At 44.8% G+C, this 72,089-nt stretch overlaps 1 protein-coding gene across 1 annotated transcript; it reads right to left on the bottom strand.

Moving 5' to 3' along the window:
- Positions 1–25,339: 25,339 nt before the first annotated feature.
- On the bottom strand, positions 25,340–51,995 carry LOC137362342 (probable G-protein coupled receptor 139). The gene is made up of 3 exons (XM_068026753.1): positions 51,871–51,995; positions 46,386–46,483; positions 25,340–26,235 (listed from the first exon to the last, which is right to left on the bottom strand). The coding sequence occupies exons 1-3, from the start codon at positions 51,993–51,995 to the stop codon at positions 25,340–25,342; spliced, it is 1,119 nt and encodes a 372-aa protein (XP_067882854.1).
- Between the last annotated feature and the right edge of the window lie 20,094 nt (positions 51,996–72,089).

The raw sequence follows: 72,089 nt of genomic DNA, 5'->3' as shown, positions 1-72,089 counted from the left end.
CTGAATGGGATAGATTTAAAACAGATCTAGCAAAGCAAAATTGGGCATCCATGAGGCGCTGTGGGCCATCAGCAGCAGAACAATTGCACTCAACCACAATCTGTTACCTCATGGCCCGGCATATCCCCCACTCTACAATTGCCATCAAGCCAGGAGACCAACTCTGGTTCAATGAAGAGTGCAGGAAGGCATGCCAGGAGCAGCACTAGGCATACCTCAAAATGAGGTGTCTACTTGGTGAAGCTGCAACCCAGGACTACTTGTATGCCAAACTGCGTAGGCAGCATGCAGTAGACAGAGCTCAGCGATCCCATAACCAACAGATCAGATCTAAGCTCTGCAGTCCTGCCACATTCAGCCGAGAATGGTGGTGAACAATTAAATAAATAACTGGAGGAGGTGGCTGCACAAATATCCCCATCCTCAATGATGGGGGAGCCCAGCATATCAGTGCGAAAGATAAGGCTGAAGCATTTGCAACAATCTTCAGCCAGAAGTGCCGAGTTGATGTTCCATCTCGGCCTCCTCCTGAAGTCCCCCAGCATCACAGATGCCAGACTTCAGCCAATTCGATTCACTCCACGTGATATCAAGAAAGGTCTGAAGGCACTGGATACTGCAAAAGCTATGGACCCTGACAATATTCCGGCAATAGTCCTGAAGACCTGTGCTCCAGAACTTGGCGCAACCCTAGCCAAGCTGTTCCAGTACACCTACAACACTGGCATCTACTCTGCAATGTGGAAAATTGCCCAGGTATGTCCTGTACACAAAAAGCAGGACAAATCCAACGCAACCAACTAGCGCCCCATTAACCTACTCTCAGTTATCAGTCAAGTGATGGAAGGTGTCATCAACAGTGCCATCAAGCGGCACTTGCTTAGCAACAACCTGTCAGTGACGCTCAGTTTGGATTCCGCCAGGGCCACTCAGCTCCTGACCTCATTACAGCCTTGGTTCAAACATGGACATAAAAGCTGAACTCAAGAGGCGAGGTGAGCGTGACAGCCCTTGACATCAAGGCAGCATTTGACCCAGTATGGCGTCAAGGAGCCCAAGCGAAATTGAGGTCAATGGGAATCAGGGGGGAAACCCTCCGCTGGCTGGAGTCAGACCTAACACAAAGGAAGATGGTTGTGGTTGTTGGAGGTCAATCATCTGAGCTCCAGGACATCACTGCAGGTGTTCCTCAGTGTAGCGTCCGAGGCAGAACCATCTTCAGCTGCTTCATAAATGAACTTCCTTCAATCATAAGGTCAGAAGTGGGGATGTTCGCTGATGATTGCATGATGTTCAGCACCATTCGCGACTCCTCAGATACTGAAGCAGTCCGTGTAGAAATGCAGCAAGAACTGGACAATATCCAGGCTTGGGCTGATAAGTGGTAGGTAACATTCGCGCCACACAAGTGCCAGGCAATGACCATCTGCAACAAGAGAGAATTTAACCATCTCCCTTTGACATTCAACCGCATTACCATCGCTGAATCCCCCACTATCAACATCCTAGGGGCTACCATTGACCAGAAGCTGAACTGGAGTAGCCATATAAATACGGTGGCTCCAAGAGCAGGTCAGAGGCTTGGAATCCTGTGGCTGGTAACTCTCCTCAAATCCTGTCCACCATCTACAAGGCACAAGTCAGGAGAGTGATGGAATACTCTTCACTTGCCTGGATGGGTGCAGCTCCAACAACACTCAAGAATGTCGACACCATCCAGGACAAAGCAGCCCGCTTGATTGGCACCACGTCTACAAACATTAACTCCCTCCATCACCCACGCACAGTGGCAGCAGTGTGTACCATCTACAAGATGCACTGCAACAATGCACCAAGGCTCCTTAGACAGCACCTTCAAAACACGCGACCTCTACCAACTAGAAGGACAAGGGCAGCACATACATGTGAACACCACCACCTGCAAGTTCCTCTTCAAGTCACACACCATCCTAACTTGGAACTATATCGCCGTTCCTTCACTGTCGCTGGGTCAAAATCCTAGAACTCCCTTCCTAACAGCACTGTGGGTGTACCTACCCCACATGGAAAGCAGAGGTTTAAGAAGGTAGCTCACCAACACCTTCTCAAGGGCAATTAGAGATGGGCAATAAATGCCGACCTGGCCAGCGACGCCCACATCCCATGAATGAATAATAAAAAAAGCAAGGCATAGTAAATGATAAGGACAGTAATGCTGTTAAACGTGGTTTATAAAATTAATAGCTATATAGAGAGACTTACCAGTGACACCAATCATCGCCAGCATAGGATAGTAAATGAATTGAATCAACATAAGTGTGAGATTGGTCCGGGTGTCTAATGATAGCACATCATAAAATGTAGAAAGAATGTACTGATTCCAGGAGAAACTCCTGCCCATTGTTGCAACATTCCAGTCTATTGTTCGCAGATTCTGATCCAATGCTGTAACATTCCAATCTAATGTTCCCAGATTTCGACCCATTGTTGTAACGTTACAATCTATGGTTCTCAGATTCTGACCCATTGCTGTAACAGTACAACTAATGTTTTCAGATTCTGATCTATCCTTTCCCTCTCTCTGGAACTGCTGATCCCTGTTCGTGCTGGGGTGATATTCTTGCTGACACTATGGGACAGCACACTGAACGGAGGTCCTTATTAACAGAAGAGGGAAATCCTCCAGTGATCCAATTAGGGTCCATGGAGACTGGCATTAATTTGAGTCACTGAACAAACAAGTTCAATTCACCCTCTTCTATCCGTAATAAAGTCGAATATTTTGTGCCATAATCCAAGTCCGGATGCGATGTAGGAGAGAAAAATATGGTGGAAATAGTTGAGGCACTGGGCAGAATCTTTCAATCCTTCTAGAATATGAGATGGCACCAGAGGACTGGAGGGTTACAAATGTTATAAGCTGTTTAAAAAAACAGAAATGCGGTAAACCCTGCAACTCCTAACCAATCAGTCCAATGTCACTACAGGACAAATTTCCAGAGATCACAACCCAGGAGAAAATAATTCGTTGTTTGGATAAACATGGGATAATTACTGGCAAGAAGCAAAGATATTTTCATATCAGATCATGTCTGCAAACTTTAACAAGCCCAACTGATATGTATGCAGTGCCTTTAACATAATAAAACATCACAAGGGTTTTTCACAGGAGCATTTTAAAACAGAATATGACACTGGGACACAACAGGATATATTAGGTTAGGTGACAAAAAGCTTGATCAAAGAGGTAGGGTTTAAGGAGTGTCAGAAAGGAGGAAAGCGAGGTGGAGAGGCGGAGAAGTGCAGAGAGGATATTACAGAGCTTGGGGCCGAGGCAGCTGAAGACAAAGCTGCCAATGATGCAGCATTAAAATCACGGATGCACAAGAGGTCAGAATTAGAGGAGCGCAGGTATTTCGGGGGGTTGTTGGGCTGGAGGAGATTACAGAGATAGGGAGGGGCGAAATCATGGAGGGAGTTGCAAACAAGGATGGAAATTTTCAAAATCAAGACATTGCCTGGCTGGGAGCCAATCTAGGTCAATGACCGTGTGAAGAGATTTGGTGTGAGTTAATACAAGAGCAACACAGATTGTATGACCTCAAGTATGCAAAGAGCAGCATGTGTGAGACAAGCCAGGAGTGTGTTAAATCTTGAATTGAAAGCTACTCTTAGTAATGGTGCCATGAAACTATCATTGATTGTTGTAAAACACTATCTTGTTCACTAACGTTCTTTAGGGAAGGAAATCCTTACCTGGTCTTGCCTACATGTGACTCCAGACCCACAGCGATGTGATTCACCCTTAACTGCCCTCTGAAATGGCCTAACAAGTCATTCAGTTCTCAAGGGGTAGTAGGGATGGGCAACAAATGCTGGCTTTCCCAGCGGCGCCCATATCCCATGAGAGAATAAAAATGAAGGAAATGAGTCAAGTCTAAAGGAAAGAAAAACATAAATGAGGGTTTCACTAGCAGATTAGCTGAAACAGGCGCTAGGTCGAGCTCTATTACTGAGGTGAAATAGGCAGTTTTAGTGATGGCACGAATATGTAGTTGGAAGCTCATTACTTGGTCAGATATTACACTGAAGTTGCAAACAGACTAGTTTAATCTCAGACTATTGCAAGGGACAGGGATGGAATCGGAAACAAGGGAATGGGTTTGGAGTGGGAAGTGAAAATAATGGCTTCAGTATTCCCAATCATTAATTGGAGGAAATTTCTGCTCACCCAGTACTGGATGTCGGATAAGCAGTCCGATAGAAGCATAGAAATATAGAAAATAGGAGCAGGGGTCGGCCAATCGGCCCTTCGAACCTGCTTCGCCATTCATTATGATGATGCCCCCAGCATTCACATCCAAGTCATTAACATATATGATAAACAACAGAGGGCCCAGCACCAATCCCTGCGGCACGCCCTGTCACCAGCCTCCAATTTGAAAAACAACCCTTCACTACCACCCTCTGCCTCCTATCACGAAGCCAATTTTGTATCCAATTGTCTACCTCACGCTGGATCCCATGTGTTTAAAACCTGCGTACCAACCTACCATGCGGGACCTTGTCAAAGGCCTTGCTAAAGTCCATGTAGACAACGTCGACCGCACTGCCCTCGTCAATCCTCTTCGGCACCTCCTCAAAACACTCTATCAATTTCGTAAGACATGATTCCCCACGGACAAATCCATGCTGACTATCCCTAATCAGACCTTGCCTTTCCAAATGCATATAAATCCTGTCTCTCAGAATCCCTTCCAATAACTTTCCCACAACTGATGTGAGGCTCACCGGTCTGTAGTTCCCTGGCATATCCCTCCTGCCCTTCTTCAATAAAGGCACACATTAGCTATCCTCCAGTCTTCTGGTACCTCACCCGTGGCTAACGATGATACAGAAATCTCTGCCATGGCGCCAGTAATCTCCTCCCTTGCTTTCTATAGCATTCTAGGATACACCTGGTCAGGCCCTAGGGATTTATCCACCTTAATGCGCTTTAGTACCTCCAACAGCTCCTCCTTTGTAATGTTGATACGCTCCAGTATACCGCTGGTCCGTCCCTTGAACTCACTAGCTTCCATGACCTTCTCCATGGTGCATACAGACGAGAAGTAGGCATTTAAGACCTCGCCCATTTGCCGAGGCTCCACACATTGATTACCACTTACTCTCTCCCTAGCTACCCTTTTACTCTTCAGATACTTATAGAATCTTTTTGGATTCTTCTTTATCTTATCGCTAGGGAAATCTCATGGCCTCTTTTCGTCCTCCTAATTGCCTTGTTAAGTGTACTCCTACATCCCCTATACTACTCGAAGGACTCGCTTGATACCAGCTGCCTATATCCGACATATGTCTCCTTCTTTGTCCTGACCAGACCCTCGATAACCCTCGTCAACCAATGTTCCATAAACTTGCCAGCATTGCCCTTCCATCTAACAGGAACATGCCGGCCCTGAACTCTTCCTATCTCACTTTTAAAAGCCTCCCACTTGCCAGACGTCCCTTTACCTGTAAACAGCCTCTCACATTCAACTTTTGAGAGTTCCTTTCTGATGCCATCGAAATTATCCTTCCTCGAATTTAGGACTTCAACTTGAGGACCAGTCCTATCCTTTTCCATAACGATCCTGAAACTAATAGATTTATAGCCACTGGTCCCAAAGTGCTTCCCCACTGACACATCAACCACCTGCCCAGCCTCATTTCCTCAGAGGAGGTCGAGTGTAGCCCACTCTCCAGTAGGACCATCCACATATTGCTTCAGAAAACTATCCTGGATACACTAATCAGACTCTACCCCTTCTGATCCCTTAGCACTAAGGCAGTCTCAGTCAATATTAGGGACGTTAAAAATCACCTACTCTTACAACCCTATAATTCCGACAACTATCTGTGATTTCCCTACATATATGATCCTCCACTACCCTCTGACTATTGGGAGGGCCAGGTTTCTTTAAGCAACAACATTAACTGTTCATCAGAAAAAAAATAATGGAACTTAACTTCTCACGAGATAAATCCATGCACAATGCCCCTAATTTTCTTAACACCCATGCACACCCACATTAAATAATAATGGATAACCGGGAAACATATTTTTTGGTTTGCAGCTGTTTCCAAGGAATAGAAGGAACAGTAAAAGTAATTGCTTTTATTACGTGCTGGTCGGATGTTTGTGTTATGGCGAAGTGTCCCACAGTCGAATAGACAGATACCAATCTCGCCAGCCGAGATTGAAGAACAGTCTGTGATGGGTAGATGTTCATGGTAATTGAACTGGAGCAGGTGACACATAGGTCATGCATCAGGGGTGAAACAACAGGTTTGTTTGGGTTTTGAAGCAGCAGTCTAGCAGTCAAAGAATTCTTCAGATTTCAGTATTTCAGAGATACAGGAGGCAGCAGGGATCTCACTGGAGGCAGGAATTATTCATAGACTGGAGGCAACAGGAATCTGCCACCTTTCAAATGCAGGATTCCTTTACAAAAGATGCAAGTCTGCTATACAGAGAGAGGCCACACTTTTCTGGGCGTTTTCTCTCTTGTTCCAGGCAGGTCAAAGCAAAGATTTCAAAAGGCTGCCTTTGTACAATTCACAGGCTTTTTAATGGGTCCAAGGTGAAAAAGAACCTTCTTGAGCACGGTCACATGCCCAGACACAGTGGGCTGAAATTCGCTTTTAAATTTGCATTGAGCGGTCGCCACTGATCTCCCGCGAAATTATGTGCGGGTGCTATTTGCATCATTGCACGGAGCACGGCCCCCGTATTTCGTGTTGAGAAGTATCTTTTTGACAGCTGTGCAGCGGGTTCTGTTGTCCTATTTAAAGCGACCCAACACCTGCTTCCTGACAATTGTAACATAAATACTTACCTCTCTATTGAAGTGTGGGGCTGCTGTCAATCGGGCAGCAAACCAGAAAGTGCTGGAGAAGCACAGCAGGTCAGGCAGCATTGGTGCAGGGAAAAACAGAATTAATCTGACCAAGTTCACAGACCAGAAAGTTAACTCTGCTTCTCTCTCCACAGATGCTGCCTAACCTGTTGAATTTCCCCAGCACTTTCTGATTAGTTGCCACATATTTACCCAGCTGTCTCCCAGTGTCCTGTGAATTTTCAATCCTCTTCTTCCACTTAAGTGTTATATTGCTTCTTGTTGGCCTGCTGCACCTGGGTGAACAATCTTAATTTTGCACATTCCAGGACGTGAGACTTAAATGTACCATAAAAGGAGTTTACACAACAGAAAGAAAACTGTAATTGAAGAATATGTACATACAATGGGCTTCTAATCATCTCACTGTATAGAAAACAGAAGACGATTATGCATTTGGAATCAGTTTTCATTTCTATGGTAACCGTGATGTGAAAATGCATGTAACTGCAATTAAATATCATTTGTAAAATAGGGAAATATGTTCATATTCTAGCGGCATTCAGAACTAGAAATGTTACACTAATAACTATGATCAGCTGCTGCAGAAGCAAAGTGTTCATGAATATGTGTCGATGTACAATCGTTGAAAAACTATAACAGCACAGATTTCCACACTGGGCCTGCATTGGTTTACAAAAATGTGCGAAATGAGCCTTGCAGCCAGACGTTATAGCAGTTACACTGTGGAGCCACCTTTGCATTTAGAGGACCATGCCAAAATCCTAAGATGGCAGAGGGCTGCTCTGGGATGGCCCTCCAGTGCAGCGAAGGCTCCCTGCACACTCTTCTCCAGCCCGTGTGGGCAAGGCGGAAGTTCATTTACACCAGAAATGTTAAGAGTAGGACCTCCCTCCTGAGCAAGGCGATCTGGCTGGAGATGGCAGAGGAGGTGAATAACCATGGGGCAAGCCACCGTCAAAGGGTCCACTAATGGAAAGGTATGAACAAGCACTCCTCCAGCCAGCCCCAGCCCGCTAGGCTTCGTGTTCAGTGGGTATGGGTGCAAAGCCATCCAAATACAAAGGGAAATCAGAACAATAACCTAAATCCTGTCAGGCTGCGAGTGCAGAGGTTGCACCAAGAAGTGGCTCCCTCTCCCTCTCTTCTCTTACAGAGAACACGCTGACACAAATGGGAATACACGGGTGTCACAGCAATATAAATATGCCTTACACTAAATGTTCCTCACCAACATGTGTGTCCCTTTCTCTGAACGAATGATATACGCCAGCAGGTAGCGCCAGTGTCACATGTCTCGACACCATTTGCCATCGGGGAGCCAACGTATGCAATAACATCATTGCCATGTCGCCATTACTCATGAGCATCCCTACGGATGCAGTGACATGGACTTTGGCTCAGTCAGCTGATGCCTCTAAACGTTTACACTGGGATGCTGCAGATGTGTACTGGTGCGCCGCATGTGAGCGAGGGGGATGTGCAGCTTGCAGAACTCATGTCGGACCCTAGGGAGTAGACAGCCTTTGCCTGGTAAGCCACTGCCGTACATCCCTAGCTCTCTTTTAGCCTTGCACGTAGAGCCTATGCACCATCTGCCCTCCCATGCTTCATTCGTGTTGTAAGTCCTCAGAATCCTCATAGTCTGAGCAGGTATCCTGTTGACCTCTCTCCTCACCATACCAGGCCTGGCCGATATTGGATGTGTAGTTGCACAGAGCAGCAAAGAAAGGAGCTGACCTTTTCGGCCTGTAGTACCCTATCCATACAGGTATTGAAAGCACTCTTTCAGCATGCCGATTTCCTTCTCAATCAACTCAATGGGCGGCACAGTGGCGCAGTGGTTAGCACTGCAGCCTCACAGCTCCAGGGACCCGGGTTCGATTCTGGGCACTGCCTGTGTGGAGTTTGCAAGTTCTCCCTGTGTCTGCGTGGGTTTTCTCCGGGTGCTCCGGTTTCCTCCCACAAGCCAAAAGACTTGCAGGTTGGTAGGTAAATTGGCCATTATAAATTGTCACTAGTGTAGGTAGGTGGTAGGGAAATATAGGGACAGATGGGGATGTTTGGTAGGAATGTAGGATTAGTATAAATGGGTGGTTGATGGTCGGCACAGACTCGGTGGGCCGAAGGGCCTGTTTCAGTGCTGTATCTCTAATCTAAAAAAAAATCTAATCTAATGTGCTCTTGTAGCTCAGTGGCTGGCGATGTAGCTCTCCTCTGCAGCGGTGGTGAGGTCGCTCACTGGTGACCAGAGCCATATTTGCAAAGAATAGCGCTTATCACCAACAGGCCACACTTCATTTTTGGCCAGTTCAGTGTACAGCAGTGGCAGCTGGGACTGGCGGAGACCCCAAGTGTCATGCCAGCTGCCTGACAGGCGGTCGCAAATTAGCATGACACATATGTAGTGATCACATACCAACTTCACCTGGATTGAGAGGATTTCTTTCATGGTGACGTTTGCAGGTGGTAGCCTGGTGGAAGGCCTGATGGCTACATGAGTGCAGTCAATGAACATGAAAACCTATGGATCTCTGGCAATGGTGCAAGGAACTGATGGCCTTCTTGGCATGGCTGTGAGAGTTCATCCTGAAGCGAACATATTCAATGGCCCTCTGATGCAGGGAATTGGTGACCTCCCGAATGCAGCCCTTCGTTGCTTGCAATGTGACTTCACAACTGTCTCTGGTGGGCCCCTGAAAAGCTGCATAGGCGTCAAGTTGAGAATCGCTGCCACTGTGAGGAACAAAGGCATAGGATGTCCATCGAAGCCCAGGTCATCTTTGAGCAGGGCACAGAGATGTGTCACCACCCGCTCTACATGCACAGTTACCTCTGACCCTGGTGCTCTGAGATCCGATGGCATGTCAGTTGGGTCCTGTAGGATGCATTCCAATCGTAACGGGATGCTCTCCTTGGCCAATGTTGCTCACGATCGGGGCCCTCGACATGGATCACACCTGCCTGTTGATATTGCCTCTGGCACATACAGATCCTCAGGAGCAGAGAATCACACAATGTCGGATGAGCCATAACTATTTCCATGTGATAAATACGTTTGAACCCTTCATGCATTTGAAGGGTCTTAACAGGGCAGGGATTTGAGGTGACTGGTACATCAGTTGCTTTTATAGATTAACTATGTGACGTGCCACGGCATTGCCCATCTTGGCCAATACTCAGAGTGGCGCAGCAAGACCACAACAATATCCGACGAGCTGAATCGATTTCCTCCACGGTCCAAATCACCTTAATAAAATCAAAATACTGCAGATGCTGGAAATCCAAAATAAAAATAAGAACCAGTTCTGATGAAAGGTCACTAACCTGAAAGGTTAACTCTGCTTCTTTTACCACAGTTGCTGTCAGATCTGCTGAGTATTTCCAGCATTTCTTGTATTTAATCCATATAACCTTAATTTTCCGACCCATTCTGGTTCTCCCCCCACACACAGGGTGACTCGAGTACCATTGCTCTGTCACAAAAACAAACAAACACAAAGTGTACAGTTTAGTACCGTTTACAGTATGTTAATTGGGGTGCCACCGCCCAGCGAGCGAGGGCCGCACTGAGATCCCCTTGCCACCGATAATATGCGGCTGCCCCTTCCTGAAGTCGCACGTCGAAGCGGGCCTCTCCTCCCGAATTTTACCGGCACCCGCGCTGTGACCCAGGCCGTCAAGAGGTTGGTGCAATTCAGCCCAGAGAGCTGGAAACAATGAGACCAGAGTGGAGAGAAGTCCAGGCATACTGGAGCTTGGTACAAAGTTAACAGTGACATCACAGGAAAGCTGCAAGTTGATTGGTTGGTGAGAAAGTACTGTCAGAGAGTATCAGTTGACACCTGGGTTCGTGCACGACACTTAGGGTGCGTGTGCAAAGCTGCATTGTCGCGTCACAATAACTGGCAGACTGAAAAAAAGAGTACAAATTAAATATTAACAATAAGGGACAAATAACGAGCTGGTGAGCATTTCAGAGTAAGGTTTATTTTAAATGGTGAACCGTGCTGATTTTTAACAGCATTCATTGGAACTAGTAAGTTTGTATTAATAAATCTATGGTTTGTGTTGGTTAGTTTTTATCAACCAACTAATAAATAAAGAATGGATGTGATGCTTCAACCTCAAGAGTTCACCTCTTGTGCTATATGGCAACTCCAGGATGCTTCCCGTATCCTGGTGAACCATATGTGCTGGAAGTGTTGTCAATTGTGGCAGCTTGAGCTCCGGGTTTTTGAACTTGAGCGGCAGCTGGCGACGCTGTGGTGCATTGGTGGGATGAGAGATACGTGAAAAGCACGTTTATAGATGTGGTCACTCACAACCTAAGAGTATGCAGGGAAAGAGGGAATGGATGAGCACCAGGCAATCAAAAAGAATCTGTCAGGCATTGCAGTAAACCCCTGAGTGAATACACTCTTTAACAGGTATGTTGTTCTGAATACTGAGGACAGTGATGCTTCATCTGGGGCGTGTATCCAAGTCAATGGCACCACCGGTGGCTCAGCTGCACAGGCTGTTACAGGAAAGACTGCAAGAGCCATAATGATATGTGATCCAATCGTCAGCGGTGCATATGGTCGTTTCTGTGGCTGCAGGCATGAATCCAGGATGGTGTGTTGCCTCCATGGTGCCAGGGTCAAGGGTGTCATTGAGCGGCTGCAGAACATTCTGAAGGGGGAGGGCGAACAGGCAGCAGTCGTGGTCCACATCTGAACCAACGACCTTGGTAGAAAAAGGGATGTGGTCTTGCAGTCAAAATGTAGGGAGTGAGGTAATAAATTAGCAAGCAGGACCTCGGAAGTATTCATCCCCTGATTATTCCAAGTGCTACGTGCAAGTGAGAATATCCTCTTTCCCTTAACATGCTTATAAAACGCCTTGGAATTTTCCTTTATCTTGTTTGCCAGTGATTTTTCATACACCCGCTTCGCTCTCCTAATGACTTTTTTATGTACTCCCCCACCCTTTCTCTGCTCCTCCAAGGGATCTGCTGCCTTCAGCACTCAGAATCTGCCATAAGCCTCTTTTTTATCCAATCGTTTACATCCCTGGAAATCCAGGGTTCCCTGGATATGTTCGTCCTACCCTTCACCTTAACGGGAACATGTTGGACCTGAAGCCTCAATATTTCCTTTCTGAATGACTCCCACTGGACCGATGTACACTTTCATATAACAACCTGCTCCCAGTCCACTTTGGCCAGATCCTGCTTCATCATATTGAAATCTACATTCCCCAATTCTGTACTTTTGTTTCCGGTCGCTCTATGTCCTTTTCTAAAAATACCTTAAATCGTCCGGAGTTGGGGTCACTATCACCGGAATGCTCTCCCACTGCCACTTCTACCACTTTTCGAGCTGCATCCTCCAGGATTAAGTCCAGTACCGCTCCTCCTCTTGCAGGACACTCCATGTGCAGTCTCAAAAAGCTCTACTGAATGAACATGAATAATTCATCCCCCTTTAAGTTTTTTTGCATGAATACTACCCCTTCTAATATAGGGGAAGTTGAAATCCCCTACTATTATTACCCTATTAATTTTAAAGCTCTCTGAGATTTGCATACATATCTGTTCCTCTATCTCTCCCTGTCTGTTTGGAGGCCAGTGTACACGCCCAGCCAAGTGATTGCCCCCCACTTTTTAAGTTCTACCCATATGGCCTCATTGGAGGAACCTTCTAAAATATCATCCCTCCTTACTGCAGTAATTGACTCATTAATCAACAGTGCAATGTCACATCCTTTTTTTACGCTCTCCCCGATCACGTCTGAAGATTCTATACCCTGGGATATTAAGCTGCCGTTCTCTCAACTATGTCTCAGTGATAGCAATAATATCATAATCCCATGTGTTAATCAGCGCCCTCAATTCATCTGCCTTACTAGTAAGACTCCCTGCATTAAAATAGATGCAATAGGGCCTTGCATTATTTGCTTGAGCCGTAACAGGTCGACATTCACTCTGCCCTCCATATTGACTTCGTATCTCTTCGATATCTGAATGTACATCAGCCCTTACTGTTCTTCCACTTGGTATCCCATCCCCCTGCCAAATTAGTTTAACCCCCAACCCAACAGCACCAGCAAACCTCTCAGCAAGGATGTTGGTACCGTTCTGGTTCAGGTGAAATCCGTCCATCTTACAGAGATCTAGCTTCTCCAGAAATAGGTTGATCATTTTTGGCCGACACAGACATGATGAGACAAGTGGCCTCTTTCTGTGCCTTAAGATTTCTATAATTCTATGATGTCTATGACTACAGGAGAACATGTTCCAGTCTCTGAATAGATCCCAATAAAAGACAGGAAATTCCCTCAGATAGGCGTGACTAACATTCTTCGCCACGAGCTGAGTATCATCTTGAAGGTCGTCTCCCTGTCGCAAAAAAACACATCGCCAGCACACACAATCTGAGAGGACGCTCGACCTATGACCCAGGTTTCTCTGCAGGGTCCGAAGGCAGAGAGTTGCAGCCTGGGTGCAGATGCACACTAGCCATTGACCGCCCTCCTCAATTGAGAGACTCAGAACCATGGCAGAGACCCAGGGTTTCCTCTTGCCCAGAAGAAATCGACGAGCTTCTTCCGGGTTTTAGTGGCATATGCAGGGAGCAGGGTCAAAGTGACCATCCGGTGCCAGAGCATCAAGGCCACCGGTTGGGTTTATGACCAGCGCTCGCCCTGCAGGAAAGCACTTGAAGCAGTCCTGTCCAACGCCCTAGCGGGGTGGTGACTTTCTCCTCCACTCCTGCCATTTTGCCGGTCAGGCTTCCTCAGCGGGGTGAAGATGGACTCCCAGATAGAGGAGGTGCGTGGTGCTCCACGCAAAAGGTGGTAACTCCTCCAGCAGGGAGTGCACTTGCCACTTACCCACCAGGAGGCTGGGAGATTGTTCCCAATTGATCCTGGTGGAGGACGCAGCAGAAAAGGTCTGCTGGCACTCACGCATTTTCCACAAGTCAATGGGATCGTTGACCATGAGAAGCACATCAGCGGCGTAAGCTGAGAGGATGGCCCACATGCACGGCCCACGCAGAGCCAAACCCGCTAACTTCCTGCAAAGCAGGCACAGGAATAGCTCCACGCAGATGATCTATAATTGGACATACATGGGGCTTCCCTGCCCTACTCCTCTCCCAAAGAGAAGTGGGGCTTCAAGGTCCCATTACATTCAAAGAGACATGCTGTGGACCTGGGCCACAAAATGAGGACCGAGTCTGAATGCTGGAAGTGTCCCAAAAAGATATTTGTGATCCACCCTGTCGAAAGCGTTTTCCTGATCGAGGGAAGGAAAGGTGACCGACAAAACCGTCATCTGGGAAAGATAGATCAGTTCCAGGACCAGGTGAATGTTGTACTGGATGGACTGACCCAGGACCATGAAGGACTGGTCGGGATGGATCATGTGGGCCTGCATGGAGGCCAGGCGAGTAGACAAAGGCCGGGCAAAGATCTTATAATCCGTGCTGAGGAGGAAGACGGGACGCAGTATTTAAGCAGGCAAAGTTAGCCCCTCTTCAGCAGCAGGACGATGTCCACCCTACGGCAGGAGAGGGGCATCTCCTCGGTTTCCAGGCTCTCCCCCAGGACCCGCGTGTTATTATCCTGCAGGATGTCCCAGAACGCTCTGAGGAACTCCATGTTCAGCCCGTCCAGCACCGGGAATTTTCCCCTTGGCATATGATAAAGGCTGCTGGTTATCTCTGCCAAGGAGAGTGAGCCGCCAATCCTCTGGGCTGACCTTCGATATGTCCTCCACAAAACTTTACATAGATCCAGAGAGAACATGCACTGTAATAGGTATGGACCAGAAGACCCATTCCCTCTGGCGCTGTGATAGAGGATCCGTTGTCGGCCGGCATCCGCCATTTGGACCGGGAGCAGAAGAAGGGTGAGGCGCGTTCCAAATCTTCCAGCATCTGGATCTGCGACCTGATATACGGGCCTCTGGGCTATGAGCCACAGGTCCCACAGCGCGCTCTTCTCTTTTTCTGCCTGCCACAGGGCTGGATCTGCGTCGACCTGACTGAGATGGGACACCACGTCAACCACCTCCCTCTCTAGGCACCCGAATGCTGCTTCCCACCTCTCGATCGACCCCTTTGCGTACTCTTGACAGGAGACACGGATGTGGGTATTGCTCACATCCCACCATATCTTCAAGGAGGGGTAACCATCCCTGCTTCCTACTCCAGTCGGTCTAGCATCGACGGAACAAGTAGCAGAATCGTTCGTACTCCAGCATCCAGTTGTTAAAGTGCCAGCAAGCAGACCCAGCCGCGTGCAAAGCGGAGTGAACTGTGCCCACACCAGGTGGTGGTCCAAGCATGGCACCAGCCACACGGAGGCCACCGAGACACAGGTGATGTATGCCTGTGAAGTGTGGAGGCTGCTGATTACGGCCCTACTCCTCCAGAGCTCCATATGAAGGCGCTGGAGTCGGGATGAAGATTCCACCAGACGTCCACCAAGTTGAGGGAGCTGATCAGTTCCCTCAACTTCGCCACTGGTGCTTGGCTGCGCTGGGGACTGGAGCGATCTCGCACCTCGAGGGTGCAGACAGCATAGCCCCTGAGGATGATGCACTTGCTGATATTGACAGAGTTCAAGAAAATGGAAACGTCTTCAAAAAAGCGAGCTTGCAACACGCTGGGCCTGGGTGCGTACTCGTTGGCAAAGTGGAGCAGCACACTACCCAGGCGACGCTGAGGTGGGGGAAGTGGTCTGGCACAAGCTCCTTGATCCCCAAGATATTCAGCTGAAAAGTCGGGGCCAACAAGACAGCCTCCCACTAGAAATAGGGGTGAGATTACTCATGTAGGCCCCAACCGACCACTCTAGGGGACAGATGGCTTACTCTCCCAGAACGGTCTGGGTTTCTGCAGAAAGCTCATCGCATATCTGCCTTCCCTGAGGACTAAGAGATTGTTAAGCCTGTGGTGAGGCACCCTGCTGCCGTTGCTCTTGAAGATTGCTATGGCTACCTTCATGTCAAAAGTACTTTGATCCCATCACTGACACCTTCCGGTGAGGAGGGCCCAGAAGCACACCTCACCTTCCACTCCACCAGATGAACATTAAAGTTCCATATCCAGAGAATATTCTGCACCCTTGCCACGCTCAGTGCTTCCTCCAAGTGGTTCTCAACATGGAGGAGTACTGATTAATCAGCTGAGGAGGGCGGCAGTATGTAGTAATTTGCGGGATGTTTCATCGACCATGGTTGCCCTGATGCCATGAGACTTCATGGGGTCCGGAATATAAGCTGCGTACTCGCAGGGCAATTTCCTCCCGAATATATCCCACTGTGCCGCCACCTCTGGTGAGTCTGTCCTGCTGGTGTTTGGGACATTGTCTGTAAGGTATGATTTGGTGAGTATGACTATGTCAGTCGGCTGCTTCACTTGTCTGTGGGATAACTGGCCCAACTTTGGCACAAGCCCCCCAATGTTATAAAGGATGATCTTGCAGGTTCGATAGGGCGGTGTGTGCCGATGCCGAGTTGTCTGTCTAGTTTCATTCCTTATTGACATTGTAGCGGTTAGATACATCTAAGTGGCTTGCAAGGCCATTTCAGAGATCATTTTGGAATCAACCACATTGCTGTGTGCCTGAAGTCATATGTAGGCCAGACCAAGGAAGGACAGTAGATTTCCTTCCCTGAAGGGCATGAATGAAGAAAATGTGCTTTTACAACGATCGACAATATTTTTATGGCCATCATTCGACCAGTTTTTTTACAATTCCAGATTGTGAAAGTTGAATTTAAATTCCACCTTCTGCCGTGATGGGATTCGAAACTACGTCACCAGAGCAATCGGCATCTGGGTAACTCGTCCAGTGACAGTACCACTACACCACTGCCTCCACTTCATTGGTAAATCCCAGGTAAACTGGATAAACAATTTAAATTCACATTCACGTATGAGGACCTGAGTTACTCCTGGACATATCTGCCACTAGGATTCCACAATGACCCCACAATTATCTACCAACGTAATGCCGGGCCGTTATGAGCTTTTTACAGCCTTCTTGCTTGCAGGAATATGTCAATGATCTCCTCCTCATCACCACATACCGTGTCCACACAGTTAACCCTTTTACAGGAACTACTGCAGCTACTTTGGGAGCTGGACTAAAAGACCATCCACCTAAGGCCCAGCTGGTGCAAGATCGTATCACCTTTCTAGGTGCCCAGATTGGTTCACGCAGCATCAGCCCACAGCAACATCATGTCGAGACAATCCAGTGTCTACCCCTGTCAATCTCAAAGACTGCCCTGTGTCCTATCCTCAGGCTGGTGGGTTATCAATGGACCCCCATCCAGTGTCTACCCCTGTCCATCTCAAAGACTGCCCTGTGAGCTATCCTCAGGCTGGTGGGGTATCAGCGGAACCTCACCTCTCGACTTGCAGAGGCTGCGGCTCCTCTTTATGAACTACCTAATGGTGATGATAACCAGGTTTAACCAGATTCAACTGAAGACGGCACGGAATCAATAACACAACTGAAGAACGCTGTCGCCCGGGCAACGTGTCTTCTCTCACCTAACTATGACAAGACTTTCCACATGTAGGTGGGGGACACAGAGACAAGCTTGGTTGCTGTCCTATGGAGAGAAAACCAGGAGAAATACTCCCCGTTGTGAATGACTCCCGAATTGGGTGTGGGGCTGAACTGATTTACTCTGTTTGTGAAGGAAATTTGTTAACCACGTTCTAGGGCACCAACATTTCACTTACATGACGAAGTTCAACAGGGTGATCCTGTCCAGACCATTATGAACTTTCTCAGTATAGGAAAGCAATGTTAATAATATTGCCCTGCCAGAGAGTCATAGAGTGAGAGTCATTTCGGCACAGAATGAGATCATTCGGCCCATCGAGTCCATCCTAGCTCTTTGCAGATAAATCCAGTCAGTCACATTCTCCAGCTCTGTTTTGTATTCCTGCAAGTATATTTCCCTCTAGTGTTCATCCAATATCCTTTTGAAATCATTCACCATCTTTGCTTCCACCACCCTTGTCGGCAGTGATTTCAGGCCATTAGCTCTTGCTGTTTAAAAAAAGAGTTGTTCCTCACATCCCCCTGTATCTCTTGCCCAATATCTTACCTCTAGTCCTGTGCCATTAGCTTATGGGCCATCTTTTCCAGCCTACCTTATCCAAACATGTCATCATCTTGTATACCTCAATCAAATCTCCCCTCAATCTCCTTTGCTCCAAGGAAAACAATCCAGGTTTTTCCAGACTAACCTTGCAGTTAATATCTTCCAACCCGAGAGCAATTCTTGTAAATCTCCTCTCCACCCTGTGACTGATCGTCACATACTTTCTAAAGTGTGTTGAACACAACTGGACACAATGTTCCAATCGAGGCCTAGCTGGAGATTTATAAAAGTTCAGCATAACTTAAACTTCTTCTGTGCTCACTACACCTACTTGTGAAGTTCAAGATCCCTTATGATTTACTACCGACTCTCTCAATATATCCTGCAACCTTCAAGGATCTATGCACATGTACCCCATGTCTCTCTGTCCCTGCACACACTTTCTAACTGTGCTATTAAGTACATACTACCTCTCCCTATCACTTCTGACAAAATGCATCTCCTCGTACTTGTTTGCATTGAATTCTATCTGTTTCTTGTCTGCCTATTCCGCTGGTCCATCTATTTCCTGTGGCATCGATTGGTATCCTCTTCACTGTCTGGTCCGCCTCTAAGTTCGGAAATATTTTGAAATTTTACTTTGTTTTATAATTTCCAAACCATTTATACATATCAGAAAAAAATGGTCCCAAGCACTGAGACTTGTGGAATACCTTCCTCCAGTCTGATAAACAACTATTTACCACAACTTACTGTTTTCTGTCATTCTGCCATTATTTTAAATCCAAGCTGACACTGACCCTCCTATGCCATCAGCATCAATTAATTATTCCGCTGTCACAAGCAGCTGCACAGCGGCGAGTACCGCAGCCTCACAGCTCCAGGGACACGGGTTCAATTCTGGGTACTGCCTATGCAGAGTTTGCAAGTTTTCCCTGTGACCACGTGGGTTTTACATGGGTGCTCCAGTTTCCTCCCACAGCCAAAGACTTGCAGGTGATAGCTAAATTGACCATTGTAAATTGCTCCGAGTGTAAGTAGGGAGTATGGGATTACAGTAGGGTCAGTATAAAAGGATGGTTGTTGGTCGGCACAGACATGGTGGGATGAAGGGCCTGTTTCAGTGCTGTATCTTGAAATAAATAAACTATGGAAGGAATTACACGTTTATATTAAAATCATGTGAAGTGTTAAATGCAAAAAATAACTACATTTTTGAAAGCCATCAACTCTTGGATCTCTTTCAATCCAGGCACTCATTAACTTAACTCTATTTGGTACTTTGTATAAGCAGCACTCCCTAAAACTGGACTCTGTGCAACTTACTCTATTTAGTGTTTAGGGAGGGAATTCCATAACTTAGGGATGAGAACAGAAAATGCCAAAATTATTCAGCAGTTCCGGCAGCATCTGTGTCAGGAGAAACACAGTTACGTTTCAGGTCTGTGAATCTTCATCTGAACTGGCAAAAGTTAAAAATGTAACTGCCTTTGAGCAACTGAAAGAGGAGAAGGGGGACGAAGAACAAGAAGAAAGGACTGAGATGGAACAGAGAGGGGCGGGATTAAATAACAGACAGTTACAATTCTAACATTTACAGTTTTACTAGAATTTGACCAGGAATGAGGGATTCCAAACAGAATGATATGGAGGAGCAAACGTTGCAAAGACTTATTTCTATCCCCAGTGTCACACCCACCTTCAATATTGTATGATATTCTTTGCATTCAGCGGTTAGAGAACTGAATTTATATGTTTTATTCAAGAAATCAAAAGAAAGAACAGATAAGATAACGTTGCTGGCAGCTTAAGATCGCAACCTACATTGTAACACGGTATCCAACATTCAAAGGCCTGTGATTTGGAGACATAATGCCTGCCTGTCCAGCAAAACCCGGGAGATTTAAAAGAACTGCCAGACAAAATGCCTGCCTGTCCAGCAAAACCCAGGAGGTTTAAAAGAACAGCCTATTCTCGTTGAGAAGAAAATATACATTGCTGGCCAAATGTCATGTTACAAGTACACACTCTCCTCCCATCCAAATGTTCTAAACCTTCTCTCACTCTCTCTCTGTCTCCAAACTCCAAAGACTGTGTACCACATTTTTTACATGGACTCTAAATCGACCAATCGTCCATTCTCCACTCTGCAACCTATTTGTGTGTGCGAACTTCGGATGTTTGCGTGGTTGTGAAAGATAGAGTATAGTTTACTTTTTTTTCCTTAGATCGGTTTAAATGCAATAAAGCTAACCACTTGTTTTGTTAACTCAAGGAACCTGTCCGATTGGTTCCCTTTGTGATCACAGCACACAGATAATTCAGTACCCACCAAATTGGCAAATACATCCACTTTAAAAATTAAATAAACCAAGCTGTGCTCCAACAAGGAGAGGGTTAAGAGGGGAGACCTTCGACATCTTCCCACCTGACAGCAGCAGAAATTTAAAGGCTTACATCTGGGATCAATTCCAAAGGCAGACGAGACATTGGAAGCAGGAAATCAGCTTGATCTCGAGCAATAATTTAAAATTTCAATATTGTTTTTCTTGTGGTTTTCAGTGCTAGAGTACTAAAATTTTCACATTCGAGGCCAGTAACTTCCTTGAAGAGAGTGAAGTAATTTGGGAAAGTTTAAAATCCCTATCAATTGAACAGCTAAGGAATCTTGCTGGACACGTGGAGATAAACTAGGAAACCCGAAATCCTAAAATTTGTGACCAACCTTAAAATTGACACTGAATAACCTTAGACAGGCAGAGAATCTGAAACTGACAGCATAACATTAGCTAAGATACAGCTGGAACAGCGGAGATAAGAACTGGAATTCAAAAAATAAAAGCTAAGTAATGAGAGAAAGAATTCCAGAAGGACAATGAGGAGAGGGAGGTAGTTCCAGAAAGAACAGGAGGGAAGAGATTTTCAGCAAAGGCAAAAATGAAGAGCTTTCCAAAGGGAGCTAATTCAGCTCGAACTAACTAGGGGAAAACCCAGTTTACCCAGTCAAGCCAACATTAGCGACGGGCCGGGTGCTGAGCCCTTAAAGTTCTCCCAAGTCATACCGACATACAATGGGGATGAGGAAGCATTTTTCTTCTCTTCTGAAAAGTTTGCAGAACAGTTGAACTGTCCAACACAGGGATGGACTCTGCTACTGCAAAGCAAATAGACAGGAGAAGCCCATGATATTTATTCCTTATTGTGTGACGAGACTATGAGATGACCAAAAATGTTATCCTGAGTACATCAGGCGCACCACCAACAATTCTGAACTCCGTTAAAGCTAACAGAACAAACTTACATTGGATTTGAAAGGACGAAACAACTCGCATTTTGCTGATGGATGCAGGAGATTAAAATAGGTTCCACCGATGAAATCTCAGAGAAACTCTCTTCTGCTTTCCATAAAAAGCCACGTGGGGGAACTAAAGGTTACAAGACCCAGGCAAGCAGCACTCCTGACTGATGATTATCATCTTATTCACAAGCCCTTGTCCCAAGGGAAATCCTGCCCTAATCACCTCCACATGACAGAAAAAGATAAAATGTGGGAGGTTGATACGAGGATCCATGGGCCAGATGGGAAAGTTGGAAAACCACGGGGCCCTCCGCAGGCCAAAAAGGAAGGTGCTGAGAAGAGGAGTGACTACCGAAAACCTGCGTTTTTCCATTGCAACAAGGCATGCCAACTTCGAGCTTACTGTTGGAAGTTGCAGGGAAAACTCTTGGATTAGTCAGGGTCCACCAGACCAGTGCAGGAAAAGGGGCCCTGATAGCAAGCACAGCAGACCAAGCTGTGGGTTTAACTGCTGCAGTAAGGACCAGTAAACATAACGTTGAGAATGTGGGAAAATTTAGCAAAATCCCTGAGAGTTACCAGGATTTTGTGTCCAAACAAAAAGTGACCCTATACCCTTGAGTGAGGCAATTAAGTCCGTACTTAGGGATACAGGGGCTACCGGATCCTTCTTTAAATGGCATGCAATGTGGCCATTTTAAGTGATATTCAGCGAAGCCATCTCATGCGTTATGCAATACGTACATTCTAAGTGCCATGCACTGCAGCCACTTAAAGTGCTGTACACTACGACCATTTTAAGGGAAATGCAACTGCAGCCATGTTACCGGATATGCAATGCGACCATTTGAAGTGATATGCAGCGTGATCAATTTAGCAGACATGTAGTTCGGCCATATTAAGTGAAACGTTGTGTGGCCATTTAGGTGATATGCAGCGTGAACATTAAGTGACATGCAATATAGCCACTTTAAGTGACATGCAGTGCAACCATTGTAAGTGATATGTACTGCAGCCATTTTATCTGACATGTAGTGTGACGATTTTAATTGGCAAGTATTCTGGCCATTTTAAAAGATATGCTGTGAGGCCATTTTATTTGGATGCAGCGTTACCATTTTAAGTGAAACGTACTGAAGAAATTTTAAGTAACATGCACATTGTCTGTTTTACGTGATATGCAGGGCGAACATTTTAAGTGACAGGTATTGTGGAAATTTCAGGTGACATGCACTGTGGCCATATTAAGTGATGAGCAGTGCAACCCTTTGAGGTGACATTCAGTGCAAGAATTTTAAAAGATGTGCAACGCGATTATTTTCAGTGACATGCACTGCAAAAGATATAATTAATATGCAATGCGACAATTTTCAGTGATATGTATGGTGGTCATTTTTAGGGATGTGGAGTGTGAACATCTTAAGTGACATGCCCTGCAGTTACTTTAAGTGCCATGTATTGCGACCATTTTAACTGATATACAGTGTGACAATGTTAAATGGTGTGCAATGCAACCACTTTAAGTGATATACAGTGTAGCGTTTAAGTGATATGCTATGCAGCCATTTGATGTTATTTGTACTGCAGTCATTTTAAATGACATGCAGTGCGACCATTGTAAATGATGTGCAGAGGGGCCATGTTATCTGCTATGCTTTGTCGCCACTTAAATAAACATGCACTGTGGCCACTTTAAGCGATATGCAATGCGACCATTTTAATTGATATGCAGTGCGATCACTTTAGGTGACATGCAGTGTGACAATTTTAGATGATGTGCTAGGCTATTATTTGAAGTGTGGCCATTCTATGTGATCTGTTGGGCGGCCAGTTTACATGATGTGCAGGGAGAGAATTTCAAATGACAGGCACCAGGGCCATTTGACGTGACATGCTCTGTGGTCATTTTAACTGTCATGCAGTGCGACAATTTTAAGTGACATGCACTGTGGCCATTTTAAGTGGCATGCACAGTGGCCCTTTTAAGCGACATGCATTGCCATAATTTTATGTGAAATGTGCAGAAGAAATTTTAATAGACAAGCACTTTGCCCGTTTAATGTGATATGCTGTGTGTCCATTTTAAGTGAGATGCATTGCAGAAATTTTAGCTGACATGCACTGTCGCCATATTAATTGATATACAGTGTGACCATTTTAAGTAATATGTCATGCAACCGTTTTGAGTGGCACACAGTGTAGCCATACTAGGTGATATGCAATGTGGCCAGTTTAGGTTATTTGCAGTGTGAACATTTTAAGAGACATGCACTGTCGACATATTACTGATATGCAGTGGGGTAATTTCAAGTGACATGCAGTATAACCATTGTGTGTGATATGCAGTCGTACCATTTGAAGTGATATTCAGTGCGGCCATTTTAGTCACATGCATCACGGCCATTCCAACTGACACGCAGGACAACCATTTTAAGTGAAATGAACTTTGTCTGTTTTATGTGATATGTTGGATATGTTGTGTGACCATTTGAAATGACATGCACTGCAGAAATTTTAACTGACATGCACTGAGGCCATATTAAGTAATATGAAGTGCGACGATATTAAGTGACATGCAGTGCAAACTTTTTCAGTGATATGCAATGTATCCATTTCATGTGCTATGCTCTGCACATATTTTATTTTATATGCACTGCGGCCATTTAAAGTTACATGCAGTGCGACTATTTTAAGTGATATACTCTGAGGCCATTTTAAATAAAATATGCAGTGCAGCCACGTTAGGTGATATGCAGTGCGATCTTTATAGATGATATGAAATGTGACCATTTTAAGTGACATGCAGTTCTGTCATTTATCTGATAGTTTTATGAAGCATTATAAAGTGTTATAAAGAAGCAAAGTGTTTTGTAAAGAGTGATGAAACATGATAATGTTTGGTAAAGCATGATTATGAAGGGCAATAAGCACAGTAAAGTATTTGTGTCAAAGAATTACAAAGGGTCAAAATAATTATAAGACATGATAAGACCTGGTATGGAGGGAAGGTCTTACGAGGAAAGGCTGAGGGACTTGAGATTGTTTTCGTTGGAGAGAAGGAGGAGGAGAGGTGACTTAATAGAGACATATAAGATAATCAGAGGGTTAGATAGGGTGGATAGCGAGCGTCTTTTTCCTCGGATGGTGATGGCAAACACGAGGGGACATAGCTTCAAGTTGAGGGGTGATAGAGATAGGACAGATGTGAGAGGTAGTTTCTTTACTCAGAGAGTAGTAAGGGCGTGGAACGCACTGCCTGCAGCAGTAGTAGATTCGCCAACTTTAAGGGCATTTAAGTGGTCATTGGATAGACATATGGATGAAAATGGAATAGGGTAGGTCAGATGGTTTCACAGGTCGGCGCAACATCGAGGGCCGAAAGGCCTGTACTGCGCTGTAATGTTCTAAATCTAAAAAATAAAGAAGTATAAATGTTATACAGGGTCATAATAGATGAGAAAGAATTATGAAGCATTATAAAAGATTGTAAACGTTCTTAACTGGTTATAATGGTTATAAAGAATGATCAATGGATTATAAAGATTGTAAATGTTTATGGAGAATTCTGTCTCAGCCTTACACTCCCATCACCATGGAGAACAGGCTGCACACACACTCCCAGTCAGCAAAGGGAACAGGCCCCGATACAGTCCCTGTCTACATTGGAACAGGCCCCGCCCCCACCCTAGCTCGGTACCATGGGAGCAGGTCCCGCGCCCCACACCCGCGTCACCACGGGAGAAGGCCACACCACTACGCCTCGCACCACGGGCATCAGGCCCCGCTTCCACTCCTCGCATCCTGGGGAACAGGCCCAGCAACCACACTGCTGTCACCATGGAGAACAGGTGCCGTACCCTTGTCCCCACCACACGCCCCCCCCCACCCCGCCAGCATTGGGAACAAATCTCTCCCCCAGCATTCCTTCACCATCGGAAACAGGCCTCGCCACATTCTGTCACCATAAAGGCCCCGCCCCACTCGGTCCCCAAAGCGGGAAGCCCGCCCCCAAACTACTGGAAATAGTCAGTTGTTCAGTTGCTGCCATCATTAAGTGAATTTAACAACTGGAGTAAAGAGATATTTCAGGACAGTCTTCAACTGCTCTCTAAACTGAGTCTGGGTAATGGCGCAAATTGCAGTATTTGTGCAGCAACTCAGGAGCTGCAGCATGAAGCCCACTTCCTTCAGATAAGCATGCAAATAAACAGATCGATCGCCTAAGTCATAGAATCGGCCCCAAATCGAATATACCATTAACACTGCCCATAGCAGGATGAAATTGGCCGAGATCACTAACAGTAAAATGATGGACTTTCTTCGGCTCTCCATTTCTGGGTCTCTGCGACTATCCCCATTGCTGTGAGCCCGAAATCTCTTGCGTCCTCTGCTGCTCAGTAAAATGTATCTGACTGTGAGAGCATTGAGAAGCAGAATCACCACAAAGGGAAGAATCGGAGTTAGAATTTGATGGAGAAACTCGACTGTTGCCCAGACCACAGAATACCGAACATTGGCTGTTGCAGAACAAAACCAGGGCTCGTTCCACAGCCAATACTGACCAGTTAACATAAAATACCAGGTGATGTTCTTTAAACAGCTCAGCATCGTCACTGTTACCAGAACCACAGCCGCCGTTTTCTCGCTGCAGTATTTACTTTTCAGCTTCTGGTAACAAATGGCCACAAATCGATCAAAGGTGAAAGTGACGGTGAACCAGACAGAACAGTCTGTGGCTGCGTAAAGCAGGACAGCGTGGATATTACACACGGGAATGGACTGCAGGAACTGAAACTGTTCCTTATAAACAATAGGAATGTGCCTCAATATCAGGTCCAGGATAATGACCAGTAGATCTGCCGCTGACATGGCCACCAGGTAGCGAGTGACACATTTGGAGAGACCGCACTTTCCCCGAGACAGAATCCCAATCGTCAGCAAGTTAACTGTGAAGAACGGATACAAACAGAAAAAAATATACATTAGGTTAGGAGCAAAGTTGCCAGTTTGATTGAGGACGTATTGAGATTTACAAATGTGTTCCTGTATCCAGTGATGTGCGGAAATGGTTGGATCTGAAAGAACAAACAGACCGGTTTGTGAAGTCAGGAGAGATTAAACGACAAAAGGATGATATTGAAATTGTTAAACTCAATGTTGATCATATTCCTTCCCTTTCCTCCTTTCCCTGCCTGGTTTAAAATCTGTTCAATTTCGGAGCACTTCCATATCTGACGATGAGTCACCAACCTGAAACATTAACTCTCTTTCTCTCTTCACAGATGCTGCGGACTTGCTGAATAATTTCATCATTTTCTGTTTCTTTCTTTCAGTTTGCAACATCTGCAACACTTTTCTCTTGCAAAGAAAGTTAAATGTTGGATTGACTGAGAGAGTCCCTCACCTGTTACAGGAACTCAATTATTTCAAAGCAAAATTTGGAAATGCATCCACTGAAAAAATAATGGAAAGAATAACCTCAGTCACTAAGTTAACTGTTAGCAAGTGGAACTATCAGGAAATGATACATCAGGTTGGGAGTAAAACCTACAGTTTAAAGCAGTTTGGGGTGACATTTGTACATTTGTTAACACATTCAATTTGTAACTAATTATGGTGGTGTTGACAGGGATTTCTGCTGGAGCCAGGGAGTTGAATTTAGTAGAAACAGCGGGGGTCTGGATGGCGGGCTGAAAATATAAAGGGTTCCCTGTCTTGACAAATTGCAGCCGACACCCGGCGCAAATCAGTGGCGCTCGGGAAATTACCTGACCGGTATCGTGGTCCACGTCCCTTTAAAGATAATGATCCAGCCTTCAAAAACTGCTGAACAATCAGGGGGCCAGCAGCTGAGTATCGGCAAAACGACTGGGAGCCGTGGAATTATGAGTACCAGACCAGGCCTGGGTGTGGGACTATTGCTTGAGCTCCCAACACCAGGTAACTGTAACAAGGACACAAGGGCCAGTAAGCTAGTGAAGGACATAGCCGCTCATATATCAGGCCTGGGACCTTGACGTTCGCTGCACTCCTGATCCCAGGTAAGTATGGAAAGGGCAGGAGGACCAGTCAGCTAGCGGGGGACACTACCAGTAATAAACCAGGCCTGGGACCAGGACCATTACTGGAGACCATGCACCCAAGCTAAGAGTTTTGATGTCATCGGGGCCGGTCAAGGAGCTGGGCCCGTGCCAGAACTACTCCTATTCTGGGACATGGACCATCGCTGCAATTTATGCGAGAAGCTTTGCTAGAGCCCCACACCTCAGGTGAGTGTGGCGGGGGAGTTGCGGCCCATGAGTGACCGGATCCAAATGCTTCTGAGGCACCAGGCTTGGAAGCAGTCTCATTGCAGGAGCCCTGGATCTCCCGTAAATGTGTCGAGGACATCGGGGCCAGTCATGAAGCAGGGGGCCTTGTTGGTCCTGGGTCAAAGATCAACATTGGAGACCCAGACCACAGGTCATTGTGGTGGGGTCGCCAGTTTCTGTCAAGCAATGGGGCTACTGCATGTATCACATCAGGCCTGGCACAAGGACCATTACTGCAGATTGGACACAAGTTAAGTGTAGCGGGTTGTGGCCAGGCTCAGTCAGAGTCCAGGTGCTACTGCTGGAATTGCACCAGGCCTGGGAGCAGTACCTTAACTGGAGGTCGGACCCCAGATACGTTGTCAGTATAGCTGGGATCGTTCCGGGACTGCGGCCACTGCCAGTATTCCCGTTGAGCAGGACCATTGCTGCAGACCATTGCTAGGCAATGTAACTGTGGCAAGTAAGGAAGTGGGGGCCACGGCCAGAACTACAGCAGGCCTGGGACCAGACCCATCATTGGAGAATTGTACCCCTGGGTTGTGTGGCGGGTTAGTCACGCCCAGTCAGTGAGCAGGGGCCATTTCCAGCCAGCGCCAGGCCTGGCAGCATGAGGATCGCTCGAACACCGTACCCCAGGTAAGGGTGCCTTCATATGCCTCCAACTACTCATCTATGTCGGGCACATCACCCAAAGACAGTGAAAAACAATTACGGACAGGTTCTGCCCTCTCTGCTGCAGGACAAGGAGGCCTATAATCACAGGGCACAGTAGTGAACTGCTGGGAGCCAGATATACCTTCATCCCCTGGGCCTGAGGGAGGAGATGGTACACAAAATCATGAAAGCGGCTGCGACAGAGCCCGTGGCATCCAGCATCAACGAGAGCATACTGGCTGACTTTATGTTCCTGCCTTATGACCCTTCTTAACTCCCACCTTCCCCTTATACTATTGTCTGAGATTCTGTACAATCTGTAAATGGTGGGCCCATGGACCTCCTGCTTTCCATCCCGCCCACAATCCATCAGCCCAACCCTCCCCTTCTGCTTCTATACTTTCCAATTATAACCCAAAACAGCCAGCTTCCCAGTCACAGCAGCTCGAGTAGACAGAGAGAGAAAGAGAGAGCAGCACAGCATTGATGGTGAAGCCCCATCACTTGGTCTGAAAGTCACAGCCACAAGATCAAGTGCTTACACTGCGTGTACCTTACAGCATGGTATAGAATCGGAATCTGCACGTGATGAGTCACCGAGAAGAAGTGAGCTGCAGCCAGGCCAGGGGGAGAGGACAGTTCATGTTTCAACTCACCAGGGCGAGGTCCCAAACGAGTTTTCATACACAGGACTCAGATGTGAGCATTGTTGGAGCAGCATACAAGAGAACGCTGATGGACATGTCCACTGAGATACTTTGTCCATTGATAGGTCTGTCAGACAGTCTGTTGTCACTGGCAAGGAACATGGAAGCATCCGGCTGCAACATGCACAGGACATTGCACAAAGCTTGAAGCCCATTCTTTCCCTCAGTAAGTAGTCACTCACTCATGACAGCACTAGCCGAGCCAGCCGTCCTACAGTGCCTGGTGGCCATTGTCTCTGCTTCCACTGCAGCACAGACAGCAGACACCCAACGTATCAGTGCTGCAGTGGAAGCTCAGACGGAGGCCGTGAGATCCCTACTTGCTGCCATGCAAGATCATACTGCTGCCATCATGGCTGTGGATCTCAGTGCTCAAAGGGGTTTGCAGGCTCTCACAGCAGTCCAGCAATCTGTGATTCAGTAAATTGCTAGGATTGCTGAGTTCTCGCCCCGTGGGACTGGCAGTGTCTCCGTGGAGCACGGACCTGTTGTCCTCCCTCAGGATGACAGTATTTGTTCCCTCTTAACTGCCACTCCACCAATGTCCTTACTGTTAGACATCAGTCAGCCCAGGCTGCCGCTGCTCATGTCGAGGTGGTGTAGTCCGAATACTAGCCCTCAAGACCGAGAACTGCTCGAGGACGTCCTGCAAGGCATCTGCACTCTGTCCTAGTTAAAGTCAGCAGCCTTCCACCAGTCAAGCTACAGCCACTGGGGAAGTACTGTGTTGGAGCACTAGGCAAGTCGAGGGAACCCACATAAGAGGCACGAAGGGTATACATTAAGGTGAATGGTTCAATTTTGTTTGCATAATTGGATGCATTGTTGGATAAGAATGTTAATGAAAAGGTATTTGTTGGTGTTTTTGTATTGCAGGATGGTAACCAAGGGGACGCTGTGATGGGGCATCTCAGATCGGTGTAATGCTGGAGAATGGGGGATCCATGCTGGTAAAGGGAAGTTGTCCTGTGACATCATACATTTTAGCAGACACTTGCCGACAGCCTGTCCGGGTCGAAGGCATCTAGGAAATATCCTCCCTGCCTCCTCCTCCTCCCCTTGAGGTGGCCTCTGGATTCCTCATGGCAATGCCTATGTCCTCATGATGTTGATGATATGACGGGTGATGCAGAACTCCATGGACCTGGACACCTGCATCAGTGTGTAATGGAGGGCTTTCCCTGAGAAGTTCAGAGATCGGAAACATTGCTTCATCACATCGATGGTCTGTTCCACGATATTCCTGGTGACTCCATTACTCACGTTATACACGGGTTATTTTCATGTGGTTGGTTGGTGGCGGTAATGGTGGTGGTTGCTTCTTGGGGGAGAATCATAAGCCATGTAAAGAGGGAGTAGCCATTGTCTCTGAGGAGTGACATTCATGTTCGCCGTAGACTCCTGAAGATGGTGGGACCGTGACTTCTTCAGAATGAAGGCATGGTGGCTGCTACCAGGATAGTGGACATTCACCAACATAATGTACTGGCATGCTCGGACATGACTGTACATTAATGGAGTAAGAGTCCTTTCAGTTCCTGTACCTCTCCCTGTTAACAAGAGGTCCCCGCAGAACCACCAACGTCATCAGGAATCGGGCTATCCTGACAAAGCCACGTGACCTCTCATCCTGCTTCTCCCCACTGAGGGAAACAATGATCACACAGATGGCCACCCTCACCTCCTAGAATTATCAATGGACAACACACAGGCCTCGCAACTACTGGTCAGTTAGTTTAACATGAGCGGTGAGTTAGGTTTTAGAAACAATAATCAGTGGAAAAATCAACACACGCTTGAAGAGGTTTGGGTTAATTAAGGATTGCTGGCATGGATTTACAAAAGGAAGGCCATGCTTCACAAATCTAATTAAATTTTCTGTGGTGTAACAGAGAAGGTTGATGAAGGGAATGTGATGGATGTTCCCTATATTGGTGTAAATAATTTGTTTAATAAAGCACCACATAAATGGTCAGTTCCCAAAATTGAGTCTCATGGAATGGGAAGGTCAGTGTCTAATTAGATACAAACATGAATTATGTAGAGAAAACAGTGTGTCATAGCAATTGGCTGTTTTTCAGACTGGAGGATTTTAGGCAGTGTGTGTTCCTCAAGGATCAGTGCTACGGCCACTGTTTTATTTTGCTCTGTCTAAATGACTTGAATCTTGGAATACAAAGTAAGATTTCAAAACCTGTCCCTGATACCAAACCTGGAGCTGTGGCAAGCAGTGAACATGTTGTGAACCACCTGCAACAGGACATAGATTGGTGAGCAGAATGGGAAGACATCTGACAGATGGAAGTGTGAGTCAAGTGTGAGATGATGCATTTTGACAGAATGGATAGGAAAGCGCTATGGACTTAATAGTACAGTTATAAACAGTGTGCAGGAACAGAGAGACCTGTGGGTGCATGTGTAGCGATCTTTAAATGTGGAAGGGCATATCGAAAGAGTGGTTAATGAAACACATAAAAACTTGGATTACGTAAATAGTAGTGTTGAGTACAAAAACAGTGAAATTATGATGAACGTTTAAAAATCACTAGTTAGGTCTCAGCTGGAGTATTGAGTCAAATTCTGGTCACCACACTTCAGAAAGAATGAGAAGGTCTTCGCAATAGTGCAGAGGAGATTGAGTAGAATGTCTCCAATGATGGAGGATTTTGGCTACAATGATCGGGTACAACATTCTGCCAGGCCTAGACGATTTAAACAAGGAAAGTATGTTCCTATCAAGTGATGAAAGAAGGACTCGGGGACACAGACTGAAGGTTTTGGGCAAGAGATGCAGGGGGAATATGAGAAGGGCCATTTTTTGTTTAATGCAGTGGGTGTTTGTGATCTGGAATTCACTGCCCACAAGTGTGGTGGAAGCAGAGTCACTCAAAGATTTCAAAAGAAAGTTGATGGGCTCTTGAAGGACATTGATTTACTACGTGCTTCGAGCGGGGGACTGGGACTGATTATATTGTTCCATGGAGAGCCATCATGCACCTGATGGGATGAATAGCCTTCTTCCGTGCCGTAATGTACTCTATTACTCTATCACTCTCTGTGACTCTATGTTGAATATGTCTTCTGTTCCTGCCTGGAAAGATCCAGATCCTTCGAAGTTCAATGAAACTGCGACCTTAACGGCCAATGACAGCTCCGTGCTGACAATGGTGTGAGGTTCCAGGTCGTGTTGCAGGCGGTGACACAGATCTGTGACCACCTCCATATTGAAACAGGGTCCTCTCACACACTGCTCTTGGGTTAGATGTAGATAGGAGAAGTGCTCCTGGAAAACACGGGGTGGATAGGGCAGAGCCCCTCCTCCTCCCTTTTTACAGAGCTTCACCTCCCTGCAGCCTCTGCTCCATTTGGTGGTTATGTTACAGACTGAGAGATACTGAACTACAGTCCCCATAGCTCTCCCAGATTTGGGTCATCAATTCTCTGTCCTACCTGAATATCTGAAGCAGCTCACAGCACAACCTCCAGAAATCATCCACAGCACCTCCACTAACCTTACAATAGCAAAAATAAGTCAAAGGCTCCTCACCTGTAAATTGGATGCCTGGTCCTTTTAAATAACACTAGAGGGGGATCCTCGTGCTGCTGAGTGTATGTTCAGCCGAGAGTGACTAACAGAGGCGAGCAGTGGATATGCACAGACCAAGCTTCAGAGACGCTTATCATAGCTACTGGAAGCAATTTGACGTGTTATTCCACAACTCCGCATGCTACTAGTGCACACAATGCTCAGCCGCGCTAGAGGCGGCTGGCAGCTCAGCTCGCACCCTTTTCCGGATCCTGGCGTCCATAGTGTAAGTAACAGTGGTGCTGTGGAACGGAAAATCACGGCCAGGGAGAGATACTGAGGGAAGGAAATTCACTTTAAATGTGGAAATGGAAATGAACCTGAAGGCAAAAGATTTGCTGGAAAATGATAACTGGACAAATGCACTGGAGGGGTGAAGCCATTGAGAAATTCAAACACAAGAATGAGAATATTGAAATTAAGATACTGCCAGACAGGGAGCGAATCTAGATCGGTGATCATAGGGGTAATGGGAGATTGGGATTTAGTGTGAATTAGGATACTGGCAGCTGAGCTCTGGATGGGCTGTGGTTTATGGAGGTTTGTAACTGGGAGGGATCTCAGGATAGAATTGGAATAGGCAAGTGTGGATTTAACAAAGGCACGGATGAGGGGTTATGCAGCAGGTGGGCTGAGGCAGAGGTGGAGATGGGTGACATTACCGAGGTGGTAGTGGGCAGGATTGGTGATGTAGAGAATATAGAGTTGAACTCAGCTCAGGTTTAAATAGATCACTGAGGTTGTAAACAGCCTGGTTCAGCCGCAGACATTGGTCAGAGTGGGGTATGTGTTTCACAGTTAGGAGATGGATGTTGTGATCGAGACCAATTCCACTGGCTTGTCTCTTCCTAAACATTACATTGCAGAACAGTATTTCAGTGAAACAGTGTTTACAGATCCCCTAGCTGGAAATAGAGACTGACCATGGACGCAAACAGCAATAAACATGAGGGAGCTAATTACAAGAACTATAATACAACAGGCAATGGTTTAGAGAGCTAATAACTAGAGGTAGAGATTCACCTGGAATAACAGCAGCAGCAAGGAGGGCAGAGTAAATTACAGGAGCAGTAATGTAGATAATTATGGTTTGTAGAGTTAATAGCGTTTCGAGAGATTTACCAGGGGCAACGATGGCAAGGATGGACTAGTAAATGTACTGAATAATTTCAATTACTTATAGCATCCGCAATTCTAATGGTATTCAATCATAATACGAAGAAAGATAATGAAGGTCCGAGGAGAAGATTCTGATCCATTGTTGTAGCATTCCACTCTATTCTTCTGATTTTCTGATCTATCCGCTCTCTCTCTCTCTCACACACACACACACATCCCATAAACATAAAAACAAATAAAGCTTAGAAATGGTATTCCAGATGTTTTCATAAGGATCGTTATCCAGTCAAGGATATAACCCTGGACACAAGTCTTTGTGTCAACATTCCTGGGAATGAGAATGTAAAGCCTCAAGTCTGCATACTTGAACAATTGTTGTTTATAAATTGTCATCTTTTTTGATGGGTTACTCTATGGTTCGAACATGAGAATTACAATAAATAATGAGACTGCAGTCAAAACTCAAATTAAACAACAATGACTCAGTAGGAATAGTACCAGTTAACAATTATATAAAATACCCCTTCGCAATGCACCTGTTCGCAATATACTCATTTGTCACAAACATGTTACAAGGAGTCAGACATACAGTCATGATCATCCAGTGAGCAATTACCTCCCCGTCAATCGTTCTGTAGCTGACCAAGCTCCTCGACCTCATCACTGAGTCATTATTTGCAATGACTTTGATACTTTTAATACCAAGGTTCGCTGGATGTTGGAAGTGATCAGTATGACAGACATCAGAGACCAGGGCATTCCATCCATCTGATACAGGATAGAAATCCATTCTCACCTAACACAGGTCAGACAGCAGAGACATGGCCATTCCATCCATCCGATTAGTGATAGAAAGTCATTCCCACTTGTCAAAGGTCACAGCAGATACCAAGCCATTCCATCTATCCAATCCGGGTTGAAAACCATTCTCACCTGTCTATGGCCAGACAGCAGTGACCAGACCATTCCATGCAGCCAATCCTGGATAGAAAACGATTCCCACTGTCACAGCGCAGAAAGCAGCAACCAGGCCATGTCATCCATTCGATCCAGGATATAAACCACTCTCACATGTCACAGGTCAAACAGCGGAGGCCAGGCCTTTCCGTCCATCCAATCTGGGTCCAAATAGCCATTTGTACCTTTCACAGGTTAGACAGCAGAGACCAGGCCATTCCATCCATCAAATCTCGGATAGAGAAACATTTTCTCCTGTCACAGATCAGGCAGTATAGATCAGGTCATTCCATTCATCCGCTCCAGAATAGAAAAACATCCTCACCTGTCACAGGTCAGCCAGCAGGGACCAGATCATTCCACCCATCAAATCTGGATGGAATACCATTCTCACCTGTCAAAGGTCAGATAGCAGAGACCAGGCCATTCCATCCATACGATCCAGGATAGAAAACCATTCTCACCTGTCATACGTCAGAAAGCAGATACTCAGCCATTCCATCCGTCTGATCCGGGATAGAAAACCATTCTCACCTGTCACAGCTCGGATGTCTACACTGCCTATTCTGAATGTGTGTTGTATTTGTACTGTGTCTCCTCATTTGGGGCGGCACAGTGGCGCAGTGGTTAGCACCACAGCCTGACAGCTCCAGGGACCCGGGTTCGATTCCTGGTACTGTCTGTGTGGAGTTTGCAAGTTCTCCCTGTGTCTGCGTGGGTTTTCTCCGCGTACTCCGGTTTCCTGCCAAAAGGTTGATAGGTAAATTGGCCATTATAAATTGTCACTACTATAGGTAGGTGGTCGGGAAATATTGGGACAGGTGGGGATGTTTGGTAGGAATATGGGATTAGTGTAGGATTAGTATAAATGGGTGGTTGATGTTCGGCACAGACTCGGTGGGCCGAAGGGCCTGTTTCAGTGCTGTATCTCTAATCTAAAAAAAATAAACTGTTTGTGACTCCTGACCCGCCTTTTAGTCATCTCTGACACTTGATCAGATCTTAAAGTGGTGGAGGAGAGGGATTACAGAGATTGGGATCATCGGCTTGCTTTTCCTGGTGTTTGAGAAATGACAAACTCAGTTGGATATGTGTGACCATCGTTGGAACAGCGCTGGAAACCTGAAGAGAGAGTTTACACTTGTTCAAACATGTGTGATCATTGCTGAGAAGGAACAGGAAATGTCGAGATAGACAGAGTTTACACACGGTCAAACACGTTTGTTATTGCTGTGAATGGATAGGAAATATCGAGACAGTGAGAGAGCTTACACTTGGGCAAACATGTCCGACCATCAGTGCGAATGCCACGGAAATGTCCAGACGAAGAGATGGAGTTTAGTCCTTGTGAAACACTTGTGATTATCACTTAGAGAAGGTACTTCTAAAGCCAGAAGTACAATGTTGTAAGTATATTCCAGGGAATAGTTGATCTGTTATTAGGTAGACAATTACATACTTGGTAGAATCTCCGAGGACGTCTAGAAATGCAATTTTAAGTAATGATGAAGACGGAGATAGGTTGGGCTACGGGACATACTTATGTGACTAACAGTTAAACAAAAAAAACTCAAAAGGTGGAAGGAACAGGTTGACAAGGTAAAAATAAAAAGGGAAGGCTGACAAGAGAATGTTTGCATCATGACCAATTGGTTACTCTGAAAGCAGGAGCCACATGACCGAATACATTACCTGCACAGAAAATTAGAACAAATACTGCCTTAAAACATTGAGTTACAGACAGAAAATACCAGACTAGGTGCGGAGTTGGAAGATGTGAGGAGGGGCTTTGAGGGAATTTGACCAATGTCCAGGCCCCGTCTCCACTGAAGCTGTACCATGCCCCGTATTTTGAGAAAATCCAACACCTTCACACACAATCAGTCCACAGTGGGGACTGGAGGCTGCTTTCTCAAAACACAACGCCAGATTTCCCAGTTCTTGTTGGGACAACATATTTGAGGAAAATCACAGCTTCAGCTCTGCCTCCTTACAAGGGCGGCAAGATAACTAGAAAATACTAGGGTGTGTGGACTCCCGAGTCTAAACTGCGGGCCAGACTAAGAACAAGACTTGCATAGATGGAGTCAGTGACTGGCCATCCATAGTCACTGACGCTGCTGGAGATGTCACCACAAAAAACACACATAGATCTTTTACCCCTGTTGCGGCCAGGTCTCTAAAGCAGGATTTGGGAATGGTGGATATGAGCTGCAGCTCCCTCGATTTCATACCGAGGCGGAATACTTTTAAATTCATTTACCCTGAATTAGAAGGGAACGACCTTAAACAGGTTCCCTGGAGTTAAAACAAGAGATGGATCAGATTATTCTGGTGGAGGACACGATAGAGGATATGGAAACTGACCTTTGGAAGGCACTGGGGGCAGGGAATATTGGCGTCCACCAGTTCCTGGCGAATACCAAGCAGGACCTTACCGAGAGCCCGAGTGCCTTCACAGAGAGCCTCCATGACATCCTAAGGCACAATAGAGAGGATGTGGGTAAACCAATTTATATTCTCCAGGTTTTAGCCCCCTCTTTCTGAATGCCCTCCAACCTTGAGTCCATTTAGCTCTGGTGTTTACATCACCAAAATCACACCTTGTGACCATCTGTGCATCCATTGCTGACCAGCTTGGGAGCAGATCCATGCCAACATTTCCCGTGCATTCATCAAATTTGAAACAGTGGCTATTCACGGACCACTACCCAATCAGAGATCAGTTAACTTCAGCCAAAACTTGAACCACAGCATGCTGTTTTAATTCTTACTGCCTCGGCCACTATGCTGCTGCTATACTTGCGTTGTTGATTGTGGTCGTAACAGTGATTTCAGCTCCCCCCAGGCTGGGGCATTGTGCCTGTGACTGCTGCAACAGGGACATTAGTCAGACTGACAGAAGGTGTGATTCTCGCCATCCTCCAGGCTAGATCACTTTGCCAGTGATTGCTGCAATAGGTGCATTGGTGAGACTGATAGTAACTGTGATTCCCCTGTCCTCCAGGCTGGGCCATTTTGCCTATGACTACTGCAATCGGGACATTGATGAGACTGACGAGAACTAGGGTTTTCCCTATCCTCCAGGTGGGCCCTTGTGCCTGTGACTGCTGCAATAAGTACATTGGCGATTCTGACCGTAACTGAATGCCGCTATCCTCCATGCTGGCCCACACTGCCTGTGCCTGCTGCAAAAGGGACATTGGTGAGCCTGACAGTAACTGCGATTCCCACTATCCTCCAGGCTGAGTCACTGTGCCTGTGAGTGCTGCAATGGGGACAAAGATGAGTCTGATAGCAACAGTGATTCCCGCTATGCCCTGAATCTGACGGGTCCTAACACTGTTGAGCAGTGGCTGGAGAGGATGCATGCAGCAATAGATTAGTAGACATGTAGATTAGTAACAGTGCTTGGTCAGTTCCTACACTGCATCAGAGGCCCGGCCAAATGGTACAAGAAAACCAGTGATAAAGGCACTTTCGCCACTAACCACCCCCCCCCCCCCGCCCCAATTTGGCTGGTTAGAAAACCGGATGGCAGCTGGTGACTGAATATTTACTACCACAAACTCAACTCAGTCAGCCTTGTGTGAACCTGGTTAATGGAGAGACACCCACCCTGCTCTCCAGGATGTCCAGCGGCAGGGCTGTCTTCCCCACCCTGGATATCTCTAACAGTTATTGGAATATCTTAGCAAAACTGGAGAAACAATTTAAATTCACATTCACCTCTGAGTACAGTGATACCTCTGGACATGTCTGCCACAAGTGGTTGCACAATAGCCCCACTATTTTCCACAAAAGAATCGCCGGGGCTCGTATGAGCTTTTCATAGCCTTCCTGCTTGTTGCAATATGCCAATGATCTCCTCTGCGTTACCACAGACCGCGTCCACACATTTGACCCTTTTACAGCAACTACTGCAGCTACTTTGGGAGCTGCACTGAAAGATCATCCACGTAAGGCCCAGCTTGTTTAAGATCGTGAAACCTTTCTAGGTGTCCAGAATGGATCATCCAGCATCAGCCCAGAGCAACATCAGGTCAAGACCATCCAGCATCCACCCCTGTCCTTCCCAAATACTGCCCTGTGGCCTATCCTCAAGTTCGTGGGTTATCAGCAGACCCTCATATAGTGTCTGCCCCTGCCCATCTCAAAGACTGCCTTCTGTTCTATTCTCAGGCTAGTGAGGTATCAGCGGACCCTCATTTCTCGATTTGCAAAGACTGCTGCCCCTCTTTATGAACTACATAATGGTGATAATGACCAGGTTTAACCCTTTTGGGCTACAGGGAGCACGGAAGAATTAACACAATTGAAGAAATCTGTCTCCCAGGCAACATGTCTCATCTCACCAAACACTGACAAGACTTTCCACATGGAGGTGGGGGATGCAGACACAAGCCTGGCTGCTCTCCTATGTAGAGAATACCAGTCGAAACGGATTCCATTGTCAATGACTTCAGAATGATGAAATGGGCTGGGCTGATTTACTCTGTTTGTGAAGGACATTTGTTCACCACATTCTGGGGCATCAACATTTCAGTTACATCACGGGGTTCAACAGGTGATACTGTACAGTCTATTGCAAACTTTCCTAGTATAGGAAGGCAGTGGGAGTTATATGTACCTGTCATAGAGTCACAGTCATTTCGGGACAGAATGAGACCATTCGGTCCACAGAGTCCATTCCAGCTCTTTATAGATAAATCCAGTCAGTCTCATTCCCCATCTCTGCCCCCATGTTTCTGCAAGGTTATTTCCCTCAAGTGTTCATACAATATCCTTTCGAAATCATTCATGATCTCTGCTTCCATCAGCCTTGCAGGCAAAGATTTCCAGACCATTACCACTCGCTGTGTAAAAAAGTTGTTCCCCACATCCCTCTGCATCTCTTGCCCACAACCTTAACTCTAGTCCTTGTACCATTAACTACTGGGAACATTTTTCTCCGTCTACCATATCCAAACATCTTGTCCACCTCTATCAAATCTCCCCTCAGTGTCTTTTGCTACAAATAGTCACTCACAGTGCAACACCAGTCACTGACATTCTGCCCTTTCTCTTACAAGACTAGGTGGCCCATAATAACAGGTAGGAGCACTGAACCGGCAGGGGACAGGCATACCTTCATCCCCTGAGCCTGTGGAGGAGATCGTTCTCTACAACATGGGATTGGCTGTGACAGAGCCCGAAGCATTCAGCATCTCTGAGAGTATTCAGAATGATGTTATGTTCTTGCCTTATGTCCCTTCTTAATTCCACTTCTCCCTCATCCTGCTGTCTGAAATTATGTACAAGCTACAGATGATGGGACCATGGACCTCCGGCCTTCCATCCCATCACCGCCCCTCAGCCCAGCCCTCCCCTTCTGATTTTATTCGTTCCAATGTTAACCCAAAACTGCCAGCTTCCCAGTCACTGCAGCTCCAGGAGACACAGAGCGAGAGAGAGAGCGGTAGCACAGGACTGATGGTGAAGCCCCATCACTTGGTCTGATACTTGCAGCCAGCAGCACAAATACTGACACTGTGTGTACCTCAGAGGCTGGTATAGAGTCGGAAGCTGCACGTGGTGAGTCACCGAGCGGCAAGCAGGCCAGTGGGAAAGGATAGTTCATGTGTCAGCTCACCAGAGAGCGAGGTCACAAAAGAATTACAATATACAGGACTCAGATGTGAACATTGCTGGAGCAGCATACAGAGGAATGCTGATGGACACGTACACTGAGAAATTTGTCCATTGACAGGCCTGTCAGACGGTCTGTTGTCACTGTCAAGGAACATGGAGGAGTCTGGCTCCAAATGGCACAGAACATTGCACAGAACTTGAAGCCCATTCTTTTCCCTGTGGAAGTGGTCCCTAACTCCATGACAGCACTAGCGGACCCAGCCATGCTACGGTATCTGGTGACCATTGTCTCTGTGTCCACTGCAGCACAGGCGGCAGACACCCGGCATCTCAGTGCTGCACTGGAAGATCAGACTGAGTTCATGAAATCCATGCTTGATGCCATGCAGAATCAAAATAAACCTTACTGCTGCCATCATGGCTGTGTATCTCAGTGCTCAAAGGCATTTGCAGTCTCTCACAGCAGACCAGCAATCTGTGATCAAGTAGATTACTAGGATTGCGGAGGTGTCACCTCGTGGGACTAGCAGTGGCTCCCTGGAACAGGAACCTGTTGTCCTCTCTCTCAGGATGACAGTATTGTGCTCCCTTCATTGCCATTCTAACAGTGCCCTTGCTGTTACCCAATAGCCAGCCCAAGCCTATGCTGCCCATGTTGAGGTGGCCAAGTACGAATCCGAGCCCTCAAGGCCCATCACTGCCCGAGGACGTCCTGCAAGGCTATCAGTGAAATTCAGCAGCCTTCCACCAACCATGTTGCAGCCACTGGGGAAACACTGTTTAGGAGCACTATGCAAGTTGAGGGAAACCACAAAACAGCGACTAACGGGATACACAAGGGTGAATAGTTCAGTTTTGTTTGTATAATTGGATGTGTTGTTGAATAAAGATGTTAATGGAAATGTTTTTCTTGGTGGTTTTATTGCAGGATGATGACCAAGGGGAGGCTATGATGGGGCGTCTCAGATGGGTGTAATGGTGGAGAATGAGGGATACATGATGGGAAAGGGAACTTGTCCGATGGGAACCAGAATCTTAGCAGTGTTTCTCCGCCAGCATGCATGGGTGGAAGGCATCCAAGAAATATCCTGCCTGCCTTCTCCTCCTCCTCTGGATATGGCTTCCCGATTCCTGGTGGCAATGTCTGTGCTGTCTTAATGATGATGATATGAAGGGTGCAGCATAACACCATGAACTTGGACACCTGCTCCAGTGTGTACTGAAGGGCGCCCCCCGAGCGTTTCAGACATTGAAAGCATTGCTTCGTCACATCAATGTTATGTTCCACGATGTTCCTCGTGGTATGTTTGATTGTCAGTGGGGCGTGGGTTTAGGTGTGCAGAATCATGAGCCATGTATTGAGAGGCATATCCATTGTCTGTGAGGAGTCACATTCTGGCTACCCTTGGAGTCATGAAGATTATGGTAACATCAGACTGAGTCAGAATGAAGGTGAACATTCACATAGAAACATAGAAAGCATAGGAACAGGAGTAGGCTATTCGGCCCTTCGAGTCTGCACCACCATTCAATACGATCATGGCTGATCAACCAATCTCAGTGCCCTGTTCCCGCTTTCTCCCCGCATCCCTTGATCCCTTTAGCTCTGAGAACCACATCTAACTCTTTCTTGAATATATTTAATGATTTGACCTCAACTGCTTTCTGTGGTAGAGAATTCCACAGGTTCACCACTCTCTGGGTGAAGATAACCCTACTCAACTCAGTCCTGATGACTTACCTCTTATACTTAGAGAGTGCCCCCTGGTCCTGGACTCCCCCAACATCCTTCCTGCATCTAGTCTGTCCAGTCCTTTTAGAATTTTGTCGGTTTCTATGAGATCCCCTCTCATTCTTCTAAACCCGAGCGAATACAAGCTTAATCAATCCAATCTCTCGTCATACGTCAGTCCTTCCACCCCAAGAATCAGCCTGGTGAACCTTCACTGCACTCCTTCCATAGCAAAAATATCCTTCCTCAGATAAGGTTCACCAACATGATGTGCACGACATGGAAAGACACCAACTGTACATTAATGGATTGAGTTTCTTTTTTCTGTTCCTTAACCTTTCTCCGTTGAAATGGGGGCACCGCAGAGCCACGTACATCATCAGGAATCCCGCTATCATAACAAAGCCACGGTACCTCTCATCCTGCTGAGGGAGCAGTCAGTATAATTCACCACACCCGTCATAGGTGGCCTCTGTCACTGAACGGACACATCAATAAACTGCTCATTGGGATATTGAGGCTCAGGAATAGGAGGGTCAGTAATAAATTGGATAACATTCGTCATAAGGGTAGAAAACACCAAGCTGCAGTAAATGGTCTTTTTCCCAACTGGAGGATGTGAGATGGTGGTTTTCCAAAAGGGTCAGTGTTGGGACCACTGCTTCTTGCCATATATAAATGCCTTGGATCTTGGAATACAGAGTAGGATCTCAAATATTTCTGATGCTACCAATCTTGGAGGAGTGGCAACAGTAAGGATGATACAAAGCGCCTGGAACACGACAAAGATAATCTAGCAGAATGGGCAGGCAAGTGGCAGATCACATTTAATACAGACAAGTGTGAGGTGATGCATCTTGGCAGAAGGAATCGGGAGAAGCAATATAGAGTTAATGACACAGTTCAAAAGCGTGTTCAGGAACTGAGGGACCTGAAGGTGCATGTGCATCCATCTTTGAAGGTAGCAGGACGTATTGAGAGAGTGGTCAGTAACGTATGTGGGATCTTGGGCTTCATGAAAGAGGGATTGAGTACAAAATCAGGGAAGTTATTCTGAACACTGATGAAGCTCAGGTTAGGCCCCAACTACGGTAATGCGTGCATTTCTGGTCACCAGAGTTTAGTAAGAATGTAAGGGTTCTTAAGAGTGTGCAGAGGAGATTTACCAGAATGACACCAGAGATAAGAATATTTGTTACAAAGTTTGGTGAGTAATACTGGGTTTGTTATCCCTAGAACAAAGGAGATTGAGGGGAGATTTGACAAAAATGTTCAATATTATGTCAGGCTTTGATAAGTTAGACAAGGAAAAATGTCTCTCTTAACTGATGGTATAAGGACTAAGGGATATAGATTGAGGATTTTGGGCAAGAGAGGCAAGGGGAATATGAGGAAGAACATTGGTTCATGCAGCATTTCTTAATGACCCGTATCATGAATGCATGGAAAACAACTGCAAATTTTATTTTTTTGCACTTGGGTATTATTGTCAGCTGCCATTATAAACAGATTTTTGAAAGTTATTTTACTGCTGTATTCAACTTGTTTAGACATGGAAGGAGCGGAATCCCTTCAACAAAAGGAGGTTCGACAGTTACTTGAAGGGGTCCGGTCACATGAAATGGAAGCCAGCCTTTTTAGCCTGTCTGGTTTTGAAACAGTTTTAATGGGAGTGACTAGCTTGTACAGGAAAGTGGCTGCCTGGAAGCTACCCCTGGGACCTGCCTGAAAGAATGAAATAAAAACCCACATTCTGCAAAACAGAAAGAAAATCTGTCTGTTCTCTGGCAGTTTATCTTCATCAGAAAGGGGTGAAATCAGAAACGAACTTTCCTCATTTTATCTACTAAAGTGCAAGAAGAGGAAATTGAAATAAAAGAGATTTCCTCTGACTGCTACTCCACTCGGAATTTCCAGTTGGTTCTGTTAGTTTTATGTTAGTGAAAAAACGGACTCTAGTTTCAACTGGAACCTTCCTCAGTTTGCAATTTAATCACTTTTCTACTTGGTAAATGTTTTTGCCCTTTCGATGTCTTTACTTTTCCTTGTATGTTTGTGAGCATTTATGGAAACGTTAATCCCCTCCCGAGTTTAACAGTATGTGTTAATAATTCCTACTTCTATTTTAAACTTTAACAGCAGTCTTTTTGTGCTCCTTTAAAAGTCAGGCTTCACAAACTGAGGGAGAGGCGAAAAGGGAAAAAATACGCCACAACCTGCTTACAGGCAGGTTGTTGAACATAGAGAGACATGGCTTCTCAAATCTAATTGCATCTGTGTAAGACCTGGAACTCGCTGCCCACCAGGATTGTGGAAGTGGAGGTAATCAACGATTTCAAAAGAAATTGGGTGGGCATTTGTTGAAATGGAATTGCAGGGCTCCGGGGATCGAGTGAGGAAATGGAACTGACTGCATAGCTCAGTGGACAGCCGGCATGGACCCGATGGTCCGAATGGACTCCTTGTGTGCTGTCAGTGACTCGAAGATTCTATGGTGTGTGTGTCACATGCTGCTGACTGGAAAGATCCAGATACATAGAATTTCAATGAAACTGTGAACTTAACGGCCACTGACAGTTCCATCCTCACCCTGGTGTGAAGCTCCAGGTCATGCGATAGCAGATGAAAACTGCTTTATTGAATCAGAGTCGCCTCATACATTGTTCCTCGGTTATGTGTAGGTAGGAAACGTGCACTTAGAAAACCCGGGGTCGGTAGGGCATAGATTCCACCTCCTGCCTCATTACAGATCTTCCTCTCAATGCAGTCTCTGCTTCAATTGTTGGTCATGTTACAGACCCAGAGACACTGTAACTATAGTCCCCATACCTCGTCCAGAATTGGGTCACCAAATTCTCCGTCCTCACTGAATGTTTGCACCAGGTCACAACACAAACTCAAGCACCTCCTCCAAGTTTACAATTGCAGAAGTAAGTAAAAAGCCCCTCACCTGTAATTTCAATGCCCGGTCCTTTTAAATAACACTAGAGGAGGTTCCTCGTGCTGCTGAATCTTTGTTCAGCTCAGAGTGACTAACACAGGCGGTCAGTGGACATGCGCAGACTAAGTTTCAAAGTTCCACATCCACTCTGCTGGAATGGCTAATTGATGTCACTTCAAACCCTTCCCCACACTTCTAGAACATGCTTGAAGAACCGGGTCTGGAGCCCTGTCCAGCACAGAGCACTTGAAGTGACCAGCAGCTCAGCTCAATCAATTTAATGGATTCAAGCATCCATGGCCTTGGGCCCGGTGATGCTGTGGAGCTGGAAATCATGGCCAAGATTAGATACAGTGAGAAATACCATACGGCCGTACCACTATATGAATTAGGAGCGCAAGTATGCCATTCTGCCCGCCGGGCCTTGTCCACCATCTAATAAGTTCATGGTTATTCTGTTCCTGACTCGAATTCCACACTGCCGTCTACCACGATAATCTTTGATTCTATTGCCTAACAAGAATCTATCGATCTCGACCTTAAAAATATTCAGTGATCCCGCTTCCATCACCTTCTGAGGTACAGAGTTCCAAATTCGCACAACACTGTGAGGGAAAAAACAAAACCTCCTCGCCTCTGACCTAATAGGGAAACCCCTAAATTTCAAACAGTACCTTTTCAAACTGTTACTTTTAAAGTGGAATTGCAGAAAAGACTTTCAGGCAAAAGATTTGCAGGGGTATGGAAATGCGCAGTGGAATGGGACTAATTGGAGGGGTGAGGCCATGGAGGCATTAAAACATAAGAATGAGAATATTAAAGTTGAGGTGCTGACAGACCGGCAGCCAATGTCGATCAGTGAGCACAGGGGTGAAGGGTGACAAGGATTTGGTGTGAGTCAGGATACAGGCAGCAGAGTTCTGGATGTGTTGTGGTTTATGGAGGTTTAAAACTGGGAGTGATCGCTGCATAGAATTGGAATTGTTAAGTGTGGATTTAACAAAGGCATAGATGAGGGTGTATGCAACAGATGGGCTGAGGCAGTGCTGGGACGAGTGATATTATAGAGGTGATAGTAGGCAGGTTTGGTGATTGAGAGAATATGGAGATTAACTCAGCTGAAATTTAAATAGAACGCAGAGATTGTAAAATGTCTGGTTCAGCCTCAGATATTGGCCAGTGAAGGGTTCATGGAGATTGGTTGGAATTTCTTATGGGGACTGATTACACCAGCTCAGCTCTTCTTAAAATTAAAATTGCAAGATGATTATTTCAGTGAAACACGTTTTACAAAATTCATTGCCGGAAGTAGAGACTTCCCAGGGACAGCAACAGCAGCAAAGTTGAGAGACTAAATTACAAGAACTCTAATATAAGGAAGTCAGCGTAAATGGCAAGAAAAGTAATGCAGTTAAACATGGTTTATAGAATTAATAGCTGAATAGCGAGACTTACCAGGGACACCAATAATAGCCAGGGTGGGATAGTAAATGTATTGAATAATCCTCAATGCGAGATAGATCCGAAAGTCCAATGAGTACCAATCGTAATTTGTAGAAAGAATGTCAAACTCCCAGATGAAACGCCTACCTATTGTTGTAACATTCCAACCTATTGTTCTCAGATTCTGACCCATTTTGGTAAACTTGCAATCTATGGTTCTCAGATTCTGATCCATTGTTGTAACATTCCAATCTACTGTTCTCAGATTCTGATCCATTGTTGCAACGTTGCAATCTATTGATCTCAGATTCTGATCGATCCCCTCCCTCTCTCTGGAACCTGCTGACCCCTATTAATGTCGGAGGTGATGCTGCCGCTGACACTATGTGATAACACATTGAAATGAGCACCTGTATTAATAGAAGAGGGGAGCCCTCCAGAGGCAGAATTGGGTTCCATGGAGATTGACATTAATTACAGTAGCTGAACAAACAGTTTCAGTTGATCACTTTCAATCCAACACTTTTTGTACGACAATAAACTCGATCATTTCCCGGTCTGGATGGGATGTATGAGGGTTGCTGAGGCAAGGAATGGTGCAAACAGCAGAAGCACTGGCGAGAATGTTTAAATTCTCTTTGGAGATGGGAGTGATAACAGAGGAGTGGAGTGATGTAAATGTTAAACTCTGATTACAAAATTGAGAGATGGGGTAAACAGGCTAGTCATTCTGACGTCAATCGTGAAGAAATTTTCGTAAATGTTAGAAATGTAACAGTCTTTAAGCAAGTGACATAGGGGACGAGAAAAGAAGAGCAAGAAGGAAGGACTGTGTTGGGACTTAGAGGAGAGAGATTAAATGGCAGACTGTTACATTCTAGAGTTTACCTGTTCTGATGAAGGGTCATGGACCTGAAACGTTAACTCTGTTTCTCTCTACATAGATGCTACCAGACCTGCTGGGTATTTCCAGCACTTTCTGTTCTCATTTCAGAGTTTCAGCATCCACAGTATTTTGGTTTCATTTTAGTATTTAATTCACTGCCAATTCTCTTCCAGGAATGCTTATTTTGAAGAAGTTCTGCTCTTTTCTTCCAGTGCTTAGGACCATCAGCAGCTGAAAGCACGGTCACCAATGGTAGAGTAGGAACATAGGAATTTGGGAACATAGCAGCAGGGGTAGTCCATTCAGCTCATCGAGCCTGCCCCACTATTCAATATGATCATGGCTATTCTTTCACTTCAACGCCATTTTCCCCTGCTCTATCCTCATATCCCATTATGCCTTTGGTATTTAGAAATCAGTCAATCTCTGCTTTAAACATACTCAATGACTGAGCTTCCACAGCCGTATGGGGTAGAGAATTCCAAAGATTCACAACCCTCTCATCAAAAAAATTTCTCCTTATCCTTGACCTTAGTGGCTTCCCCCATATTTTGAAAGTGTGTCCCCGGTTCCAGAATCCCCTAACCAGGAGAAACATCTTAGCTGTATCTACCCTGTCTCTCCCTTTAAGTATTTATTTTACGTTTCAATGAGATCACCTCTTATTCTTTGAAACTCCCGAGAATACAGACAAGGTTTACCCAATCTCTCCTCATAGGACAGTCCTGACATCCTGGGAGCAATTCTATTGAGCATTCCTTGCCCTCCCTCTATGGCAAAATTATCCTTTCTAAAGTATGGAAAGCAAAACTACACACAGTACTCCAAATGTAGCCTAACCAAGGTTCTATACAATTGCAGTAAGCCTTCACTACATCTGTACACAAATCCTCTTGCAACAAAAGGTAACACACCATTAGCCTTCCTAATTGTTTTCTGCACCTGCAGGTTAGCTTTCAGTGACTTATTGAGGAGGACACCCAGGTCCCTTGCTATATCAACACGTTCTAATCTCTTACCATTTAAGAAATACTCTGCACATCTGCCCCTCCTACCAAAGTGGATAACCTCATATTTTCCACATTATATTACATCTGCTATGTTCGTGTCCACTCACTAAAATCCCCTTGAAACGGCTTTGCATCTTCCTGACAACACACATTCCCACTTAATTTGGTGTCATCCGCAAAGTTGGAAATACTACATTTGGTCCCGACCTCCAAATCATTGATATATATTGTGGACAGCTGGGGCCGAAGCGCTCCCCCATGCGGTCTCACGCTGGTTACAGCCTGCGAATGCAATAATCACCCGTTTATTCCGACTCTCTGTTTTCTGATTATTAACCAATCCTTAATCCATGCCAGTATATTACCTCCTCTCCCATCTACTTTAATTTTGCTAACCATACTCCTGTTGGGGACTTTATCAAAAGACTTCTGAAAATCCAACTATACCACGTCCACTGACTCCCCTTTTTCAATTCTGTTTGTAACAGCCTCAAAAAACTCCAAAAGTTTCGTCAAACATGATTTCTCTTTCATAAATCCATGTTGACGATGCCCAATCCGGTCATTATTATCCAAGTGTCCATTTATTACATCCTTTCGAATAGATTCTAGCATTTTTCAAATGATTGATGTAACGCTGACATGTCTGCAATTCCCTGTTTTCTCTCTCCCTCCCTTCTAAACTAGTGGGGCGATATTTGCGACCTTCCAATCTGAGAAACCACTCCAGAATCTATCGAATTTTGGAAGGTGATCACCAATGCAACCACCATCGCCATAGCTACCTCTTTCAACACTCTGGGATGTAGAATATCAGGTCCTGGGGACTGATCAACATTCAGCCCCATTAATTTCTCCAATGCTTACTAATTTCTTACTAATACGAATTTCCTTCACTTCCTCACACCCCCTCATCCATTGGATCTCTGATTCTGGGAGATTTCTCGTACCTTCCTCAGTGAAGACAAACACTAAGTAAGCATTTAGCTTCACTGCCATTTCCCTATTCCTCATTATAAATTCTCCTGACTCTAACTGTAATGGACCCACATTGGTCTTAGTCAAAAGTTTCATTTTTACCTACCTATCGAAGCTTTTGCAGTCTGTTTTGCTCGCTAACATTCAGATTCTATTCTCGATTCCTTTGTCAGTTGCTTAATCTTCCCTTGCTGTATTCTAAAATCCTCCCAATCCACAGATTTACCACTTTTTCTGGCAACTTGATAGGTCTTTTCTTTTAATCTTGTACAATCCTTTTTACCTCCTTTGCTACCCAAAGTTGACTAACATCACTTTTGGGTTTTTTGTGCCTTGCAGGAATGTATAGTTGCTGTAAACTCCATAATATTTCGTTAAAAGCTATCCATTGCCGATGTTACTGCCATACCTTTCAATGTATTTTTTTCCAATCCACCTCAGCAAGGTTGCTCTTTGACCTTCATAATTGTAATTGCTCACATTAAGCATCATGCCTTCAAATTGAACTACCTCACATTGAAAAATAATGTAAAATTCCACCATATTATGGTCACTCATTCCTTACGTTTATTACGATTATTAATTAGCACTGTCTTTCATCACATTATTCTAGATCTATGATAGCCTATTCTGCAGTTGGTTCCTCAACATACTGCTCTAGAAAACCATGCCTAACATACTCCATAGCATTCGTTCTCAGTACTTTTACCCAGTCTATATGAAGATTGAAATCACCCATGATTACTGTATTACCCGGGCTACATCATTCTCTAAACTTCTGATTAATGCAACCGCCATCCCCCCCCCCACCCCACCCCACCTCCCCTAACCCGCCGCACACAGACTAACACGTCTGCTTGGTGGCATATAAACAACTTCTACCAATGTTTGCTGCCCCTTGCTGTTACTTAGTTCCACCCAAACAGATTTCGTTTTTCAGATCTGAGGCCTTCCCTAACCAATGCACTGATCTCATCCCTTATTAAAACTGCACTACTACCGCCGTTTCCTTTTTGCCAGTCCTTTGTAAATGTCGAATATGCTTGTATATTGAGTTCTCAGTCTTGGTCACCCTGTAGCCACGTTTCCATTATGATAGTTAGATCATACCCATTTACCTCTATTTGGGCCCTTAAATCATCTACCATGTAGTGAATTCAGCGTATATTCAGGTAGAGTGGCCTTAACCTTGCCCTGTTGACATTGTGCATTCTAGTTGATGCTCAACTTTGTTTCGCCTGCCTTCTAATGAAACTTGCTACTTTTCTACCTCCTGTTTCCAGCTTTACTACTTTCCAACTTGACCCTTTTTTTCAAATTCAAAATGAAACTGGATGGGCGCTTAAAGGAAGTGAACGTGCAGGGAAAAGGGGATTGAGCAGGGGAGTAGGACTGACTGAAGTGCTCCACAGATAGACAGCATGGTCTCTATGTGCCGAATATACTCCTTCCGTGTGGTAACTGACTCTATGACGCTGTCACTTTCTATGACTGTATGTTGGATATGTCTCCTGCTCCTGTCTGGAAAGATCCTGAGACATAGAAGTTCAAGGAAACTGTGACCTTAACTGCCACTGACAGCTCCGTCCTCAGCCTGTTGTGAGGCTCCAGGTTCTGTTGCAGGAGGGGAAACAGATCTGTGACAACCTCCTTATTGAATCAGTCACCTCACACACTGCTCCTGTGGTAGGTGTAGGCAGGAAAAGTACTCTTGAAAAAGCCTGGGAGGGTAGGGCAGAGCCCCCTTCTCCTCCCTCTTTACAGAGCTTCCTCTCCCTGCAGCCTCTGCTCCATTTGTTGGTCATGTTACAGACCCAGAGACACTGAAAGATTAAGATGCTGCTGGACGGAGAACCAATGCAGATCATTGAGCACAGGGGTGATGGGTGATTGGGATTTGGTGTGAGTTAGAATACAGGCAGCAGAGTTCTGGATGGGCTGTGGCTGTTTATGGAGATTTATAACTATGAGGGTGACCAAGATAGAATTGGAATAGTCGTCAGTGGATTTAACAAAGGAACAGGCGAGGGTTTATGCAGACGATGGACTGAGGCAGAGGTGGAGACGGATAATAGTACAGACGTTGTTCTATGCAGGCTTGGCGATGGAGATAATATGGAGATGAACTCAACTCTAGTTGAAATAGAACACCAAGGTTGTAAACAGTCTGGTTCAGCCGCAGATATTGGCCAGGGTGGGGTATGTGTTTCACAGATAGGGGATAGAGTTTGTGATGGAGGCAAATGACCCTGGCTTCAGTCCTGCAAAATTTACATTACAGAGCAGTATTTCTGTGAAACAGGCTTCACAGATCAGCTGGCTGGAAATCGAGATGGCAACAGTAGCAAAGATGAGAGAGTAAATGACAAGAACTGTAATACAGTTAGCAATGGTTTACAGAGCTAATGGCCGGAGGTAGAGATTAACCAGGAATAATAACAGCAGCAAGGAGAGCAGAGTAAATGGAATGAACAGTTATGTGGGTAAATATAGTTTATATAATTAATAGCTGTATAAAGTAACTTACCAGGGACACCAACAATAGCCAAGAGGGATAGTAAATGTATTGAATAATCTCAAGTGAATGTACGATCGTTCGTCTAATGGGTATAAATCATAATATGTAGAAAGAAGGTAAAGATCGGAGGAGAAACTCCTGTCTATTGTTGTAACATTCCAATCTATTGTTCTCAGATTATGATCCATTGTTGTCACATTACTATCTATTGTTCTTAGATCCTGCTCCATGTTGTAACATTCCAGTCTATTATTCTCTGATTCTGAACTATCCTCTCTCACTCTCTCTGATGCCGCTGATCCCTGTTAGTGCCAGAGGTGATGCTCCCGCTAACACTATGGGAAAATACATTGAAAGGAGTCTCTTATTAATGGAAGACAGAAAGGCTCCAGTGACACAATTAGGGTCCATGGAGACTGACATTAATTGCAGTCACTGAACAAATAGGTTCAGTCAACCCCTTTCAATCCAGCAATTGTTGTACCACAATAAACTAGACCATTTACCCAATCTGGATGGGATGGGTGAGGAATGCTGAGGGAGGGAATGCTGGGAATAGCATAGAACATAGAACATTGAACAATACAGCACAGTACAGGCCCTTCGGCCCTCTATGTTGTGCCGAACCTTTAACCTACTCTAAGATCAAACGAACTGCCGACCCTTCATTCTACTATCATCCATGTACCTATCTCAGAGTCACTTAAATGTCCCTAATGTATCTGCGTCTACTACCACCGCTGGCAGCGCATTCCACGCTCCCACCACTCTCTGTGTAAAGAGACATCTCCCCAAAACCTTCCTCCAATCACCTTAAAATTATGCCCCCTGTGATAGCCCTTTTCCCCCTTGGAAAAAGTCTCTGGCAATCCACTCCATCTGTGCCTCTCATCATTTTGTACCCCTCTATCAAGTCACCTCTCATCCTTCTTCGCAGATGCACTGCCCATCATCTTCCAATCCTCCTTGGATATGGGAGTGATGACAGAGGACTAGAGGGTTGTAAATGTTATACACTGTAACAGAGATGGAGTAAACCCTATATTTACTGACCAGTCAGTTTAATGTATCTGATTGGGAACTTTCTCGAGTTTACAACCCAGGACAAAAGTATTCGTTGCTTGAGAAAAACAAAACAATGGACAATAAATGACAAGCAGCAAGCATATGGTAAGACAAGCCATGTCTGGTAAACGTCAACTGCAACGTATATTTAGATAGTGCCTTTAATGTAATAACACATTCCAAGGTGCTTCACAGGAGCCTCATGAAGTAAAGTATGACACGATATGCAGCAGGAGATATGAGGTCAGATGACCAATAGCTTGGTCAAAGAGGTAGCTTTTCAGTAGCGTCTTAAGGGAGGAAAGTGAGGCGGAGAGGCAGTGACAGTGGTGTAGTGGTAATGTCACTGAACTAGTGATCCAGAGGCTTGGGCTAATTCCCTGTGGACATGTGTTCAAATCCCACCATAGCAGTTGGTGGAATTTAAAATTCAAGTAATTAATACATTGAATTGATAAATAAAAATCTGTAATTGAAAGCTGGACTTAGTAATGTTGCCATGAAATTATCATCGAATTATGTCACAATCTATCTGATTCACTACTGTCCTTTAGGGAAGGAGATCTGCCATCCTTACCGGATCTGGTCTACATGTAACTCAATGTGGTTCATATTTAAATGCCCTATGAAATAGTGTAGCAAGCCACTCAATTGCCAGGGATAATTATGGATGAACAGCAAATGCTGGTTTTGCAAACGACGCCCACAACCCGTAAAAATGAAAAAAGGTGTAGGAATGATATTCCACAGCGTTAAATGAGAGTCGCTATCTCGTAAAGGGCATAGGTCTTTGTGTCAACATTCTTTGGAGTGAGAATGTGAAGTTTCATGTTCACGTATCTAAACAACTGTTGTTGTTTCTAAAATGTCATATCTTTTAATTGCTTACTCTATGATTCGAACATGAGAATTACAATAAATAATGAGACAGCACTCAAAACTCAAATTAAACACCAATTCAGTAAATTCAGTAGGAATACTACTAGTTAACAATTATACAAAATCCCCATTCGCAATGCACCTGTTAGAAATACACCCATTAGTCACAAACATGTTGCAAGAAGTCATCAATACATGAGCATTTACCTCCCTACTAATCGTTCAGTAGCTGACCAAGCTCCTCGACCTTAACACTGAATAGCTATTTGCAATGTTTTTTTGCACCTTCCATACCAAGGCGGCTGGATTGTCTCATTGACAAGATCACACTGTCCTATGCAAATCCACCATAAGATGCAATTGTGCAATGAGACGTCCATTTTTTTGTTCAGACTATGATATGCGAGACTGCCTTGATGGTGAGCATGTGTTTGCATTTCCTTCAGTAATTTCATCACCCTTGTGGATGTTACAGATGCCTCAGGATTGTTATCATCACAAACAACAACAGCTTTGCTCCCTGGTCACACACACATTTTAAACCTCATGACAATTAAACAATCCAAATCGCTTACATTCCTGACGTCTGACAAACTGTTGCTTAGAGAATTTCTAGTGTATTTGCATTTCAAAACAAGACAGACTCTGACATCATCAATCAATGACAATTTGTGATACTCTCTCAGTTTTTCAAGACACTTTGGAAAACTTAGACCAGCTGCATTAACATTTTTAAAACCTGTTCAGTCATGCCAATCTCTTATATTCCTTTTTACAGACAACATGGCTGCTGGGTTTTGTGCATGTGAAGTTTCTGTTAAGTTCTAACTTGACTTCAAAGTGAAATGGATCTTTGAAGCATGTCTCTTAATTTGTTTTGATGTGATATTTACGACTGTTCTGCTTACTGTTAAACATTCCACAGACCAAAAGAGGTTTCTTCCACTAGTAACTCTGTTAATGTGTAATGAGAACAACTTGTAGCTGTCAACAGGTTATTTTAGCTTCGAAAAGCCCTTTTGGCCTTCACTATGCAGACTAGTCTGTTTCAGTCGCTTTTTTCTGAACACCTGTAGACTACAAAGGGCAACCCAAGGGCTTTGGGACGGGGAACAAATGCTGGCCTTGTCAGTGTGACTCACATCCCATGAAAAGAATCCGGGATATCGGTCAGCCAACACAGAACAGGCCATTCCATCCAGCTGTTCCAGGAAAGAAAACCATTCTCACCTGTCATAGGTCGGACAGCAAAGCCTAGACCATTCCAGCCATCTGATCAGGGATAGAAAAGCATTCTCACCTGTCACAGGAAAGACAGCAGAGACCAGGCCATTCCATCCATCTGATTCGGTACAGAAAACCATTCTCACCTGTTACAGGTCAAACGGCAGAGAAAAGGCCATTCCATCTATCTGATCTCGGATAGAAACCATTCTCACCTGTTACAGATTAGACAGCAGAGACCAGGCCATTCCATCCATCCGATCCAGGATAGAAATCCATTCTCACCTGTCACAGGTCATGCAGCAGAGACCAGGCCATTCCATCCATCCGATCCAGAATACAAAGCTATTCTCACCTGTCACAGGTCGGATGTCTGCATATTCTATTCTGATTTTGTGTTGCATTTGAACTACCACTCCTCAATAAATATCTTGTGACTCTTGGACCTCCTTTTGGATAATCTGTGACAATTAATCAGATCTTAAAGTAGCGTCGGAGAGGGATCACTGAGGTCGGGATCATAGGCTTCATTCACTTGGTTTGAGAGAAATGATAATCTCAGTTGGCGATGCGTGATCATCGCTGGGACCAGGTAGGAAACTCTGAGACAGAGAGAGAGATTACACGAGGTGAAATATGTGTTATTATTGCTTAGAGCGAGTAGGGAACCTTGAGAGGAACTTGGAATAAATAAAGCCAGAAGTACACTGTCGTTAGCATATCACAGGGAAAAGATGATCAGTGGCGTGGAAGAGAAAAACAGTCACGCCTGGAGTAACGGACTTCCTAATGGTTTTCCAGGAATCCAGTGGGTGTTACGACTATCCTTCTCACTGTTTATTAACTTTCCAGAGTTTCCCGCCATCTGAAAACTTTAACATTATCCCTTCTGTACACAAGCCGGTACTATTAATATACAGCAACAGTGACCCTAGGGAACCCCACTGTGTACTTCTCTCCAGACTGAACAAAAGCCATTCTCCACGACTCTCTGTTTTTTGTTACTTAGCTAATTTCCTGCATGATGGTATTGAAAATAAATGACTGCAATTTATGTAGCGACTTTCATGACCACTTCATGTCCCAAAAACGATTTACAACCAATGAGTACTTATTGAAGCCAAGTCTCTCCAGTAATTTAGGAAACATGACAGCCAATTTCTGCACAGACAAATCAGGTAAGTAGCAATGTGATAATGATCAGCTTTTTTTATGTCGATTGAAGGAGAAATGTTGAACAGGACACCGGGAATAATTCCCCTGTTCTGCTTCGAAATACTGTGTTGGGAACTTTAACATCCATCTGAGAGGGAAGACGGGAGCTTGGTTTAACGTTTCATTCGAAAGACAGCACCTCTGAAAGTACAGACCCACCTCAGTACTGTGACTGCAGCGTTAGCCTTTATTCTTGCGATCATGTACTACAGTGACACGTGATCCTAGAAGCTTGTGACTGAAAGGGGAGAGAGCTACAAACTGAGCCACGGCTGACCTTGACACTTTCAACCCATGTATTGCTAATCTGGTAACACAGCTGTTATGTGGTACTTTATCAAATGCCTGTTGCGAGGATAGGAATATTGGGAAAGTACAGGCATGAGCAATCATAGAATCATAGAAACGTATTGCACTGAAGGAGGTCATTTGGTCCATGAAGTCGGTGCTGGCCTTTTTGGAGAACTTCCAGCTAGTCACACATTCTGGCTCTTACTCAGATCCTTCCATGAATGTCCTTAAGATATTTATCCACATCCCTTTTGGAATTTAATGTTGAATCCCGATCCTTCAGCCGATCAAACAATACATTGCAAATGCAAAACACCCATTGAATGAAAAAAAGTCCCGTGTCACCTCTGCTTCTTTTGGCCAATCACCATAAATCTTTGTCCTCTGTTAACGGCCCCTCAGTGACTGGAAACAGTTTTACTTTATTTAATTTATCCAAATTCTTCATAATGTTAAACATCACTATCAGATCTCCTTTTAAATTCCCCTGCTCTAAGGAGAACAATCCCAGTTACATAACTGTTATCCATCGTCCTGTAAAAGATCCAGTAAAACTTTTCTGTCCCCTCTCCAAACGTTTCATATCCTTCCTAAAGTGTGGTTCCCAGGATTAGACACAGTTCTCAAGGTGGAGCCGAACTAATATTTTCTATAGTTTTAGCATAACAACCTGACTTGTGCACTCTGTCTCTCTGTTAATGAAGCCTCCAAGTTTATTTGTTTTCTCATCTGCTTGTTAGCTGTCCAGTTAGCTGCAAGGGTTTTGCACAAACACCCCAGGTCTCTCTGTTATTCTCACCACCTTTTGCATTGTGCCATTTAGCTTATATATTTCTCCTCATGCATCCACATACTGCTCATCATCACCTTCTCAAGGGCAATCAGTGATAGGCTCTAAATGCTGGCATATCCAGCGACACCCACATCCCATGAAAGGAAATAAATAAATAAAATCTTCCCACAATGTATCACCTCACACAGCTGTCATGCCAATTAAATATTAGGGAAATTGAAGCCAGTGTTTTTAAACCCCACATCAAACGTTTCCACACTACAGCCTCCATCCCTCTCCTTGGTAACTGTCTGAGACTGAACCAAACTGCTCACAACCTGGTGTCATTGTTAACCCTGCGATGAGCTTCCTGCCAAATATTCATGCTAACTCTAAAACCGCATATTTCCACCTCTGTATCATCGCCCAACTGTGCGCGTCCCAGCTCCTCTGCTGCTGAAACATTCACCCTGGCCTGTGTTACCTGTAGACTTGACTATTCCAAAACACTCCAGGCTTGTCTCCCACATTCTACCCTCTATAAACTTGAGGTGATTCAAATCACTGCTGCCGATGTCCTAACTCACACCAAGTCTTGTTCACCCGTCACTTCCTGCACTCATTAACCTACATTGGACCCTGGTCAGCGACACCTCAATGTAAAACTCTCAGACTTCTTTTCAAATCCCTCATTGGCTCACACCTCCCTATCTCTGTAATCTCCTCCAGTTCTACAAGCCTCCAAGTTATCTGCACTCATCTAATTCTGGCCTCTTGAGCATGCCCGAGTTTAATGAATTATCATTGATGGCCGTGTCTTCAGCTGCTGAGGCCTTACGCTCTGGAAGAGAAGAGCAGAACTTCTTCAAGGTAGGCATTCCTGGAAGAGAAGTAGCAGTAAATTAAACACTAAATTAAAAGTAAAATACCGCGGATGCTGGGACTCTGCAATGAGAAAAGCAAGTGCCGGAAATACTCAGCATATCTGGCAGCTTCTGTGAGAGAGAAAAAGAGTTAACGTTTCAGATCTGTGACCGTACATCAGAACCGGTAAACGTTAGAAATGTAGCATACTTCGAGCAAGTGAAAGAGGGGAAGGGGGGGGAGAAGAACAAAAAGGAAGGACAGTGATGGGGCGGCGAGGGGAGAGATTAAATGACAGACTGTTACATTTCTACCGTTTGCAAGTTCTGATTAAGGGTCACAGACCTGAAACATTAACTCTGTTTCTCTCCACAGATGCTGTTAGACTTGTTGAGTATTTCCAGCACTTTCTGTTCTCACCCCTAAGCTCTGGAATTCTCTTCCAAAACCCGAAGTAGAGTAAGTGGCACAGTGCCCAGTTTTAGGTAATATTGCTTGTACTAAATTATTAAATACAATATAAGAGTAGAGTTAATGAGTGACTGAATTTTAAGAGATCTTAGAGTTGATCTGTTTCAAAAATTTAGTGTACTTTACATTTAACATTTCACTTAATTTTAAGCTGAACTTGTAGTTTCTGACATAGTCTGTTTGTAGCAGCTGGACAGTTAATTGATGCTCAGGTGAAGCAGCGATTTACTTGTACTTCTTTCAATGTAGTATACTGTATTCGCTGCTCACAGTGTGGTCTCCTCGACATTGGGGAGACCAAGCGGAGACGGGGTGACTGCTTTGCGGAACATCTCCGCTCAGACCGCAAGCAGGACCCTGAGCTTCCAGTTGCTTGGCATTTCAACACTCCGCCCTGCTCTCATGCTCACATCTCTGTCCTGGGATTGCTGCAGTGTTCCAGTGAACATCAACGCAAGCTTGAGGAACAGCATCTCATCTGCCAATTAGGCACACTGGAGCCTGCCGGACTGAACATAGAGTTCAATAATTTCAGAGCATGACAGCCCCCCATTTTACTTTCATTTTTAGTTACTTTTTCTTCTTTTTTTTTAACATTCTTTTTTACATTTTTACAATTTTTTTTTGCATTTATTTCATTTCATCTTAGTTTCTTCAGTTTAATTACGCTGTTTTTTTTCAGGTTTGCACTTGCTGCTGTTCAATATTCAATGCATTAACACCTAATCTGTATTAATGCTTTGTCTTTCAACACACTATTAACATATTGTCTGCCTTTGCTCCATGTCCGTTTGGTCAGCTATGTGGCCTAGTCCAATCTACACCTCCTTTGTTATCTCTTGCCCCACCCTCGCCTCACTTGCATATACCCTGTGACTTTTCTAACATTTGTCAGTTCGGAAGGGTCGCTAACCCGAAACGTTAACTCTGCATCTCTTTTCACAGATGCTGCCAGACCTGCTGAGTGGTTCCAGCATTTCTTGTTTTTATTTCAGATTTCCAGCATCCGCAGTATTTTGCTATTATTAAATTGATGCTCAGTGTCAGCTTGGATTATGAAAATGTCTTAATGAGAGAAATCAGCGAATCATAGTAAATGGCTGTTTTTTCAGACTTGAAGGTAGTAGATAGTGATGTTCCACAAAGGGAAGTTTAGGGAACACTGCTTTTATATACAACTGAAACACGACATTGAAAGGCTAACAGAATGGGCAGACCAGTGGAAGACTGAACTGAAATCAGAGAAATGTGAGGTGATGCACATTTAGAAGAAGATATAGAGAGAGCAATATAAACTTAACATCACAGATTAGAAGGGTGTGCAGGAACAGAGGGACTTGAGGATCATATGCTTAGATCTTTGATGCTGCAGGACATATTGAGAGAGTCGTTAGAAAAGCATTTGGGATCTCGGGCTTCATAAATAGAGGTAGTGAGTACAGAAGAAGGAATGTTATGCTGAAACTTTATAAAGCTCTGGTTGGACCCCAACTAGAGTATTGCATCCAGTTTTGTTCACCACACTTTAAGGATGATGTGACGCTCTTGGACATGGTACAGAGAAGATTGACCGGAATGGTTCAAGGGATGTGGGATTTTACTTACAAGGGATTGTTTTCCCTGGAGGAAATGAGATTGAGGTGTACAAGGTTATGATAGGTTTAGATAAGGTGGACAAAGAAAACTGTTCGCATTAGCTGATGATACAAGGACTAGAGATAACGTTTGGGCAAGAGATGCAGGGGGGATGCGAGGAAGGACATTTTTATCTACCGGGTGGTAAGGAGTGGTGGAAGCAGGAGCAATGAACGATTTCAATAGCATTTTGGATAGACACCTAAGGGAAATAAACGTGCAGGAATACGAGAACAGAACAAGGGACCCCGCTTTTATTCACATTGTAGGGCATCTGCCATGTATTTGCCCACTCACCCAACTTGTCCAATTAACATTGGAGCCTCTTTGTATCCTCCTTACAGCTCACTTGCCGCTGCAGCTTTGTGTCATTTGCAAACATTGAAATGTTACATTTAGTTCCCTCAGCCAAGTCATTAATGTATATTGTGAAAAGCTGGGGCTCAAGCACTGATCCCTGCCGTATCCCACTAGACACTGTCTGCCACCCGGAACAAAATACCTGTTAGTTCCTCCTCTCTATTTCCCATCTGTCAACTAATTCTCAATCCATGCCAGTATATTACCCCAATCCCATGTGCTTTAAGTTTTCAAAATGACCTTTTATGTGGGGCCTTATCAAAAACCTTCTGAAAATCCAAATACAGCACATCCACTGGTTCTCCCTTATCTATTCTACCAGTTCCATCCTCAAGAAACACTAGTAGATTTGTTAAGCGTGATTTACCTTTCGTAAACCCATGCTGACTTTGCCCAATCCTGTTTATGCTTTCCAACTGTTCTGCTATCATGTCCTTTATGATAGATTGTAGCATGTTCCCCATTACTGATGGAAGGCGAACTGGTCTGCAATTCCCTGTTTTTTATTCTCTCCCCGCATTTTTAAATAGTGGAGTTACATTTGCCACCCTCCAGTCTGTAGAAACTGCTCCAGAGTATATAGAATTTTGAAAGATGACCACAATTGCAACCATTATTTATAGGGACACTTCTTTTAGTACTCTGGGATGTAGATTATCAGGCCCTCGGGATTTGCAGCCTTTATTTAGAGATACAGCACTGAAACAGTCCCTTCTGCCCACCGAGTCTGTGCCGGCCATCAACAACCCTTTATACTAATCCTTCATTAATCCCATATTCCTTCCACATCCCCACCTTCCCTCAATTCCCCTACCTATACTAGGGGCAATTTATAATGGCCAATTTACCTACCAACCTTTAACCACATTAATTTACCTAGCACTATGTTTTTATTTCTTACAATGATTTCCTTCAGTTCCTCTCATTCGACTCTTGGTTCACTAACATTTCTGGGAGATTATTTGAGTCCTCCTTTGTGATGACAGAACCAAAGTATGTGTTTAATTGTTCCGCCATTTCTTTGTTTCCCAATATAATTTTCCCCGTTTATGACTGTAAGGGATCTGCATTTGTTTTCACTAATCTTTGACTATTCACATATTTGTCGAAGCTTTTACAGTCAGTTTGTACGTTCCCTGCAAGTTTACTCTCATACTCTATTTTCCCCCGCTTAATCAACCTCATTGTCCTCCTTTGCTGAATTCTAAACTGTTCCCAATCCTCAGACTTGCTGCTTTTTCTGGCAGTTTTATCTGCCTCCTCTTTGGATCTAAGACTATCTTTAATTTCTTTTGTAAGCCACGGTTGAGCCACCTTTCCGGTTTTATTTTTGGGTCGGGAATTTATAATTGTTGTAATCATGCACACTTTCTTTAATTATTATCCATTGCCTATCCACCATTAACACTTTTAGTAAAGTTTCCCAATCTACCATAGCCAACTCTCAACTCGTATCTTTGTAGTGTCCTTCATTTACATTCAGGACCCTAGTTTTGATTTCAACTACTTCACTGTCCATCTTAATGAAGAATTCTATCATGTTATGGTCGCTGCTCCACATGGGGCCTCGAAGAACAAGATTATTAATTACTGCTTTCTCATTGCACAATACCCAGTCTATGATAACCTGTTCAATTATTGGTTCCACAAAGTATTGGTCTGATAAAACGTCAAATGCACACTCCAGAAAATTCTCCTCCACAGTAGTATTGATAATTTGGTTTGATCAATCTATATGCAGATTAAAGTCACCCATGATTACAGTTGCACCCTTATTGCATGAACCTCTACTTTCCTGATTAATGTCATCCTTTACATCTGAACTACTGTCTGAGGGACTATAGACAGCCCCCATCAACGTTTTCTACCCATTGGTGTTTCTTAGCTCCACCCATACAGATTCCACATCACGATTTTCTGATCCAATATCCTTCCTGACTATGGCTTTGATTTCCTCTTTTACTAACAACGCTACCCCACCTCCTTCACTTTTAGTCTGTCCTTCCTAAATATTCAATACCCCTGGATGTTCAGTTCCCATCCTTCGTCACCGTGCAGACATATCTCAGTAATAACAATTATATCGTAACGGTTTATACCTATTTGCGCTGTTAATTCATCTACATTATTGTGAATGCTCTACGCAATAAGACACAATGCATTTAGACATGTCTTTTTTAACATTGTTAGTCATCTTAGCTTTTTTTTTTGCACTATGGCCCCATTTGTGTCTGCCATTGTTTTCTCTGCCTTCCACTTTTGCTTCTTACCTTTATGTCTTTCATTTCTATCCTTGTTTCCCCCTCCTCTGTTTCTCTGCTCAGATTCCCATCCCGCTGTCATTCCAGTTTAAGCCCTCACCGACAGCACTAGCAAATATCCCATCCCTCACACCCCACCGTAACTCCCCAAATTTAGCTTCTGGGACCTCATCCTTATTTTAACCAATGTCGTTGGTACCAATATTTACCACGACAACTGGCTGCTTGCCCAATCCCCTTAGAATTCTCTACAACAGTTCAGAGACATCCTTGACCCTAGCACTAGGGAGGCAGCATACCATCCTTGTGTCTCTTTTGCGGCCTCAGAAACGCCTGTCTGTTCCCCTTCCGATTGAATCTCCTATCACTATAGCTCTGCCACTCTCTTCATCTCCTCCTGTGCAGCAGAGCCACCCATGATGTCATGAACTTGGCTATTGTTGATTTTCCCTGAGCCATCTACCCCAACAATATACACAGCGGTATATATTTTTGAGATGGGGAAGGCTACACGGTACTCCTGCACTACTTGACTTCCTCAACTCTGCCTGGTGGTCACCCATTCCATTTCTGCCTTTTCAGCGTTTGCCTGCGATGTGACCACCACGCAAAACGTGTTTTCCACAACGATCTCAGAATCGTGGATGTTCCACAGTAAATGCACGTGCAGCTCCAGCTCTGCAATGCGGGTAGCCACTAGCACAAGTTGGATACACTTCCTGCACACCTCAGTTTCTAGCTCAGTTTCTGGTCAATGGTAACTCATCGGATGCTGACAGTGAAGAATTTAGCCATGGTAATGCTAAGGTTAGATTCCCTCGAGCTTGAGATGGTAACTTCCTGGCACGTGACTGGCACGAATGTTACTTGCTACTTCTCAGCCCAAGCTGGATGTTGTCCAGTTATTTCTGCATCTGGACATGGGTTGCTTCAGTATCTGAGCAGTCACGAATGGTGCTGAACATTGTGCAATCATCAGCGAACATCCCCACTACTGACCTTATGATTGAAGGGAGATCATTGATAATGCAGCTGAAGATGGTTGGGCCTAAGACACTACTTTGAGGAATTCCTGCAGTGATGTCCTGGAACTGATATGATTGACCTCCAACACCCACAACCATCTTCCTTTGTGCTAGGTATCACTTCAACCAACAGAGAATATTCCCCCTGAGTCCTATTGATTCCAGTTTTGCTAGGGCTACTTGTTGCCTTACACGGTGAAATACTGCCTTGATATCAATGACATTCACTCTCTGCTCACCCCTTGAGTTCAGCTCTTTTATCCTTGTTTGATACAAGGCTGTAATGGGGTAAGGAGCTGAGTGACCCTGGCGGAACACAAACTGAGCGTCACTGAACAGGTTATTGCTAAGCACGTGCTGCTTGATATCACATCGAGCGAATCGAATTGGCTTAAGTACGGCATCTGTGATGCTGGGCACCACAGGAGCATGACGACATGGATCATCAACTCGACACTTTTGGTTGAAAATTGTTGCAAATGCTTCAGACATATCTTTCACAATGATGTGTTGGCCCCCCCCCCCCCCCCCCCCATGATTGAGGATGGGGATGTTTGTGGATTCACATCCTTATGTTAGTGGATTAATTGTCCACCACCATTCACGGCTCGATTTGGCATGACTACAGAGCTACAGGGCGACAGACTACAGATCCGTTGGCTATGGGATCGCTTAGCTCTGTCCATCACATGCGGCCTCCGTTCTTTTGTATGCAAGTAGTCATGTGAAGTAGCTTACCCAGGTTGACACATCATTTTGAGGTATACCTGGTGCTGCTCCTAGCATGCCCTCCTTCACTCTTCATTTAACCACAGTTGGTACCCTGGCTTGGTGGTAATGGTAAACTCGAGGATATGCCGGGCCATGAGGGTACAGATTGTGCTTAACTAAAATTCTGCTGATGCTGATGCTGATGATGATCCACAGCGCCTCATCGGTGCTCAGTTTTGAGTTGCTGACTCTGTTTGAAATCTATCCCATTTGGCAAGGTGAAAGTGCCACCCAACAGGATGAAGGGTATTCTCAATGTGAAGACAGGACTTTGTCTCCACAAGGACTGTGTGCTGGTTACTCCTAACAATGCTGTCATGGACAGATGTATCTGAGACAGGCAGATTGGTGAGGACGAGGTCAAACAGATTATTCCCTCTTGTTGGTTCCTTCACCACATGCCACAGACCCAGTCCAGCAGCTATGCCCTTTAGAACTTGGTCATCTTGGTCAGTAATAGTGCTACCGAGTCACTCTTGCTGATGGAAATTGAAGTCCCCACCTAGAGTGCATTCTGTATCCCTGCCAGCCTCAGTGCTTCGTCCAATTGGTATTCAACATGGAGAAGCCCTGATTCATAAGCTGATGGAGGTCAGTAGGTGGCAATCATCAGGAGGTGTTGTTGCTCATGTCTGACCCGATGCCAAGAAACTTCATGGGGTCCCGAGTGAAGGGTCTGTCCTGCCGCTGGGAGAGGACATACTGGGGATGGTGATGTTGGTGTCTGGGGCATTGTCAGATATGTTTTGGTGAATATGACGATGTTTACTGCTGCTTGACTCGCCTGTGGGACAGCTCTTCCACCGTTGGCACAAGCCCTCAGATGCGAGGTAGGAGGACTTTGCAGCGTCGACAGGTCCGGGTTTGCCTTTGTCTTTTCCAATCCTTAAGTGACTGCTGGGTGATCCCTCCAGTTTCTATGGTTTTCTTATATTTTGTATCCGTTGAGAACAACTGAGCACCTTGCTAGGCCATGTTAGAATCAGCCGCATTGCTGTCGGTCGGGAGTCGCATGTTGGCCAGACCAGGATGGTAGATTTCCTTCCCTGAAGAGACATTAGGAAACCAAATGAGTTTTCACAATAATCACCAGTGGTTACAGTTAGAATAAATATTTCAATTCTAGATTAATTGAATTCAAATTTCACCATCTGCCTTGGTGGGATTCGAACCCATGTCCCCAGAACTTATCATGAGTCTTTGGGCTACGAGTCCAGTGGTATTACCACTGCACCACTGCCTCCCTGTGGTTCAGTTTCAGGGCAGGCAGAGCTTTAACAGTGGTCTAATTCCCTCAGAGCCCCTACTCACACCTTCCAACTCCTTACCGTATCTTGTCTTTTCTGACTGTAATTCATTTCGGTCCAGTATTCATTCTCATTTTCTCTACATCTAATGTACAGTGTCATTGCCTTCTGTTCCCAGAGTAACTGATTGTGCAGGATGCAAACCTTCGCCTAACTACCTTCACTTTCTTTCTGTAACTTATCCACCTGTTCCTGTAATTCTTTGCGTGTGTTTTATTTCACTGTGAGGTGCACAGATGATCCCCACTGCCCAATTTATCTCAGCCCTTTTTACTTTAGCTTACTTAATTTTTCTGGATGATGTCAAAGGTTCTCCCGAGAATGGAATCATAAACCCAACTGGACTCCTCTAAAGTCCTGAGCATCTCTGTTACTCCAGGCATGACTGTTTTTCTCTGCTAAGCTACTGATCAACTACTCCCTGTGATATGTGAACGACATTGTACTTCTGGCTTTATTTATTCCAAGTTCCTCTCAAGTTCACTACTCGCTCTTAGCAATGATCACACAAATGTCACTGGGTGTAAACTCACTCTCTCTGTCCAAAGTCTCTTACCTGATCCCAGCGATGATCACTCATGGCCAACTGAGATTATCATTTCTCACAAACAAAGTAAACCATGCCAATGATCCCGACCTCTGTGATACATCTCCTAAACCACTGTAAGATCTGATCAAGTGTCACAGATTATCCAAAAGGAGGTCAAGGAGTCACAAGCAGTTTATTGAGAAGTGACAGTTCAAATACAACACATAATCTGAATAGACAATGTAGACATTCGACCTGTGATAGGTTAGAATGTTTATTTTCTATTCTGGAATCTTTTAACGGTGTATGAGTATCGCTGACAAGGCTAGCATTTGTTCCCCATCCCAAATCGCCCTTGAGTTTCCCTTTGCTGTCCACAGGTGTACTCAAAACTGAGTCAACGTGACCAACATGCATTGTGAAGGCCCAAAGGGCGTTTGCCAGCTAAAGTAGCCTGTTAACAGCTACAAGCTGTGTTTATTAACGATTCACAGAGATACTAGTGGAAGAAAACACTTGCAGTCTGTGCAATGTTTAACAAAAAGCAGAACAGTCATAAATATCACATCAAAACCTTTAAGAGACAGACTTCAAAGTTCCTTTTCACTTTGATGCCAAGTTAGGACTTTACAGAAGTTGCAGATACACAAAAACCTGCAGTCATGTTGTCTGAAAACACGAAGGTAAGAGATTGGCATGACTGAACATGTTTTAAAAGTCTAAGTCAGCTGGCCAAAGATTTACAAAGTGTCTTGAAAAGCTTAGAGAGTGACACAAACTGTCATTGATTGATGATGTCAGAGACTGTCTTGTTTTAAAATGCAAATCAACTGGAAAATATCGAAGCAACATTTTGTAACAAGTCATAAATGTAAGGGATTTGGATTGTTTAATTGCCCTGCGGTTTAAAATGTCGACGTGACCAGGAGTGAAAGCTGCTGTTGTTTGTGCTGATAACAATCCTGAGGTGATGAAATTACTGAAGGAAATGTAAGCATATGCTCACCATTGAAGTCGCATGGGGTCCAGGGTGTACTTGAAGTCGCATGGGGTCCAGGGTGTACTAGCTAAATTGATAAATAACGAGCTGGGCAACAGGAGACAGAGAGTAGTAGTGGAAGGGAGTTTCGCAAAATGGAGACGTGTGACCAGTGGTGTTCCACAGGGATCCGTGCTGGGACCACGGTTGTTTGTGAGAAACATAAATGATTTGGAGGAAAGTATAGGTGGTCTGATTAGCAAGTTTGCAGACGACACTAAGATTGGTGGAGTAGCAGACAGTGAAGGGGACTGTCAGAGAATACAGCAGAATATAGATAGATTGGAGAATTGGGCAGAGAAATGGCAGATGGAATTCAATCAGGGCAAATGCGAGGTGATGCATTTAGGAAGATCCAATTCAAGAGTGAACTATACAATAAATGGAAAAGTCCTGAAGAAAATTGATGTACAGAGAGATTTGGGTGTTCAGGTCCATTGTTCCCTGAAGGTGGCAACGCAGGTCAATAGAGTGGTCAAGAAGGCATACGGCATGCTTTCCTTCATCGGACGGGGTATTGAGTACAAGAGTTGGCAGGTCATGTTACAATTGTATAAAACTTTGGTTCGGCCACATTTGGAATACTGCGTGCAGTTCTGGTCGCCACATTACCAACGGATGTAGATGCTTTGGAGAGGGTGCAGAGGAGGTTCACCAGGATGTTGCCTGGTATGGAGGGCGCTAGCTATGAAGAGAGGTGGAGTAGATTAGGATTATTTTCATTAGAAAGACGGAGGTTGAGTGGGGACCTGATTGAGGTATACAAAATCATGAGAGGTATAGACAGAATGGATAACAAGAAGCTTTTTCCCCGAGTGGGGGATTCAATTTCTAGGGGTCACGAGTTCAAAGTGAGCGGGGAAAAGTTTAGGGGGGATATTCGTGGAAAGTTCTTTACGCAGAGGGTGGTGGGTGCCAGGAATGCGTTGCCAGCGGAGGTGGTAGATGCGGGTACGATAGCGTCTTTTAAGATGTATCGAGACAGATACATGAACGGGCAGGAAGCAAAGAGATACAGACCCTTAGAAAATAGGCGACATGTTTAGATGGAGGATTGCCGCAGGCTTGGAGGGCCGAAAGGCCTGTTCCTGTGCTGTAATTTTCTTTGTTCTTTGTTCTAAGGAAGTCTGCATATCACAGTCTGAAGAAGGAAGTGGACGCCTCATTGGACAATTTTTGTTTTAGGTGGAATTTGATAAGACAGTTTGATCTTTTCAATGATACATCTAACCCAATTTGGTATGAAAGGTATAAAAATCATTGTAGATAGTTATTCAGTGATAAGATCGTGGAGCATGGTCGATTAGCAGGGAGGTAAATGCTCACTGGGTGATCATGCATGCATGACTCCGTGTAACATGTTTGTGACTAGTGGGTAAATTCCTAACAAGTGCATTGCGAATGGAAATGTTCTATAATTGTTAACTAATGGTATCCCTATAGTATCTCGTAGAGTCATTAGGGTTCAATTTGAGCTTTGAGTGCTGTCTCATTATTTCTTGCAATTCTCATGTTTGAACCTTAGAGAAACCAATCAAAAAAATGACAATTTAGAAAAGAACAATTGTATAGATATGTGGGCATGAGGCTGCACATTATCATTCCCAGGAATGTCAGCATAAGGAGGAGCTTGATCAGCTGCGTCCAGAGCTATCTCCTTGTTTAGATAACGACCGTTATAAAAAAAGAACTCTGAAATGTCATTCCTATACCTCTTTTTAAAAAAACAATTATGGGATGTGGGAGTCGTTGGCGAAGCCAACATTTATTGTCCATTCATAATTATCCTTGACAGCTGTGTGGCTTGCGAGACTATGTCAGAGGACCGTTAAAAGTAAACCACAATGAGTTACCTGAAACTAGATCAGTTAAGGATGGCAGATCTCCTTCCCTAAAGGACATTAGTGAATCAGATAGCTTGTTACAAAAATCGATGATAATTTCATGGCAACATTACAAAGTCCAGCTTTCAATTCCAGATTTTTATTTATCAATTCAATGTATTAATTAATGGAGTTTTTAAATTCCACCAGTTGCTATGGTGTGATTTAAACCCATGTCCCCAGGTCATTAGACTGGACCTGTGGATTACCATTACACCACTGTCACTGCCTCTCCACCTCACGTTCCGCCCTGAAGACACAACATAAAACCTTCCTCTTTTGCCAAGCGAGTGGCCATCGGACATCATATCTCCTGCTGTGTCACGTGTCACAATTTATTTTATAATGCTCCGGTGAAGCACCTTCGGATGTTCTACGACATTAAATGAACTATATAAATATAAGTTTTTGTTGTTGCTGACTTCTACTAGGCATGGCTTGTCTTACCATACCCTTGCTGCTTGCTATTTACTCCACCTCTCCTTTTTCTTTAAACAGGGTGCAACATTTCGAACCCTCCAGTCCTCTGTCACGACACCCAAATCCCACGAGGATTGAAAGATTCTGGCCAGTGCATCTGCTATTGCCACCTTTCCATCCCTCAGCGCCACTCACACATCCCATCCAGAGGAGGTAAATGGTCTTGTTTATTGTAGTACAAAAAGTGTTGGATTGAAAGTGGTTAACTGAACCTGTTTGTTTAGTGACTGTAATTAATATCAACCTCCATGGATCCTAATTATGTCACTGGAGGGTTTTCCTCTTCTATTAATAAAGGACTCTTTTCAAAGTGTTATCCCATAATGTCAGTGGAACTATTAGCCCAAGCACTAACAGGGAACAGTGGCTCCAGAGAGAGAGGGAGGATAGATCAGAATCCGAGAACGGTAGATCGGAATGTCACAACAAAGTGTCAGAATCTGAGAACAATAGATTACAATATTACAACAATGAGTCAGAATCTGAGAACAGTAGTTTGAAATGTTATAACAATGAACAGGAGTTTATCCTCGAATATTCATTATATTTCTAAATGTTATGATCCGATGCCATTAGACTAAAGGATCCTCTCTGCACTTGAGCTTATTCAATACATTTACTATCCCTTCCTGGATATTACATGTATCCCTGTTACGTTTCACTATACAGTTGTTAATTATATAAAATATATTTACCTACATTACTGTTCCAGTAATTTACCCTGTCCTCCTTACTGCTGCTGTTATTGCTGGTGAATCTGTACCTCCAGCTATTAGCTCGCAAACCATTGCTAATTGTATTATTGCTCTTGTCATTTACTATTTCATGTTCGTTGCTGTTTTTGTTCATGGCAAGTCTCAATTTCCAGCCAGGAGATCTGTAGGCCCTGTTTCACTGAAATACTGCTCTTGCCATTTACATTTTGGGAACACAGAAGCCAGTGTCATTGGTCTCCATCACAGACTCCATCCCTCATCTGAGACATACATACCCCATTTTGGCTAATATCGGAGGCTGAACCAGACTATTTACAAACTCTATGTTCTATTTAAACCTGAGGTACGTTCATCTCCATATTTGCTGCATCATCAATCCTGCCTACTACCACCTCTGTAAAATCACTCGCCTCCACCTCTGCCTCAGCCCATCTGCTGCATGAACCCTCATCTGTACCTTTGTTAAATCCACACTTGACTATTCCAATTCTACCCTGGTCACCTTCCCAGTTACAAACCTCCATAGACCACTGCCCATCCAGAACTCTGCTGCCTAGATTCGAACTCGCACCAAATTCTGATTACCCATCACCCTTGTGGTCACTGATCGACATTGGTTCCTGCTCTGGCAAGACCTTAATTTTAATTTTCTCATTCTTGTCTTTGAATCCTTCCATGACCTCACCCCTTCAATTCCTCTGTCCATATCCCATATCTCTGCAATCTTTTGCTTCAAGTATATTTCCTTGACCAGTTTCATAGTGAATTTTCTTCCCTCTGTATCTCTCCCTGCTGATGACTTTCTGTTCTCCAGCACCACTGTTGCCCACTCTATGGAAGCCTGGATCCATAAAAGGGTGTGAGCTGAGCAGCCACCTCCGGCGTGGCGTGCACACTGTCCCATGCTGTGCATCGCTCTAGTCCGGGTGTACATTGTGTGCACTAGTAGCATGATGATTTGTGGAACATTACGTAAAACTGCCATTCCAGCAGCTTTGATGTACGGCTTTGAAACTTAGTCTGTGCATGTCCAGGGACCGCCTAAGTTCGCCAATCTCAGCTGAACATACATTCAACACCAAGAGGAACCCCCTCGTGTGTTATTTTAATGGCATCCAACTTAAAGGTATGGGCTTTTGACTTACTTCTGCTATTGCAAAGTTAGTGCAGGTACTGTGGAAGGTTTTCTGGAGGCTGTGTTGTGAGCTACTGCAGATATTCAGGGATGACAGAGGATTTGGTGACCCAACTCTGGTCCAGGTATGGGGACTGTATTCACAGTGTCTCTGAGTTTGTAACATGACCAACAAATGGAGCAGAGACTGCAGCGAGGGGAAGCTCTGTAAAGAGCGGGGAGGAGGGGGCTCTGCCCAACCCACACCGGGTTTTCCAAGAGGACTTTTCCTACTTACACCTAACCCAGGAGCAGTGTGTGAGGAGACTCTGATACAATAACGGGGTGGTCACAGAGCTGTGTCACCTCCTGCAACACGACCTGGAGCCTCGCACCAGGGCAGGGACCGAGCTACCCGTAGCC

The sequence above is a fragment of the Heterodontus francisci genome, unplaced genomic scaffold, assembly GCF_036365525.1.
Source record: "Heterodontus francisci isolate sHetFra1 unplaced genomic scaffold, sHetFra1.hap1 HAP1_SCAFFOLD_236, whole genome shotgun sequence".
Classification (NCBI taxonomy): domain Eukaryota; kingdom Metazoa; phylum Chordata; class Chondrichthyes; order Heterodontiformes; family Heterodontidae; genus Heterodontus; species Heterodontus francisci.
The sequence above is the reverse complement of the archived record's forward strand: the minus strand, read 5'-3'. Positions and strand labels throughout refer to the sequence as shown.

Coding starts and splice junctions, on each gene's coding strand:
- LOC137362342 (XM_068026753.1), bottom strand. CDS start 51,995: ATGGAGCAGGATCTAAGAACAATAGATAGTAATGTGACAACAATGGAT. Junction 46,484..51,870: donor GATCTTTACCTTCTTTCTAC/ATATTATGATTT, acceptor CATTCTTTCTAC/AAATTACGATTGGTACTCAT. Junction 26,236..46,385: donor GGCTATTATTGGTGTCCCTG/GTAAGTCTCGCT, acceptor CGTTCTTCACAG/TTAACTTGCTGACGATTGGG.